The 70,575-nt window shown below is 41.6% G+C and overlaps 5 protein-coding genes across 6 annotated transcripts; all 5 read right to left on the bottom strand.

Moving 5' to 3' along the window:
* Positions 1–1,724: 1,724 nt before the first annotated feature.
* On the bottom strand, positions 1,725–2,726 carry TAAR1 (trace amine associated receptor 1; the record flags this gene model as incomplete). The annotated part of the gene is made up of 1 exon (XM_082277063.1): positions 1,725–2,726. One exon carries the CDS (start codon positions 2,724–2,726, stop codon positions 1,725–1,727), a length of 1,002 nt encoding a protein of 333 aa, XP_082133189.1.
* Positions 2,727–15,761: 13,035 nt separating this feature from the next.
* Positions 15,762–24,145, bottom strand: LOC309586467 (pantetheinase-like). Of its 2 annotated transcripts, none has more exons than XM_082303388.1 (8): positions 23,496–24,145; positions 21,406–21,637; positions 21,171–21,301; positions 19,932–20,124; positions 19,039–19,330; positions 17,789–18,162; positions 17,462–17,632; positions 15,762–16,138 (listed from the first exon to the last, which is right to left on the bottom strand). In XM_082303388.1, the coding sequence occupies exons 2-8, from the start codon at positions 21,616–21,618 to the stop codon at positions 16,019–16,021; spliced, it is 1,494 nt and encodes a 497-aa protein (XP_082159514.1). In that variant the 5' UTR covers positions 21,619–21,637; positions 23,496–24,145; the 3' UTR covers positions 15,762–16,018. The 2 variants fall into 2 exon arrangements, with proteins under 2 accessions (XP_082159514.1, XP_082159515.1); XM_082303389.1 differs by having other exon boundaries at positions 23,833–24,145.
* A 6,110-nt stretch (positions 24,146–30,255) lies between these two features.
* Positions 30,256–41,803, bottom strand: LOC309583539 (pantetheinase-like). The gene is made up of 8 exons (XM_082299271.1): positions 40,882–41,803; positions 38,840–39,081; positions 38,605–38,735; positions 36,643–36,835; positions 34,916–35,207; positions 33,385–33,758; positions 30,964–31,134; positions 30,256–30,585 (listed from the first exon to the last, which is right to left on the bottom strand). The coding sequence occupies exons 2-8, from the start codon at positions 39,050–39,052 to the stop codon at positions 30,466–30,468; spliced, it is 1,494 nt and encodes a 497-aa protein (XP_082155397.1). The 5' UTR covers positions 39,053–39,081; positions 40,882–41,803; the 3' UTR covers positions 30,256–30,465.
* A 338-nt stretch (positions 41,804–42,141) lies between these two features.
* Positions 42,142–47,738, bottom strand: LOC309570301 (pantetheinase-like). The gene is made up of 7 exons (XM_082277032.1): positions 47,670–47,738; positions 47,453–47,583; positions 46,407–46,599; positions 45,607–45,898; positions 44,180–44,553; positions 42,844–43,014; positions 42,142–42,465 (listed from the first exon to the last, which is right to left on the bottom strand). Exons 1-7 carry the CDS (start codon positions 47,727–47,729, stop codon positions 42,346–42,348), a joined length of 1,341 nt encoding a protein of 446 aa, XP_082133158.1. The 5' UTR covers positions 47,730–47,738; the 3' UTR covers positions 42,142–42,345.
* A 1,962-nt stretch (positions 47,739–49,700) lies between these two features.
* Positions 49,701–65,902, bottom strand: SLC18B1 (solute carrier family 18 member B1). Its single transcript, XM_082300451.1, has 14 exons — positions 65,805–65,902; positions 65,268–65,407; positions 64,116–64,211; positions 62,348–62,421; positions 61,435–61,582; positions 57,855–58,011; positions 57,338–57,474; positions 55,555–55,656; positions 54,551–54,642; positions 53,306–53,401; positions 52,658–52,732; positions 51,120–51,213; positions 50,975–51,021; positions 49,701–50,160 (listed from the first exon to the last, which is right to left on the bottom strand). The coding sequence occupies exons 1-14, from the start codon at positions 65,839–65,841 to the stop codon at positions 50,085–50,087; spliced, it is 1,371 nt and encodes a 456-aa protein (XP_082156577.1). The 5' UTR covers positions 65,842–65,902; the 3' UTR covers positions 49,701–50,084.
* Between the last annotated feature and the right edge of the window lie 4,673 nt (positions 65,903–70,575).

Raw genomic sequence — 70,575 nt, 5'->3', positions numbered from 1 at the left:
CAAATGTAGACTCTGGTAGAGCTGGAATTGTCTGGAAACACAGTAATGTTTCCAGATTTTCAGGGAGATAGACAGGGGTATAAGGAATGAGGGAAAAGAAACAACTTCATTGACTTCCTGAAGGGACTACGTTAATATGTGCTGACCTTACTAAATATACTTTAAATGCCTTAGATGGGCATAATTTGTCATAGAGGATCTATCTTTCCTTCAATCTAAAATACAACCAGACGAAAAGAGGTATCACCTGGCAGTGCTTCTGAAATTGTTACTTCAAGTGAGATCAAAGTGTCTAAGTGATCATGTATTTTATTTCAGAAAGTAACACTGAGCATGAGAATATTACCTACATCAGGGCCAGACTCACTGGAGATGAAGGAAGAAAATTATGTACCAGATACATACCCATTATGCATCAGAAAGAGATTTTTTAAATTTTTATCTTGCTTTATTTTTGTAAAATTAAGTATTAAAGTAGTCATATTGTCATTAGCAAAGATCCACAGTAGAAGTGCTGATGTGTAGGTTTCAGTGCTCCTTTTCACGTCATTTTTAGGACTGCAAACTTTACAAGATGGCAATGAAACAGTAAAAGAGACAATTTCAGATCCTGATACTTTGCCCTGCTGAAATGTATCATCATTCAACTTTTAAGCTTTTTGGCACAGAGTGCTTCAGTGCTCTACAAAGTACAGAAAACAAAGACACACATATGATGCACTTTTACAAGCAACACGAATGGAGGATATGCTGCTGAATATAGCTCTTACTTCAGTACAAAGCCAAAAATTTCTTTCCATGGTCTCTTCTGAGAAACTAATAATTTCTCACCCACTCCCAGTACTGTTCCTTCATAATGCAGCTGAGTTCAACCACAGGATTTCTTCACAATTATCTATATGCTTTCCTTGAAAGCTGTCACAGCATTGCCATGAGACAAAATAACGATATGTCCAAGCAAAAAAAAAGTTCTCTAAGATGCAAAGTAGCAAATAATGTTTTGCATCTAAACATTCATTAGATAGACGTAATTTTCTGGCATTCTCAGATGCAATGCAGCTTTTTTGCAATTGCTTTTCACTTCATATTTTTTCTTGTCTTTGATCTCATTAAACATGCTTTTGATCTCACCAAGCAGCAAAGCCTTTAAATGACAAATTCGTAAGTGACAAGTACTAGTTGAAATGGAAACAGAAAGAGCAGCACAACTTTTCTGTGCCTCGCCTTCCCTCCATGGAAGCTCATAGGGCTGGTTATTGGCCTGTTTTGAGCTCTGCACACATATGGAAGGGGAAGGACAAAACTTAGAGAGCTTTGGGTTATTAGTCAAAGATGCCAAGAAATTAAAAGGAAAATGTTTTTCTGCTCTTTCTAAAGGAGAACATAAATGAACACAAATACTGCGATATAAACACACCTTGTTCAAGAAATTAATCTGATGTGTCAGAACAGGTTTTTAATTATGAAGATCAGCGATATAAACTACTGTAAGTTTTTTAAATGGAGGTCTTGCTCTTCTGTGCATTGCAAATAAATAGATATAATCAAAACACCACATGCAAAACCCAGTCTGGAATGAAAGAATATGTAAAGCACAATGGTTGTTTATCTGCTTGAACTACATTTGGTAAATAGGGAAACAAATAGGTGTTTCCTTCCTTCACAGCTCTTATGTCTGGGAGTTGAGCCTCCAGAAAGCGATGAATCCAACCATTTAAAGCATGTTAGTCTGAAAACAAATGAGTCCTGGAAGAGTCCTGTTGAAAAACTTTTCCAAACAGAATAATCTTCAACGCCCTGCGAAACCACATGTAAAAAAATGCATAAACAATTGGGTTAAGTGTAGAATTTAAATAGCCAAACCAAACCAAAGCATCAATGAGAACAGGAGGTATCACATAATTCATAAGTGGATTGGTAGCTGTAAAGAAGAAGAATGGAGTCCAGCAGATGAGAAACGCTCCCATTATTATGCCTAATGTCTTAGCAGCTTTCCTTTCTCTGCAGAATGAAATGTGATGCTTCATTTCAAATTGCATCTTTTTTTTGCTAATTGCATCAATGGATCTTGCCTGCTTCTTGGCTACAGAGTATATTTTCCTATAGATATACAGCATAACAAATCCAGGGATGTAAAAAGACACTACAGAGGCCACAATACCTGAAGTTTCACTAAAAATGACAAAGCATCCTCCTGCACAATGGACATGGTTATAAATCTTTTCTGCGCCTCTCAAGTTAAGGTCTAGAAAGATCATCCCAAAAGCAAAAGCAGCAGGGATCATCCAGCTTATGAACACCATGACCACGATGACAAAAGTATTTATCTTTGATTTGTATCTTAAAGGGTCACACACAGCATAGTAACGGTCAATGGATATGAAGGAAAGATGGAAGATAGAAGCTGTGCTCAGCATAATGTCCATGCTCGTGTGGATCTTGCAGAAGAACTCCCCAAAATACCAGCAGTGCTCAACAGAGCGCACCATACTGCAAGGCATGACAAAGAATCCCAGCAGGAAGTCTACGGTAGCCATTGAAAGTATCAGGAAATTCGTAGGTGTGTGGAGCTGCTTGAAATGTGATATTGAGATGATAACTGTCAAATTTCCAACCACTGTGGCCAGAATAATGCAAACCATGAAGATGTACATGGAAATACGGACACTGTTTGACCAGCTGCTCCTTATGCAAGAGCTATTTACGGATTCACAGCACAGTTGCATCCTTACTGGGGTCCCAAATCCACATAGGTATGCAGCACAGGTACTGTTTTTCCTAATTCTGAGGTACATTTACAACCGGTTTTCCATTTTCTAGATGGGAAGAGCTGCAGAGAGGAAAATAAAAGGGAACTGTAAACACCTTCATTTAGTTGGATGCATAGGAAATTCACATTTCATTATTTATGAAGGATGAAACCATTTTATAATTACATTTAGTAGAATGACATTTTCATCATCTGACTTCCCTAGAAATGGGAATCTCCTTTGATGAAATAAACTGTTTAATGGGGTGTCCTCACATCAGGACAGCAGCGAATCTTAGAGGCCTGCACTGGGCAACGCCTTGTCCAGTGGACAGAGGAGAAGCCGTTTTCAATATTTCCTCTTTCTGCTTTCAGTCCTGGTCTTCTTCATAAATATTGGCTGGAATCCTGTATCTCATGTTGCACTTGAAAATCAGTCATTTTAAATTCTGAAGTTCCCTCAACTTTTTTTTTTTTTTTTTTTTGATACGTGAGTCTAAAACCTACAAGTCTAAAACAGAAGGCTAAAGCTGAGGAATCCACGCTCGACCTCTCCTCCAGCCCTGTCCTGATAGTGATGACCGAGCAGTTCCAGTTTTACTGGAAAATCTTTGCAGGCTCTAGCTGTAAATAGAGATGTGAGGAAAAGATCTAAGAGAAAAAAAATTTCTGCTCTTTTGCTGACAAAATAAAGTGGAAGAATCTGACTAATCTGAAACATTATCTGCTGTATAAGCAAATTTTTTTTCTGTGGAGCTCTAGTTCTTTTCAGTACTAGTAGTTTAGCATTGCTATGAGTATTGATTATATTAATCTGTTTTTAGATAAGGCACAAACATGGAGAGAAACATTTTCAGAACTTAGGTTTAGGTTGCATCTAAGGCCACAAATATCACTGTCCTCTTGTTGAAGAAGTAACGTGTCCCTTTTGCAAGTTGCTCTTTTTATGAAAACTTTTAATGAAAGCAAGCAATAGAAAGCAATATTTATTTTTGAAAAATCTGTTTTCCTTTAAATAACAGAAAGATAGTGTTATTGTGAAAAATAATGATGATTTGCATATGCTATTTGGTAGTACTATCATTATGGTATAAAATGGTCATCAAAAAAATATAGACATGGCAATTCAGCCAGTACTGATTTAAGCCATTTGCTTTGGGATTTAGTTGCCTCTGGTTATTCTGGATAGAACACAATAAAAAGAAATAATTTCTTTCCCATATGAAACCAAGTGTTATTACAAACACACCATGGCACTGGAAGCTAAATGAACGTAGATGATAAAAACTGCAGCTTGCAAAACCCTGACAGCTACAACCAGCACCCTGGGTTATGCAGAGGGATTTTGCAAGTGGGGCCAGGCAGTGGCACCCGAGTGCCAGGGACGAGGTGCACCCAAAGGCACTCTCAGCAGTAAGGGACATAGGGAGTCTACTTACGTACTGTTTGGGGTGCTTTTTGCTTCCCCTTTTTTTTTTTTTTCTGCCTACTAATATTTAACACCATCTCTGCTCTTTTCACCTCATTTTAATTATCACTTCATATATCTTTTCCTTCAATTTTTGTCAGTCTCTTCAGGTTTCTTGTCCTGCCTGTCATTCCTTCTTTCAGCACATTTACACCTAAGGCAGAGAAAGCACAGCCAGATGAATATTAATTAACTCAAATTTTCAATTTTCACAGTAGAAAGAATTAAACACCAATTTAACTGTGTATTCTGAGCATCATTATACATTATAAAGGTTTTAATCCCATTCAGGTTGTAAATGTGTCACATCTTGAATTTTGTTCTGTATAAAAATATAAATAAATTAAACAATTGTGGCAAAGCAGTCTATAAAGCCAATAAAAATGAATTAACATCCTATCTCTAGTTTTCCTTAAGATTTAAAAGATTAATAACTTCTCTGCTGTTTTCTGATAGATAAACTGCTTAGCCTAACGAAACATGATCTCCTCTGAAAACAGGTTTTCTTAAAAAAACCCAAAAATTCAGGATTTTTTTTTTTTTGTAATAAAAGAAAGTAAGAAACTCCAAACAAAGGATGGAGCACACTGAGATCAAGTGTGTGGCATTGCATTACAGGGAAATAAATATGTCAAAACACATGGTAAAAAGTGAGCTGAACTCTGAAGAAGTTTTCAAGATGAAAGCAGAACGCTTCCCTTCCATAAATAATTACAAAGGTTAAAATGTAATAAAATGGAAATATGAAGAAGCATACTCTTAAAAACCTGTTCTCCTACCTTTGTCCCTTCATGCTGTGTAGAAGTCTGCTCTTGACACTCATTTGTTTTCTGCTGGTTGAGTGGCACTTCTTCCTTTTAAAGATCATCTCAAAAAGCATCTGAGCCTCTTCACCACCATTACAGTTCTGGGTAACACAAATTTTGAGAGAACAGGCTTTTAATCCACAGCTGGAGCAGCCTCCAGAAACCCCCACGTATTGCTGGGGGATGTTGGTGTGCTGAATAGCATTCTTGGCTGTTTGATTCAGTATCAGCTGTTGATGTGAATTTTAGCTCATACTGTCTATTTTGTCACCTACGTAGAGAACAAAATCATCGCTGTAGCACTCATACTTGTTTAATGGGCCTTATTTATAGGTAAATTGAATTAATGTGAAGTATGTTTACTTGTTTGATTAAATGTTACAGTCATATTGTGAGCAGCCCAGTATTATCTAAGCAAAGAACAAAAGACACCCTGCAGTCTACCTCCTGTAAGCCTTCAAAACATGGCAAAATACATAAGTATAGGTTGGTTACAGCAGCATGTATGATTTCCTTGGAAAGGTGTACTGTGAACAGAGTGACACAATGTGTCTTTACGAGACTAGTTATGATTGCTGAACAAACAGGTTTAATCTAACAGCCTCACCAGTTGACAGCTATTTGCAAGATATAGCTACTGAATAAGTGTTTTAAGTAAACACCTATTATTGGCTGTACCAGAGTCACAGATGAGGAAGATCAATTTTTTACTCCACTAGGGACCATGCAGCCTTTTAAAACAGTGATACTGCTGAATGTAAAAGACTGGTATTGTGGTTACTATCAGCTAAACCCCAGTTAAGCTGGGTGCCTCAGGGGCATACGCAACAAGGTGGGTTAAGATACTACCTCTTGCAAACTGTTCTGATGACCTGGGTTAGCTACTTTATTATGTTATGTGCACAAAAATCAAAATGAATACATACAATTCAGTTCTTTTCTTTTTCTTGAGGCTACACTCATAGACAGACGGGGGTCTGTGTTGCACTAAAAGGTTCTCCTTGCTGTAGCAAGAGAGTTTGATGACGAAAAAATGTGCAGAAACAATGATCAGGCTGAATGGAAACCACTGGAGAGAGTTGAGAGGATATGTTGAGAAGTGAGGTTCGATTGCTCAGATTTGGGGAAATGCAAAAAAGACATATTTAGGTATCCAAATACTGGTCTGTGAAGGGGGCCTTCACCCTTCTGAGATGTTGTGTTCTTCCTTGGAGCCAGGCACTTCTCTTTGAGGAGTGAAGGTTTAACCCTTGGTAATTACTGTCTTGGCACATATACATTTTATATGAAGTTAAAATTTAGGGGAACAAAGCTGTGTTACCTTACTCTGTACAGCTCATTGTTATAAAGAAGTCTGGCAGCCACCTCATTATGAGCACTCAGTCCAAGGCCATCCATGCATGCACACACTGCTCTCCCACCATGCTCCATGCTCTCTCCCTCGAGTAACACAGTGACCAAAACTCAAGGGGATGATCTGGAAAGGCAGCTCTGCTTCAAGTGTTGTTCCAGAGGCAGCTCCCTGGCAACAACGTGAAAACCTCTTGGGGAACTGCTGGGGCTGGGGAGCCTTCCCCTGCCCTGGGCAGGTCTGCCCTGCTGTAGAGGGGCAGGCAGCAGCCAGCTGTGGAGTGTGGGTTTTGCTTTCCTTCCTCTTGTGCCCAGGCTGTGCATCTGGTCAGGAACCGTTTCCTTCCAGCTGCTGGCTTGCAATAAAATTGTACTGCAAGACCCACACACATTGGAAAGGAGTGAACCACAGATGTAGGGGAAGCTGTGAGCATGGGGAGGGTGGTATTTAATGGTGTGTTTGCTGAGAAGAAAGTAAAGCAGGAGGTTTTGAGATATCAAGATAATTAAGTAATTAAGCAGGCCAAATTGTCAACTAATTTAGAGCAAGAAGGAACACTTTTTTAACAAGCTTTCACTGTGTTGGTGCAGACACTTCAAACAGGCATTTTCTTGTGCCTTAATGCTCATGTGGATCATGAAAATATTCTCAGACTTGCTACTTATAATATCAAAGAGAAATATGTCAAACTCTATTTTTGTGAGAACTCAAAGCACACTGTCAGTGTTTAACAGTCTTTTGAGTCTGTAGTATAGTAAAACAAAGTAAAACAAAAATTCAAAGTAAAAACCTTTCTATAAAATTACTGCTGTGGGTTTTTTTTCTGAAAAAATTTTTATTTCTGCAATAAGTAGTTTTCAGGTTTTGGAAAACCAAGAAAGAGAGCTGTCACAGTGTCTAGAATACTTTGGGTCACCTACTCTCCTTGTTTGTCTTTAAAACATAAAGTAAATAAAATGGAAAACAGCAGAAGGGAATGGAAATAGCCCTTTTGTCAGACATCAAACCTATTTGAAAAATGTGTTGAAAAGTTACTGTGTCCTTCTTACACAGGACTGTGGAAGGGACGCTGGAAATTGGAAGCAACAGAAAAGGACTCAAGAATGAGAACTGTTACTATGAAAAAAAATGTCAGGACAGCACTGATTTCTACCATGGTTCTTTTAGTTTGCTTTTCTACGGGTACAGTTTGGTCATTCAGCAGAAAGTTTCTCATTTTCACACAGTTCATTTTAAAAACTGTTTCTGTGTGAGGGGAACCATGGATTTATAAGTACTGGAGGCTGCATGGTGACCCCATGGCTGGAGAGGAATTTTGAAAGTGTCTAACTCCACTTATCATTTATGCAGTTCTCAGAAAAAAAAACCCCACAATATTACAAAAAAAATTATCTTCTTAAGTTTCCGTTCATATGTTTGACATATAGGGGGAAATGCCCAAATTCCCAATAAGCTATTAGTACAAAATAATTATTTCTTTGTAGGAGAAAATCAAGAAGAACAAGATCTGGCAACTACTAATCTCAATGCTATTTCTGCAATTCCACCGGTGCAATTCCACTGAAGACAGTCTGAAATTAGCCCAGATTTTTACCAGAGGAATTTAGAGAATAGATGAGATGATTGAGCTCTAGATCTTTTCCCATGGTTTCTATTCCTAGTTTTTAGTGGAAAACATCTCTTTTCCTTGCCAAGTAAAACCAGCTGTTTATACAGAGTAATGCAATGTCTGAGTGCTTTCTACAAATATAGTGCTTAGGATAAACACATATAAATCCAAACCCCAATGTAAATGCAAATCTCGGAGATGCACAGAGGAGTAAGAGATTCCACAGCAAAGCAAAACACATCCATCCGAAGCTGAGAAACTCTCTCTGTACAGGGTGGGGAGATTCTACATATTTGGTAGCCTTGCTGAGGAGTGCCATAACATGGTCCATTGCCTTCACTCAGTAGCAAAAGCTTCTCCCAAGGGCAGGAGCAGTCCCTTGCCTCTCGCTCCGGCAGGGTGAGTAAATCCTTCTGGCTGCTGAACAGAGGCACAGGCACAGCAGGGCAGGTGCCTTGTGCCTTTCCAGTGCTTCTCTGCACCCACCAATCCAACAGGAATTAATTTAGGACTGTAACTGCTTTGTTGATATTTGCTGGCATCTGATCAACACCTCCAAAAAGAAGGCAAACACAGAGGAGGGAAGCACGAGTAGTAAAAAAGTACAATCCCATTCTGCATCCTTATGGCCATCTAATACTTTCACAGAAAGGAAAGAGCTTTACTCTGAATTCATAGCTGTGTGTGAAAGGAGCTTTGCCCCCTAGCTATGTTTCTCTTTCAGCTATTGGGAATGAATGGCTTTTAAAATCATACTTTAAATCATACTTACTGCTGTTGGTGCTATTGCTGTTCACTACAGAAAGAACTGTGCAGAACAACAACTATTATCTTCAGTGCTAACCATAGGAGATACATCTTTGAAAGAAAATAATATCCCAAACTAGCATATTAGCAGCTCACCGGATTCCAGACTGCATGACTTGGAGATGGTACGGCACAGGAGTCATTTCCTCATCACGAACCGGTGCAGGCTGCAGAGACAGCCCAGTACTGACTCATCCCACACCAATTCTCCCAACTAAGTGGCTGCATGCTTGGTCTGACTTGCTTACAGCCTGCTGGGAAAATCTCATCAACAGGATGACGTAAATCTTAAATATCCAGAAAAGATAAGCATGTAATAAATCTATTCTGACAAAAAGCACTAGCATATGCAAAGAAGAATCAATTTGAAGTAAGCTAAAGCCAGGCTTCTTTCATGAAAAGAAGCATGCAAATGGAAGGAAATGTTTATTATGGTCAAGGTACCGATGGAGGAAATAGCACTGAACTGTTTTTAAGATTGCCTGATATTTCACTTCCTACTTTTAGTTTTGTGTAACCTTAACAAACTTTAACACTTTCAATTACCTTTAAAAATTTGATTTGGATATTTTCTGAAAACTCTAAGAACAATACTTTGACAGTGTCTGAGAAAAAGTCTGAATAAAAGATATTGTTTCCTTTGAATGAAAAATTTTACTAGCCATTTATTTATGGTGCTCAGGTGTTTATATGATATGCTTTGTAGCAGGGACTTAAGAGATGTTGCTTTCCTATTTATATCCTTTTACCATACCAGATAACTATACCTGCAACTCATTAGCAGCATCCATCATCTTCAAGCAATAGTTTTAGTATTGCTGTGGAACCCAAGAAGGAGCATCTTTCCGGAAAAAAGTAGTCCCAGAGAGGAGAACTGACCCACTTTGGGTCAGTTTGTATGTGTCAGTCTGTGGGCTCTACATCAGTAAAGACCCAGGCCTTTCAGCTCCTGCTCCCCAGAGGTTTCTCTTAGCCTGTAGCAGGACCTGTGGGGCTCAGGCTGCAACTTCTTCCCTGGGTATTTGGGGTTAGGATAAGCTTGGGAGGTAGGAAAGTATGGCACTGGCAAGGTGGCACAAGGGGACATAAGGCTGAAAGAGAAGGACAACTCCTGGTGAAATGAAAGTCTTGAAATATCACATTCTGGTCTGGAAGAGTGACTACTCTATTGGAAGCCACTGAGAGCTAAAATTGCTAATAAAGGCTTATATGTCAATAAGAAATGTCCTGGAGCTTCCTTTCTCATGGACTGTTCTCTGTTCCTTTCACAAATGCTGGATTTGACTACAGCAGACAAATACAATTTTCCCAGAAATATTGAATCTGACAATTTCTAATAGTCCATTTGCAAGCCCAACAAGGCTGCAGATGCCAGTGCTACTGCACTGTGGGCCATTTTTAAGGGAGTAACCTGCCAAGGCTGTCTTTTGCTTCTGCAGTTGTTTGCCGCTGCAGGAAGCAGCGATGCTGTGCATGAACATCAGTGGTATCATGGCATTGCAGAAACAGCAACACAATTAGTGCAGAAATTTCCAGTGTCAGAAGCTGTACCCTTTCTTGCTGACCCTCTGCTGCTCAGTCTCAGGAAGACATGCCTAAGCACACCATTTTTTCCACCAGAAAAGCTTCATTTATCTTGTCAGTAGGTGCTGTATATCAATTGAATATTGGGTCACTGAAGAAGAGATAAGGGTGCACTGAAGTCGATTTGAATTTGATTTATGACTTGCTATCAAGCTCTCACTGACTAGCTAGCTCCTGTCCAGTACCCATGACACTGAGAGGGAACAGATGGCAACAGGAGGTTCAGCTGTTTAAACGTCCCTCTACCAGCTTAGGTAACTTTTTATGCATGCAGGTGAGGACTGGTGAAGAGAAAGTATCTCTTTCTTCTCCTCTCTCCCTTTTTTACCCTCTGTAGCCTGTTTTGTTCTTATCTGCAATTGTTACCACTTCTCCCTTCCACTTGCAAATGTTTGTAAGCCATCCAGGTCTAATGATGAACCTTGACAAATCAGGGAGGAATATAGGTCATATCCTTGGTGACTGAAGGGAAAACGATCTATAAGAAAAGACTCAGCAGAAAACAACTGGCGTTGTAAGACTCTCTTGGCAAAATACAGGAGTGGTTACATTAAGTGTTACTCAACCCTCAAGTACAAGAGGTTTCTGGTTTTGATTAGTCTAATGCTGAATTTGGAAGAATTCCTGCAAGCAGAGGTTAATGTTAACATGAATAAACAACTAAAAAGCCTAGTGTAACATTAAAGATAGTCTCAGAAACTCTTCAACAAAATAAATGTTTAAGATGTTTGTTGCTAGGCAAGGATGATTGATTGAACTTAAGCTTTTAAATATACACAGTCCTTATACATACAGCCATCTGATACTCTTGAGGTATGGCTAATTGACATCAGTTATGAAAAGACCACACATATTTTTTCACCCGCATCTGCCAAAAGCTTTCTGTCGTTCAGACTAGCTACCAGGAAGTATCTCATTATTTATTAGTGGCCATGTTTTCAGTTTGCTCTTCCCTCCTGTATCTCAGTGTCAGATATATTTGATTTCTTCTTAGGCAAGAATAATTCTTCTTTTTACAAACATGTTCCCATGAATGAATTACAATGTGTTTTCACCATTCGTTTATGGTACCTATTGCAGCAAACTTGGCATAGGAACATCTCTGAGAAAATTGGAGAAGACAACTACTAACCAGGAAGGGGATGGGAAGAAAATAAAGGTTTGTACATTTTTTGGTCAATTTTTGTACACTTTGTCAGCTGGGTGACAAACTAAGGTACTGGGGAATTTTACAGGATCAGTGCACCTAACTTTTGTCAGGATGGGAGTTATATCTGTCACTACCTCTGAACTTTTCAGGGCAGAGTTGATGACTTGAACTACAACTAAACCCAGTCAAGCGGTGTGAGACCCTCCATGCAGAGGGACTGAAAAAACTCACAGATTATGTCTGTTTGAGTTCAAAGCTAAATGTAGAACAGCTCTGTTCCTGCAGATGCACAATCAGTAGATGCAAACTGATGTAACCACCACTGATTTAAGTGGTAGTATAGCAAACTCACCTACCTCCATTTGACTTTATTGGTTGTCAATGAAAAGAGCACCAAGTCAAGATTTCTGGCTCCTAGTGGAGACAAAATGAAAGAAAGGGAGAGCTCTAGGTCACTTAGCCAGCACAGGAATAAATGCTATATATGGAAAACTTAGAAAGGTCTCTAAAAGCATGGGAGAGCGTATCCTAAAGAGTCTGTAAGTAACATGGCAATGGCACAGGCCTAGAGTTCACTGTACTTTCTTTGTTCAACTTAATGGAAGCTGTCTGTATTATATTTTGTCTAAGAATTTCATAAACATTGCAGAATAAATTTTAGATTTTTCCAAACTCATCCATAAGTTTGACAAGAAAGTCTTGCCTGAAAAAACCCCCAGTGCATTTTCCTTAGAGAAACTCTAATGTTGAACTGATTGTCCTTTTTCAGTGTACAAAACCCAATCTCAGATGGCTAGAAAACACAGCAAGGTGAATTGCAGAATAGAAAAATAATCATCTTATAAAAACTGACCTTAATGTTTTCATGTATTTGACTTTGATGAGTTCAAGTATGTCTCATACTCCTAACACTTATTTAGAAGTAAATGTTCAAAATTGCTGTTACAAAAGTCATCATTTCATCATGAGGACTATTTTGAAGGTATTCAAATTATTTTCTTTAGTTTTATGTTATTATGTTTTGCAGTACATAAGCTGGGCAACCAACTGTATGCAAATATTTATTCTCCCTTTTTTCTGAAAAGGGATTTCCTGAAGATTGACTATATGTTTGACATTAAAATCTATCCCTGCTTTGCATACTCCTTGCTCTCTTGCATCCTGACACTATCACAGCTCCCAGACTATGAGTTCACCAAAATTAACTTTTAACATTAGAAGCAGCAAATGAAGATGGATAAACAAAGTTAAAACCAAGCAGTTACAATGCATTTCCTATATTGTACATATTTGCAGTAGGAATTCCCTGCTGCCGTGAGAATACCTGAACAGACAATGGATTATTAATGAGTGGCTACAAGAAATATTTTGATACTTTCACAGCTGCTAATTCTTTTTGTTTTCCAGACTGAGAGAAAGTGACATAGTGTTGTCAGTATGCAAAGTTGTTTCACCAATTAGCTGGTTCACAGATAGACAGCCCTTGGTAATGTTGTCATGCTCATCTGTGGCTTCAGTAGGAGGTGGTGTTTGTCTACAGGTAAAAAGGTTAATTTTTAGAAGGTGTACTAGAATTACTTCTCTGTTGTGGTCCATGATATCTCATGGTCCATCACAAGCCCCGGAGAAGCATTCCTGTATTAGCTGCAGTAAGCCTTATATTAACTGCTGCTGCCTTTATTGACCCAAGCAAGTTATTTCTCTTTTTCAGCTTTGCTGCCCTGATGGTGGACAGTGGCATTGCAAACACTGTCTGGATGAAGTGGGGTTACAATTCAATTGTTGGTGAATTAGAAATTCTGCAATTCAAACTCAGGCCATTGTCATTCTGTTTATCTCTCACTATACCTGCACTGATTCAATGTACCTAGGAATGGTGTCCCATACTGCCAGTAATTCACCCATGCTAACATCTTCATAAACATTTAGCTTTGAATTACTTGGTCTAAAAGTCGCACAATCTCTGATTGTACCTCACTGTACCACAATATTTAATTAATAACTTGAGGTTATAATTACTTAAATATATGTGCAAGGACATGGCTGAAGAGTCCTTCTCTGTTTAAAAATACCAGATTATTAAGATTTTGTTTCTCTATTTTTTCTCAAGGCCTCCTTACTTTAATTCAGTATGTAAAATAAAGTACAATAGATTTTACTCAAAAGTTCCCCAAAATTGTTACCAGTTTTACTTAAGTTAGCTGCAAGGTTTGGATCATATTTGTTCAAATGGAGTATTTTTCTACCTACATCTGAAGTCTTGCATCAATAAAATCTATTAAGAACTTGTTTTTCTTTCTGTGTGGTCAGAAATACTGTGGACAGGTGGGTCTTGTTTGCTTTGGCCAGCATCAAGGTACAAGAAAGAAATATCGATATATGAAGAGCACGCTTTTCCAGCTCAGAGAATGATGGGGTTATTAAGATACCATCTGCAGGAGCTTTTGGGGCAGGGTCATTGACGTGAATTACTTCTAAATTAATTTGACTTTTCTACCCAGGCATATCTGTCCCAGAGTCAGTAAACACTGCTGTTAAACGCAATTCGTTGAATCGGGCATTCATTGCCTCTCTACTTCTCTATTCTGAATGTTTCTGTAATTTGAATCATTTGAAACTTCCTTTTATTACAAAACCTCACATTTCCTTAAATTGAACTTCGTCTAGTCACTTGTGACCACCCATCACTGAGGTGAAGATCTGCTTGGTTTTCACAATCTCTTCAGGGAATCCTCTCCCAAAAGCAGGGGTCGTATTGAAATGTGTACTGTGTATTGAAATGATGGAGCTATTCTGAGGCTGCTGCAAGAGTTCATGTAACTTCATCCTCTGTTTGTCTAAAGTCTTCCTTTGTCATCAGGAATGGGGAAAGGGCTTAATAAACTCCTCAGTGGGCCATTGTATGGCACCCTTGGAATCCTCTCAGGAAGAAAAGTTGTGCAGCACATCCCAAAAACTGCAGGTCAGTCATTCTTCAAATTTGCTTTTAGTGTAATTTTCAGAGAATCCTGGACACCTGCACCCCTAATGAATGAGATATGAGAGTCCTTTCCTGATATCCTATATTAAAATAGCAATATGAATTGTATCCTACCTGTGTCCAGCTCTGACAACCCGAGACAGTCAGCTCTGCATGTACGTGGGAAGTACCCAGAACTTCAGAAATGCCAGCAAGCAATATGAGAGAGATTTTTGTGTTCAGTCATGAGGTGCTGAACAAGGCACCAGCAAGCCTGACTTAGAATCCCTGCCTGTTTTCAGTAACTGCTCCCAAGTGGTACAGTTCCTCCACTGCCCGCAAGTTCAGCTGTTTCATTTCCAGGATGAAAAAACTCGCAGAAAGAGCCCCTAAAGTTGAGTGCTGAGAAGCTGCAGCACGGGGAAAACCAAAAATCATGTGATTTCAACAACTTCTGGATAACATATGTAAGTGTGCGTGGGGTGGGAAGCCACAGAGTGTTTCTTAGACGCTGCATTTAGCACAGCTCAGTGCTGAGCATGGAGCAGGCTGTAAGAATGGTAGTAGATGCAAAATGCTATTGGGTAAGCGTGGAGGTTGGGACCACTCCAAGGCATATTTGATGCAAACAAAGCTCATTTGCTCCATAACATGACAGACAGAAATCAGGGCCAGGGCTGCCAAGCTAGATATATCATTGCTAGAGATCCAAAATAATGCCCATCTCCCACACTACAGGGTGAAATGTGTTTGAGGTGCTATTTCATATTGCCTATTTCATATGTCTTAACAGTTTTGCAGAAATTATCCACATACCTAGGAGAAGGTGTTGGAGTACTATATATATGCTAAGTCTGAGCTGAAATGCATTGGACCCAACACCCATCTGCCATGTACAAAGAGGTGCAAGATCAGAGGGACTGCAGAAATGGATGTACTTTATGAGCTCAGCCAGATTTAGCACGTGTGGGAGGACCACTTTTTCTCTCTCTAAGACTACACCTAAGATAATTTCAAATCTGGTTTTCTCTTTATTGTACAGTGCCTTGGTCAGGAAGGAGCCAAGGCTCATTGAGTATTAGGGAGGCCCTGTTGATTGTGGTGTAAGGCTGAAAACCACAGACACGTAGTGATTGTACAGTCTGAAAAACAGGAAGGGGCAAAAGGGACAGAAATGCTTTCTTGGAGAGAATTTATTCTGCAATAAATGACAGATCACATTTCAGAGATTTTGGTATGAGTGTTCTTTCTACTGTAATCCTAGCAATCTATATGATATCTTGGGGGAAACAGAATTTCTAATTAGAAGTTTCATGTGACAGAGCGTGCATACTAAAAAATAATGGCACTGGCTCAAGCACTGTTAGAAAGGCATGCACAGCAGAGTGAACACATCACTCTCTCCCAGATAAGCCCAACTGCCACCGCTGTTGAGCAGAAGTGCAGTATTGTAGGATAAGAATCATACAGGGTAACTGCTATGGCTCAGGAGGAAATTCCCCTCCTTTCTGTGGTGACTGACATAAGGAGATGTGTTACAGGGAAGTTCGCAGAGGATGTGGCAGGTCCTTCTCATAAAGCCTTCCAAAAAGTGTCGCTGTTATGAGCGGTTTCGATGTGGCATGCTTGCTTTTCAAACGCCCGTCACGTAGCACCTGGTGGAAAAGAGAAAGAATGACACTAATAGTCCTCTAACAGAGTGGCAATATTGCATAGCACAGAAAGAGTAGGCCATAGATGCTGAATATTTTGATGCAACACTTTTAAAAACAGTCATGAGAGTGAAAGAAAACAGAACTCCCTCTGGCACTGCCACAGCCTCCTCATTATAGCCTTCCCACATTTCCTTGGACCAAGAAGTCCTTAAACCCTCCTCCAAACCATCTTTGGAAAAAAGACCATTTTCTCTACCTCGTAAGAAGGTGAGAGTGAGAATAACTAATTTGTTAGGTTCTCATTAGTTACTCATACAAGGCAACAAAGTTTATATACACATCTAGGACATATTTGATACATTTTTTGATTTGTAGGCCCCAAAACAATTTTCAGATGGAAATAGAGAATTTCAGGCTACTGACCATATGTAGCTTTTCTTAGTTACTTTTTACATATCAATTTGAAATCACTGTTCATCAGCTCTGAACACCTGTAACAACTTTTTTTGCTTCTGTGACAAAAAGGTAAGCATGTATTTCTTAAGAAAACACAACATTTTGTTTTAAAATAAGACCATGATCATATCTTTAGCATACCAATACATTCTTTGATAAGTATATTTTTACAAAAGTCCCATTCAAAAACAAGTATGCGGGGTGAACAATGTTTTTCAATTTCCTAACTTGTAAAAAAAATCACCCTTGTTTCCCCTAAAATTTTTCAGGTCTTTTTCACTGTCTTCATTGTCTCTTGAAAGCTGTTAAATACTTCTTCCAAATCAACTATGATTTCATCTAGCCTATTACATTAAAATAATATAAGGTTTTTGAATGAAAAAATGTTTTGGCAAAAATAAAAGATGAAGTTCCAAAAAAAAAAAATCAAATAAACCCTACAAACCCCTCAAAAATCCCTGAAAACATTCTTAATTGCATAGAATCTCTGCTCTTACACATGATACTCCCAAGTAATTTTTCTCATTTGGACAATTTCTCAGAGTATTTTATTTCTTTTTCTCCTAAAATTCCCGTCATTAGAAACCTGTAGAAAATAGCTCCTTGAAAGCTGTGGTTTATTGATTTGTGACCTGAAGTGGGAAGGCAGATTTGCTAAAGGAAGCACTGAAGAGATTTTCAGCTCCAGGACTGATATGTTCTCATCAGTAAGGATTGATTCAATCCATCTGTTTAAATCTCTCCCCTTGGGTTACAGCTTGCAGAACCAAAGAAAGCAACTCTTGGATGGGACCTTGCTGCCATATCAGTTTTCAGCACCACAGCCTGAAAAACCTTGCAACAAAGATCTCTGGGGTGTCCCATTACCTCGAACTCCCCGGGGGCCAGCTGCACCCCGCTGTACAGCACTTCTGGGAAGACGTAGCTGGTGCCAAACGTGCCGCTGAGGGAGAACATCTCAAACTTGGTCTGAGCCGTCTCCACGGGCTGCCCACACGTGCTCAGGTTTGTGCTTGGGCACTTGAGCAGTGTGCAGATCTGCAGGGAGGAGGAGACAGGAAGGTAAAACACCACTAAGCTTTCAGCAGCCAAGCGACAGGTTTAATACCAAGGAAAGTTCCCAGGATGCAGTAACGGACAAATGTTTTTGAGTGGTTGGCATGTAGCCATACTCACCTCTAAAAATGCAATTACCTGCCAATGGTATTTTATGAGAGAACCGTGAAGCCCATCAAATGCACCCAGGACATAAACTTCGTCTTTCCTCTTGTCTGACATCTGGTAGACCAGATGACAGCAAAGGTCTCCTTGGCAAACAGTGTAATTTCCAGCCTTGTTTCTGAGTTCACCGAAAGTGAACATATCCTTCCGGACAGCTCCCAAGAAAGTGTCGTTTTCTCCAGGAAATTTCTTGATGCTGGTGGCATACAAACTCCAGTTGATGGCAGGAGGGTAGGTGGGAGAAAGACGGGGGTGAGTGCTCAGCTCTGCTAGCAGGAGACGTCCCTCCTCAGTGGCACTGTCATAGTGGTAGGCGGCAGGTCCTTCCGGCGTGAACAGCCCACTGCCTGCCGAGGACACCACCAGCCCTCTGTTAGCCAGCACCCAGAGCACGGCTTGGCAAGGGCACCAGTCACCCTCCCACGCCACACTGGTATTGTTTTTCAGTGATACTCTATTTATTCAATACATTACTGAGAGTTTTGGAAGAATTTCAAAGCACAGAGCAGCTAAAATACGCATCCTAGTGTTAAAACAGAGGTTCATTTAAAAACAAATCAGAAGTCTCAGAGTAGAATATTTGACAAAGAAGGCAGTCATGGGGGTAGTTATGTTTCACTGAAGAAAACACAGGGCTGTGGCCTAAACTCAGCTCAGTCTCTTTAGGGCAGGCAAAAATGTTCCTTTCTGGTTTTCACTTTGCTTCAGGGGAGGGTAACATATGCAACTATGTAAATTTTTCAGTTAAGAGAAAAAAAAAGGTAGTAAATATATATTCAGAGCAAAGCAGAACATAATATCTCTAAGTCTTCAGCAGCCACAAAAAAAAGGAGCATATTTTAGTCAGTATACAAGAGAAATCCTCCTTTTGGTTTTACATTATGATTAAAATATTTTTTCTCCATTTAACTGTTGATTGAATTTTAAATAGAAAATGCTGCCTCTAAATGAGACACTGAAACTTTAAGTGAAATTTTGTGATCTTTTTGAAATAAAATTTCACTTTTAAGTTATCAAAACTTATTACCAAGGGCTTTTTAATTTTACCTTTTTCAGAATATTCAACATTTTCTTACCTGAAGTTGTTTGTTACATTCAGCACCACATCACAAAGATCTTTATTCCAGTTGAAACACTATTTTTCAGAGACTTCACTATGTCTAAAACATTTCTGCCTGCTTCTGAATCCGGGAACAATTTCCCTGTTCCTGAATGCAACTCACCTGTCATTGCCATGATGGTGTTGTGAGTATTTGCTGAAAGTAAATTAACACGCATGCCCATAGCCCAGGCAGAGTGAAACTCAACTGCAGTCAGAAAAGGCAGGACATTCATCCAAGCTGTTGGGAAGAGTACAGTGTCCACCTGCATCTTGCTCACCAGGACCACGGCAGGCTCATAGAAGAGGATGTCAAAGCAAGTGAAAATGCCAAACTTCCCAAAAGGAGTCTCAAAGGTGACAGCTTCTGGTTCTTTCGGGTAATTAAACTGAGTTTCTCTTCTAAACAGATTGTACTGCAGGTGAAGAAAATGGCATATTAGAAACTGAAAATAAGGCAAGATTATGAACAGCTTTTGTGTCTGAGATAGGCTTTAATGCATAACTGGGAGTTGAGGTACCTGAGCTGGCTGGCTCAGCTGGTTTGCATCCATCCAGTTGACCCTCTCCCCCCAAAAAAGGGGTGGCTGTGCCCCATCTACCTCCTGGAAGCAATGCCCATCCAATATTAGCTGCTAAACTTCAAGATCCAAGACATCCCTTGCAAAGCACCGTCTAACTTGGTTAGGAACGTATCATGGAAAAGCTAACATTCACTGAGTATGGAAAATTCTGTCACTACTTCTTTACCATTTACTGTCATAAATGTAGCCCTCAGGTGTTTGGCAGCTGGCATGCACTCTGCAGCTGCAGTGCTCCTGGGAATAATTTGTCTGGCTGGTCAGGCAATTGCTTGGTTTTTCTTCTGGCCATAAGATCCTTTCATCAAATCATCCTGGAGTGGTTGTCACTTTATAATAATGTAAAATTATTGCACAAACCATCTGAAATCGGTGCCGGAGAGCTGAAAAAAATCTTGATAATAAATTAGAGGTTGATGCTGAAGCACCTCCCTACCTTGTGGTAACGAGCCACCAGTTTCCCCTGTGGGTCAAAGACAACATCTGTATTGTAGTGGTAGCGACCGTCACTGGGGCATTTGGGATCACTGGAGTTACAGGGCTTCTTGTCCCCGATATTTGCAACCACATAGATGGAGTTATTTCTGGCCATGCAGCTGAGTCGTTCCTGCACTGGTGCTGGACCAAATCTAATGCATTTTTAGTGAAAGAAAAAAAAATATTTCATAAGTTTAAGTGCCCATGTAGAAGAAATGCATTCAAAATTACTATTCCATTAACAGCACATCCCCAGATGCTGAGAAAGCAATAGATCAAATCATAGTTTCTGTTCATTTTCTTCTCTGTTTATAGCATCATTTTAAATTGCTATTCTCTTTTATCTTTAAAAAAGTGTCTCCCTGTGTTCTTCTTTCCTGTACCCCTTACAATGTTATTTTCTGTGTGGACAGAATTCCCAGCTAACTTGCATACAAAGATGTGGAGAGCTTCATAAAGCAAAGAGGAGAATAAATCAGAGCAGAGACATAAATCTTAAATTGCTTAAAAACAATTTATCAAGCACCTCTAATCCCTGATTCAGAAGGCGATTTTAGCCTTTTAAAATAATCTTTGTCTGTAAGCCTTTATTAAAAAGCATTTTATAGAACCAGGGACTCCTGAAATCTAGCTTCATAAGGCCTCAGAAGAGAACACAAAAGCTTAGCTTAGACATGAACTTGGTCTTTTTGGTGTCCCCAGCTGACACACATTGGGACCACCTCTGTGTGTAACGCAGGAGACTGTGCAAGTGGTTGGATTTCCAAAGGATATTTATTTCAGATCTCGACTAATATTTTATGCAATTTGGTTTAGAAATCACTCAGACACCTGAACTGAGGACTGAATCATCTTATCTGATCTATGCATCTAACATGATAATAAATTAGCTTATACTTACAGAAGGCTTTCACAAGTGATTTGAATTGATAAAGTTGTGCATGTTTTTAAAATAATTATTTTGCCCAAAATGTCCTCATTTTTGTCCTTTTGCGAGTAAAGCTGTCTCAATGCTTTTTACCTGACTTATTCCCATCACCATTTAATTAAGAACTGGTTTTGATGCATCTCATTTCCACAGTACTTGTGATCTTTTATAGATTAAAGAATTAGCAGTTCTCAGTCATTTAGTGTGAGCTGCTCAAGACTCCAGGAGATAATAGCTTGAAATCACATAAAGCACTGCAGAAGGAATCACCTTGAGGGGTCAGTGCAGGGAATCCAATTCACCACCGGATCAGGGATATCCTCCAGGTAAGGGTAGATGGATTCTCTTGTGAATCGCCAGCCGTAGATGCCATCTTCAGGAGTCACAATGATGTGGGCACCCTGTGACAACAGGCTCCGTTGAAAGGACACCCATCAACAGACAACCAGGAGGGTCAGCAGGAGCAGAAAAACACTGATGGACAACCCTCACAGCACCCCCATACCTTCTGGGCAGCTTCCTTGATGGCCCTTTCCAAGACATCCATGTTTTTGTTCATCAGGGCCAAAGCATCGTCGGGGGAAATGGGCTCCTCGGTGGGATCAGGCAGGATGACGGCGTGCTCGTAGACGGCTGCGATGAAGGTGTCGGAGGCAAGGGCCTGAAGGGCTGTGAGTGCAAGCACCACAGCAGGCAGGAGAGCCTGGGAAGGGAGCATGGCTGGAACCTCCCAGCTCCTGGATCAGCATGGGGAATATAAACCAGAGGGAAAGAGGAGGAGTAAAAACTAATGTTTGTCTTGGAAATTATCTTCCGTTGCATAATATGAGAAGGTACAGTATATTTCTGCCAAAAAATCAAAGAAACTTTTCTCGGAATTTGATCTTGTTTCCAGTATGAAATACTTTAAATAAAAGGAGAGCAAAAGGCTAAGAGAGCTTGTCAGAAGCAATGTTAATCTACAAGGGGCTCCATTGGAAGGAGCACTTACTTCATTTACACATCCCTCTCCAAGCTTTTAAACCCATCTTGGGGCAAATCCAGACTCCCCTGGTTAGGACACACTACTCCATATCACCTTAGTGCACATGGCTGCCATCAGTGAAAACTTCAGCCAGTGCTGAAGGCAGACCACCTGTGTGGGGTACCCCCCTCTAGCTTCAGAGTGCAGATAGTTCAGCAATGCTTATGAGACACGTGATCCTGCCATACCTCCTGCTTTTGGCCAATGGCTTATTATAGTTGAAGTGGGTGCCTTGAGAGTGTCCTCCCCCCTGGGCTCACACTGCAATATAAAATATCCCTTGAACTGTGCTGACCTCTCTGCCTAGATCTTGTTTTGTGAGAAAGAATTCAACAACGGATTTTTTTTTTTATGCTTGTCCTTTCAAAGGGATGTTTCTGCACAATTAGCAATTTGAAATTACTCATGGAAAGCAGGGGTTTTTTTTCCTCATGGAAAGCAATTTCTAGCATAGTGTTTCGTAAATAGAATATAACTACTATAGTTTCAGATGATCCCTAGAAAAACCTTAGTTAGAACCCGTGGTATATCTGTGAGGGTAAAGGAACATAACCTGACTCATCATTTACCACTTAGCAAGAAATCAAAAAACCATTCTTTACCCTCATAAAATCTTCCTCTTCACTATGTAGTGTCACCCAAAAGACTGATTCTCTCCATCAGCATCAAGGCCTCCTCAGGAGAAGCCAACACTTCATCAGTTCTATGATTCTGAAATGTCATTGTGCTCATAGACAGCTGCAACATAGGTGTCCACAGCACAGGCCCCCAGAGCAGACAGCACCAAAAGCACAGCAGAGGCACAAGTTTTAGGAAGCTCCATGTCTGGAGCCTGGAAGTCACCCAAGAGGAGGCCTCAGGCAGGCAAAGGCTTTAAAAAGAGGAAGTCTTGCACAAAACCTGGGAATTCCCCAGGCTGGCTGAAAGCTGACACCTGGAGGAGATGCAATCTCCTGTCTGAAAAGACTCAATATTAAAGGCAAGAGAGCTGCCAGCATTGAGCAATGCTGCCTTACAGCAACAGCAGGGAAGTCACTGAGAAGTCACCACTGTGCTGCAGCTGAAGAAACATGTTATTTACCAGATATACAAAAAAATCAGGCATAGCATTGCTGTAATAACACAGCTCAAGGAAAGCCTGGGTCACAGCAAGGAAACAAGTTTGGGAAATTGCAGCAGAGACCAGCACAGACACATTCCTGCCCAAACTCAAGGGCATGAGGTACAGGCGCGACTGGGGGAGGCAGGTGGCCAGCCCCCAGCATGGGTAATACCTATGCCACCCCAGCTCAGCACAGCTCAGACTTGCAGGGAATTTGGGTACTGCTGCACATCCTGGGGGAGATGCTGGGCAGGCTGGTTGTCCGAGCAAAACCATCAGCACACCCACCACTTAATAACCAAGCTCTGAAGATCTCTGGTCCCCAAAGGCATAGGAAGACCATCATGAATAGGAGCTACAGTTTCTAGATTTTGCCTATTGCAATGTGCTTTCTTATATCCACAGATCATCCCAGCTAAAGCTGCACGTGCACAAAAATCACTTGTATCTGATTGCCCAAGTTTCTTACCTTCTCTGGTTCTGACTCAGCAGTCAGGTAACTAAACGGGTTTTTGCTGCACTGCCCTCAAAGAAGTGTTCATTGTTATCGGTTGCCTTGTCTTTATACAGAGTGAGTTGGTATGTGGGTAATGGGTGGACTTGCATAGGATTGCTTTCTGTATGCTTGACTCACTTTTCACAGTAACATATTTCACAATGGTAAGTGTTATGCAATCTCGGTAGCAAAAAGAATTTAGTGTCATTATGGCTTCTGCCAGTCTTCTGTAGGAACACACTCAACATACAAATACACCTTAACCAAACCACAATGGCCTTTAACCAAATCCTGGATTCAAGATACTCACCAGATTCAGGGTTGGGATCCTACAGTACCTGCACACACATTCCATTATGCAGAAGACCGGCATCAGCAGTGAACAAAGCCGAAGAAGCCACCTCTCAGCTCTGAGACTGGCCACACACTCCTGCTGAATCCTTTCTGCAAGATGAGACCTTCCTGGGTGACATAACTTCCCTTAAATCCAGATCCTTTTCCAGGTGCCCTGAGAACAAGTACAGTGTCTGCACTGAGTTTGTACGCATGGGAAGAAGACCACACTGGATAATCCCTTGCTGGACTGAGATCAGTCTGTGGTCACCCAGTAACTGACTCCAGCAGTGAACAAGGTTTTAAGGCAGTGTGGCTTTAGAAATAATGCTGAGCTTCATTGAGTCAGAGAACATTGCCTGGAGCTTTTAATAAACATGTCATTAGGTGAGACATGACACTATGTTATGTCACATGTGAGTATCTATTTACATATGGAAACAAAAAAGGTCATATGGCGCACAGCAGTGATAATCAGTGCTGGAGTTTGGAGAGTATTTGCACTCCCAGTGTCTCACCAGCTCCAGAACAGAAGTACATGGGATTGAGGACCTTGAGAGCATAAAAAACTTTGATGGGTAAAAATCTGGCTAGACAACACTAAGTTAGATGGAAGCATTGACCTACTTGAGGGTAGGAAGGGTCTACAGAGAGACCTGGACAGACTCGACCAAAGGACTAAGGACAGCTGCAGGAGGTTCAAGTAGGTGAAGTGCTGGGTCCTGCACTTGGGTCACAGCAACTGGGGGAGGAGTGGCTCAAGAGGTGTTTGACAGAAAGGGTCTTAGGAGTGCTGGCAGCTGGCTCAATATGAGGCAGCAGTGTGCCCAGGTGGCCAAGAAGGTCAATTGCACCGGGGCCTGTATCAAGAACAGTGTGGCAAGCAGGACTAGGGAAGTGATCATCCACTATACTCAGCACTGGTGAGGCTGCACCTTGAATACTGTGTTCTGTTCTGGGACTCTCACTTTAACAAGGGCATTGAGGTGCTGGAGCCTGTCCAGAGAAGATGAACAAGGCTTGTGAAAGGTCTAGAAAACATGTATTATGAGGAACAGCTGAGGGAGCTGGGTTTGTTTATTCTGGAGAAGAGGACACTCAGGGGGGACCTCATCACTCTTTACAATTCCTTGAGAGGAGTCTGCACTAAGGTGAGGGCTGGTTTCTCCTGCTGTGCCGGCAGTGAGAGGACCAGAGGGAATGGCCTTAAATTGGGACAGAGGAGATTCAGCTTAAATATTAGAAAATTTTTTCACTGTTCAGGTGGTCAGGCACTGGAATAGGTTGTTGTCCTGGGGTGATGTTATGAAGCCGCTTTATTCCTTAACCGTCCGCTCAATGCCAAAGGACGCTGTGCAGGACCGAGTGCGGGGTGGTTGAATGGCTCAGCCCAAGGGCTCGGGGCTCTGGGGCTGGGCAGGGCTCAGGAGGGAGTGCGCCGGGAGCGCTGTGCTGCTCTTTGGGTTTCCTTTGTGTTCCAGCTAGCTGTAAAAAGGTTCTGTTGTTTTTTTTCTTGTTCTTTTTCCCTTCCCTTCCCCTTGCCTCACTGCCTCACTTCCGTCCTCGCCAGTCCAGGGAGCCTGCAGGTGGCCCCGGCGGGCCTGTGGGGTGGCCCCAGCTGGTCTGAGCCCATGTGTCTGTTCCTCTCCCGGAACTTGTTGTATTTTGAGGTTTTTTTTATCCCGTTCTACCCTGTTTTGTTTGTGTGTTAATAAACAGTTTGGTTACTTTTTCCCACTTTCGCTTCTTGTGACCCATTTGTCTCATTGATGGAGGAAAAGGGGAGGCCCGTCTCCCTTCAGAGGAGACACTCACTCCGGAGTGTTTCCTCCTGAAGTTTTGTCTCAAAACCCAAGACAGTTGTGCAGGGAGGTGGTGGGGCCCCAGAGATGTTTAAGAGGGGTCTGGATCTGCCACTGTGTGATGGCTTAGTGGTTTAGGGGTTACAGTGGCAATGCCAAGTTTACAGTTGGACTGGATGATCTCAAAGGGCTCTTCCAACCCAGAAGATTCTATGATTCTATGGTGAAACCACGAATGGTAGCACTGTGGGGAGAAGGAAGGAGAAATTAGACTAACAGAGGTCTCTGACCACTCTTAAGGATGCAGTCACAGAACACGCACATCTTTATACACTGATGTGCTGAAAGAAGGTCACTATGGTCCAGCAGCAGGAAAAGAACATAGGTCACTGGGGAGAAGATGAAGCAAAAATGTGAACAGTGCTGTCTCACCAGGACTAGCTGGTCTGAAATAGAATTCTAAGCCGCCTAATCCCTACAGCAAACTCATCTGCAGGGCAGCACCACCCAGCATGAACAGGAAGGAGCGAAGGGCAAGGCTTATTTCACATACACTGGTGTTACATAACTAGAAAGAAAAGAGAAGATGGGAGGGAGGAGCTGCTATGAGATACCAGGTCAGTCAGTGGCTTGTTTACTGGTTGCAGTAACAATTCCATCACTGAATAGCAACCAGTGCAGTCAGGAGGTGTCATCAAGCTGTTTTTCAGAAGTGACAACCAGAATGATTTGAGGTTTCAATTCCAAGTTTTGTTTCAACAGAGGTTTTATATGAATAATGATTCAAATCATGTTCTCATCAAAAAGTGGTGGCACATTTTGTTTCAGGAGGGCTCTTTGACTGGAGTCATCATTCAGCTTCCATGATGCTTCCATGATGTGTTGCCATTTCCTATATGCACCAATGGCATAAAGGATATAAAACCAAAGCAACACAAATAGGGAAAAAAAGGTCTAATTGTGGTAAAAGAACAGACTGGCATAGGTCAGCACAAGTCATATTCCAGAGATAAAGAAATATTGAGCATGTGTATAGACCTGCCACACATCACATCTTTCACTGTTTTATTTACTGGTCCCATAATAATCTGCAATGAAAAAATATGCAATGCTGTTTTAATAGGAATGTATACTCTGGACTGCAATTCAGGTTTTCTGAGGGTTGGAAAAATGAAAATCCAGAAAACAGAAAAAACAATTGCTGTTTTGAATTAATAAAATATTAGAAATCTTATGATATAGAAATAGATTCTTCTCAACAAATGGTAGTAAGAAAATAATATTGCTGCATTATTACAAAACCAAACACATTGATGAGGTTTTGCATCTAGAAATGAGAAACATAATTGGGATTGCTGTTGTAAATGATGCTGTATCTCATTTGGACATAAGATTAACAGTGTAGAGCTTCAGTTATGAAAATATCATGGGGAGGTATGTTGGTTGTGGGTCTTGTTTCAGATGATCCCTTTCATACCACTGTCCAAAAAGCATCACAGTAATGACTAATTCCGTAGGGGTTTTTCTTACTAGTCAAGCATCCATCATTCAGGACCTGATTGAAAAAGGTGAAACAAGGATTTTATTAGAGGAGTACCCATATGAACACACTAAGAGCACAGAAAAATAGACAAAACAGGAAGAAGGTACTTCAGACCATATCTTTTACTGAAACTAGTGATTTCATTAAAATAATTTAATAGGTCTGATTAATCACTATGAGCAAGTTCACTTTGGCTGCTTTGAGACAGTTTACTCCACTGCTATCCTGCAGATGACCTAGCATGACAGAGCTCAAGGGTGTCTAAAAAACGTCTTTATTTTAGTATCTTCATATTCCTCAATTCCTGTGCTATGTGTCAGTATGTGCAGCTTGCTTCTGAGTTTCTTTAGACCAAAGAAATTGCATTAGCATCTCACTGTACCTAGATGTCATACACTCAACACCCCAGCAACAGAACGGTCCCTTGAGTTAATCCCAGTGTCTCTCCCAGTCATTGCTGTTTAGCTGTGCATCACTTTCCAACAGCCTTCCACCAGAAAATATTAATCTGGACAGATTTTTTCCTCTGAAATAAGGCATGGAAGTACCTCATTGCCTGGCTCTTCCAATCCTGAAGCACAAGAGCAGGCTGTTTCACCAGGTGCAGTAGCATGCCTGCTCCTCTGCACACCTTTCCTGTCCCCAGGAACATGCTCTGTATTGAGAGGCCTTCACTTTTAATCTTCAACTCATTTCAAATCCATTTCTGGCTGAGACATTTTCCATGTTTTGACTTCCTTTTATTTGCAGTATTCTCATTGGGAAAAGGCTATCTGAGCAGCAGGAAGCAGAACAGGCTGGCTGCTTTCAGCTACAGCAGACTGTCACTGGAGAGCTGATTCAGAAAAGACAGACCTGCAGATGAATGCAGATACCACAGTGGTCTCTCACAGAGTACTGCTGACTGAGAGTTTCAACCATTCAGAACATTGATTTCCATCAATGGTGACGTTCACCCCGAAGTACTCCTCCACACACATTACTAGATACAGCATGCTCAGTCAGTACAATGAATACAAGCCTTTTAAAGGCTGCACTAGAGCTTTCAGTGACACTTGAACTAATGGAGCTTGGAAGCCTTCCTCCCTCCCTCTCTGCCTCACTTTTTTACCAAATCAAACATAGGTTGAATCACATCAACCACAGTCAGTGGTTAATATCAGTGTGAAGGAAAAGTAGCAAATGCTGCCTGGTTTAGCACTAGTGAGGACAGCAGCCAGAAAGGTGACTGCCCTGCCAGGGCTGAGCAGAAATAGTTACAAACGCAGTTCTAGGGGAATGCCCCACAAAATCCGAGTCCCACTGCTGGGACAAGGTGCAGGGGAGTTGTCCCTGTTTGCCTCTGTACCAGCAAGCACCGCTGCCTCCTTCCTGCAGAGCTGGGAGCTCGCCTAGTGTAGTGGTTTGGTCCAAAATACTCATTACTGTTTATCTTCTGTGAGATAAGAATCAGGAGAATGCGGGCAACGATCTCGCTCCCTCTCGCAGGTTCTATCAGGTCCCAGAGGAAGCTGTAAGCACCCCTTAGCAAGGACATCCCTTCCGGGACTATGCTTGCTAACCTATGACACCCAGGAACAAGGAACTGACACCAGTTCACCAAACAAATCCACCGAACAAACTGAAGAAAACTGCACTGGTCCGGGTTATACGTGCCTGTGGACAATGTAAGGGGAAACTTATCTAGAGCTCCGCCTACTTTCCACCCCTCTCTCCTCCCACTCCACTCTTCCCACGCCTGTACTGCACCTGCGCCCATCCCTGCTACAGCCTGAAGGTGGGGGTTACCTGAGCACTTACTCTGTGAAACAGGATGCGATTTGGTGCTAAATGAGCTCAGCTGCAGAGGGAGGGAGTTCGGTCCTGCTTCTTGTCTTGTGCTTAGGGGGAGCGTGAGGAAGACCGGTGCGCATTCCAAGGGTTAAGCCTGCCCTGGAGAAGGCTGTGTGAAAGGTCACTCCGGCAGCCACGCAATCTCTGCCGAGCACTGAGCGCATGCGAGCAGGAGTCGGGAAGTCAGAAGGCGCTCACTTCTGGCAACAGCGCTTACTTGTGTTACTTACGCCGTAACAGGACACCTTTTCCAGGGCGCAGATATAAATTTAAAGATACGGTGCTTTTCCTGCCCAAACTCTAGAAGGTTTCCCATTACGTCTACTATGTGAATTGCAGAGGGTTTCCGTTTGATACTTCTACTTTGTATTTAAAACATTCTCTTTGTTAAAAAACAACAAACAAAAAAAGAGATGGATTTTGCCTCCTACAAGTCTTTTTTTTTTTTTTTTTTTTTCTAATTTTTTGGGTCAGGTTAAATGCAAACAGTGTTTGTAATTCCAAACAAACCTGCAGATCAAACAACAGAATTAGGCACGGATAGAAATCTTAGCTGGGACACACAAAGTAATCCAGTCCACTTGCCTGAGAAGTACAGTCTGCCCTGCCCACATCCGCACACGTGCCAGCGTGTCCCACCTGTTCCAGCTGTTCCCTCGCCTCACCCAACACCTGCCGGCACAGTCCCAACTCTCCCTCGCACTGCTATGAGCAACCATTCAATGGGAAGACAGACATGCTCCTGAAAAATTCCCTGTTTTGAGCATTTTTGATGCTCAAACAGTTATCAACAATTCTGTGCTAGGGAAATTTTCCACACCCTAAAAATGTGACCAGAAAGACCTAAGTAGACTCCTCCAGCTGTGAGTTAGGCCAGGGTGTGGTAACACCCTGCTACAGTGTGCTGAGCTGAAGGACTGTTTCTTGAAGGAACATGTTTTTGAGGCTTGTTTACTTTTCCAAAGGAAATAAGAATCCTCAAAGGTTCTGTTAATCTCCTGTTTACAAGTGAGAGTTCAGAAGTGGGGTGGGAACAGCATTGTGGAAATGGTTTCTAATATTCCACCAAAAATTTCAAATAATTAAAGGCTGGTTTTTACTTGGGCACAATCCACTGAATTCTACAGCACTAAAATCAGAGGAATTTATTTTCTATGGTTCCCAGTGTTAAGGCCAAGCTTATGCTGACCAAAGCTATCATATAAAAACACATACACAAGAGTCCAGTGGAATATTTCTTTTTGCTGCAGAATCAAGTCAATAAATCAATGTGCAGTGACTATTCTGTTAGATAAGGCAACTTGAGAAATAGAATGCCATTATAATATGAATATTAGTATTAATTACCATTGTTAGTAATAATTACCATTACTTGTGATTAATTAGCATTACAGAAACAAGCAGATGAAGTCTTAAGGGATCTGCAGTGAAATCATGATGAAGCTTGATATGTGTGTGGAGGGTCCTTTTCATACCACCTCCCAAAGAGTGTTACACTCAAAACTGGCTTTGATGTAGGAGCCCGACTTCTCAGACGTCCATCAGTTAGCACCTGGTTATGAAAAAGGAAAATAAGCAGGAGCATCATCACAGCAGCACTACTGCATGGCAAACACAAAATCCTATCTTCATTAACGCTGATCTAGTTCAGAGAGCTCCAGTCTCAACTGGAGCTAGCAGGACACCTGAGAAGAACTACATTTCTGTGCTGAGGGAGATCTTGTTCTAGAGGATCTGGAGGAAGAGGGAAGAAGAGAATTGCCAAGGTGGACTTACTGTATGAATACAAGCAGGAAAATCAGGCAGAAATAAAGCTGCCTTGAACTCAAGGCAGAGGACAGAGGACACTGATAACAACTACGTTGCTCCTGTGTCTTGTAGTGGCTTTCTGACCACTGATGTCTGACAAATCACAAGGGTGTCCCATTACCTCGAACTCCCCGGGGGCCAGCTGCACCCCGCTGTACAGCACTTCTGGGAAGACGTAGCTGGTGCCAAACGTGCCGCTGAGGGAGAACATCTCAAACTTGGTCTCAGCCGTCTCCACGGGCTGCCCACACGTGCTCAGGTTTGTGCTTGGGCACTTGAGCAGTGTGCAGATCTGCAGGGAGGAGGAGACAGGAAGGTATTTAGCAAGACAGAAACCCTGGTAGGAAAGCCTTGTGTTATCAAAGCTAATGTGTGTCAGAGCGGGTGAGAGTCACAGGATGTTTTTTGTAATCCTTAGGTGACTTCTTTTCAGTTGTAGCTTATTTTTTCACCCTTTGACCTGATTGGGAGTATCCCAGACCTGCACTGCCTTAGTCTTATTTTATGAATAGATTGTCTCTGATATAAGTGTAGCCAGAGCACCTTACTTAATCTCTGAAGCCCAATCCTGTCCCTTCCACTAATTCTTCCAATTGCCAGTTATCTTATTTGAAGCTTTCTTTCCCACATGTCTTAGTAAGATGTGTTTGTGAATGGAAATTTTAGGCAAATGAAACAAAATCCTCCACAAGTACAAGTGTACACCCAGGCTCTCTTACTGATATTTGTACATGTTGCTAATGATACTTCATTAGATGGCCTGGTGTCTATGGGAAGTCTGAATTAGATGTGTCCAAATCCTAGTTAATATAGGCCAAGGAGATGAAGTTAGCATCTTTTGTTACAGTTTTGTGTTAGTAGTTGCAGTCCACAGAGGAAAGTAGGAATCAAAACGCTGTTTCCCTTTTGTCCTGAGAGTTAATTATCCAGCTGATAAATGTTTATGGTCTTCATGAGGAAATATGAAATAGGGCCAGCACTCCTTTGTTTCAGGAATGATTTGAAGGATGTTGGCTGGTTTTGCTGATAGGTGACGGAGTTTTTTAGTTGTCTGGTATTGGGGGATAGAAGCATATTTGCAAAAAATCAAAAGTATTATTCATCAGCAAATACAGTTTTGTGTTGAAATGCAAATAAGCAGAGAAATAAGGAATATATTCTGAGGAAATGAAAAAATACTGAGGGAAAAAGGAAGAGTAGAAATTCCTGTATTCTCTAGAACTTTCAATACTGGCAGAGACTATCTGGCAACTTCCATAACCACTGAAATAAATTTTACAACTAAGCTCACCAAGAACTGAATTTATTCAAGCTACCTTCCTAAGAGCATTAGATGAGCTGTTTGCTGGATAACACCTTGTCTCATATCCTGGAGTCTGTACCATCTGGTACACAAAGGCCATGCTGACAGACAGAAGTAACTAAAAAAAAGTATAATCTGCTGGCACAATAACTTAATTATGAAGGCAAAGGATGTTTTCAAATATGGCTTTAAGCAAATACAACCAGGATGTAACTCACTGTCTTCCCAAATATTTGATTAAAAGAGAGGAAGAGAGGATATTTCCACTAAAAGTCATAAGCCATTTAAGTAAGCTTCATTGCTATGATTTGGATAATGACAAAAAATTAACATCTCTGTGACTCTAACTTATCAGAGCATCTCATAAAGATAGCTATGATCAACTGATTTTTAACAGTAACTCTGATGAAGATGCAGTGAGACCACATCTGGAATACTGTGCCCAGGCTCCTCAGTACAAGAAAGACAAGGAGCTACTAGACAGTGTCCAGCCGAGGCCACAAAGATGATGAAGAGTCTGGAGCTTCTCTCTTATGAGGAGAGACTGCGGTAGCTGGGCCTGTTAAGTCTAGAGAAGACTGAGAAGGGATCTCATCAATATATACAAATATCTCAAAGGTGTGTGCCAAGAGGATGGTGCCAGACTCTTTTCAGTGGTGCCCAGCAACAGGGTGAGGAGCAATGGCAATACAAACATAAGAAGTTTCACCTCAACATGAGAAAGAACTTTTTTACATTTAGGGTGGCAGAGCACTGGAACAGGCTGCCCAGCAAGGTCTTGGATCCTCCCTCTCCAGAGACACTCAAAACCCACACAAATGCGTTTCTATGTAATCTGCTCTAGGTGATCTTGCCCTGGCAGGGGGATTGGACTATGTGATCTTCAGATGTCACTTTCAACCCTAACTATTCTCTGATTCTGTGAACAGAGGAGATTCAGAACATTTACTGCAGATATTCACAGAAGAGAACTTAAATTTAGCCAATATTGCACACCCCCAAAAATAGTGAGTGCACTCTGGACATTTAAAAGACATTTAGAGACCTCTCCACTGCATTTGTTGGATTTGAAGGTAAATAGGCTTGGAAGTTTTAGCAGCTTCTTTCCATTACTAACAAACAGGGCACTAGGACTCCAGTGTAGAAGAGGGTCATTGTCTTCTCTTTTCCATCACAGAGCTGAAGGTTTCTCCCTGTAAATAAGCTTCCTAAAGTAAGTAACCCCCTCCAAAGAATTACCTGCAGATAGTACTGTCCTTCAACAACATGAAGGCCATCAAAAGCACCCAGCACATAAACTTCATCATCTCTTTCCTCTGCCATCTTGTAGCTCAAGTGACAGCAGAGGTCTTTTTGGCAGAGAGTGAGATTCCCCCCAGGTTTAGTGAGCTCAGTGAAAGTAAAGAGGTCTTCAAAGATGATTCCTGTGAATTCATGGTCATTCTGTGAGAATCTTTCAACACTCAAAGCATATGAGTTCCAGCTGACAGCAGGCGGGGAGGCAGGAGAAAGACGAGGGTGTGCATCCAGTTCGGCAATGAGGAGGTGACCGTCTTCAGTTTTCATGTTGTAGGAGTATGCTCTGGCTCCAGCTGGTGCATAAATGCCGCTCCCTGAGGAGAGCGCAATAGTCAGTCCAGGAAGAATTTAAAAAATCATGTTGTCCTTCTAAGTGGCTCTACTGATGGCTTATCCACTATTCTACACAGATTACAGTAATTTTCGTCTCATCAAAGGTGACCATTAGCAACTTAGTACACAGAGCTCATGCTTTGGCGAAGAATAGCATTTATTCCCTTAGATGAGGTCTGCTCAGTATAGCCAAAGGCAGAGAATGTTTGGTTATTTTTATGTTATGTTATGATTATATTTGTGGCCTCCTCAGTTTTCTTTTCTCCTGTATGCAATAGAGTTGATAATTCCTTTTTTCTTGGCTGATTGATGTGAAAGGACCATCTACTGATTGAGATGAGCCAAAACACAACACAGGCAAGTATCATAAGCCTGTCCTGGTGACCAGAAGGAGAGAGCAATTATCCAGGCCCCTTTACACTGGCTGAGAACTCCTCCCCACATGGGTGATTCACATCTGAGCAGTACCAAGCAACAGAGGGAATCAAAGGTCTGTCATACCCATCACTGCAGAAGCCTGGCAGGCATTTCCAATGAGAAGTCCTAAGACAGTGCTGTGGTTGCACATCTCAGTGAAGGTACTGCTCTAACTGAAATATACTATTCCGTAAGCTGAGTCTAAAAAAATCAATGCTACATTCTAAAATGAAGATGTGGACTTCTTAGCAGCGTTACTACAACAGGCCTGAATGTGTGTTTTTAATGGTTTTCCATAACAGTATTAAATATAGCTATACAAATATGTCTTTCATCTGGCCAGAATGAATGCAACCATGTATATGGTTTACGAGTATGTTTACAGTTTGGCATTCACTCATAGACTTAGAAGTGGAGAGAAAAAGAGCCTTAAAAGCCTCAAATATTTCTGTTCCGGTATAAGGGCAGTAACCTACTACTTGTTTAGAGCCATTAAAAGAAAGGATAATCCTAAGAAGCTAGGGCAAAGAAAACACTACAAGTTTTGCTATGTCTTGTATGAAACCAATAGGAACGAGATCCATCAGGTTTAAAATTTGGTGACTAGACTCTTCACCTTCCAGATAAATACATTATATTCCTCTGCAAAATCACTTTGTAGAACAGGAAATAAGAGATTCATGGTTATAAAGATTTTTCGACAGAATGAAAATTAAATTACCTGTCATTGCCATGCTGGTGTTGTGAGTATTGGCAGCTAAGACATTGACACGCATGCCCATAGCCCAGGCAGAGTGAAACTCAACTGCAGTCAGAAAAGGCAGGACATTCATCCAAGCTGTTGGGAAGAGCACAGTGTCCACCTGCATCTTGCTCACCAGGACCACGGCAGGCTCATAGAAGAGGATGTCAAAGCAAGTGAAAATGCCAAACTTCCCAAAAGGAGTCTCAAAGGTGACAGCTTCTGGTTCTTTTGGGTAATTAAACTGACTTTCTCCCATAAAAAGATTATACTGCAGGGGAAGGAAAATAGAGAAACCAGTTAGAGGCACTTACTAACCATATGTCTTGGAGTCATTCCCTAAAGCTGTTCAGAATGACTAGAGAAAATTTTTGACCTGTGTTGGAAGCCCTCACAGGTACGAAATCAGGCTAAAATTGTATGATCATAGTACCCAAAATACGGAACACATATTGCATATTGCCCTGGCATCTAGCTAGGAAAGCAGCCAGCTGCCTTCAGGTCTGTTGGTGTCATCTGCCTAAGAATAATCTCTCCACTCCCCCCACCTAGTTTATACTTCTGGTGACCCAAATGCAACTAGAAGAGAAATAGTAATGTAAGAGAAGCATGGGGGATCTGGTGCCAAGAGACAAAGTTGGTGACCTTGGTGTGGAGATGCCCAGAAGCACTAGAAGTGCAGAGCACCAGCATGAAGCACAAGGCAGTACTGGGGACACTGCAGAGTAGAAAACAAAGGCTGTGCTGATGGGGGAAACGCAGATGATCTCAGCCAGCAGAAAAACTGAAGTTTGTGACATTCTCCATTCTCAGCTTTCCAACATTTTCCTTCTTCCTTCACATACATGTTTACTAAGAGTCCTTTATCCATGTCCAGATGGTTTGGAAGTAAACATGGATGCCAGGCCAGAAAAGAAGTTCAAGTTTACTTAACTTGTAATTCAGCACCTGGGCCATGGCAGGCTGGGGGACAGACTTGCATTATCAGTGTTTCACTCACCCAGTTTGCTCACAAATTGGTATCTTGGCATCATCTCTGAACAACCAGATGAAATACTGGGCCCAAAGTGCATTAAATAAACTGTCTTCACTCTAGCCACATTGGCACGTTATCTGGCACACGATTCATAAACAGCTTTGATGGAACTTGCAGGTAGACACTTAATACTGAAAGAAGAACTGTCATTGGGTGCAAATGTTTTAATGTCTTTATCTCTTTTTACACCTATCCATTGTTTTGTCCAAATAATTCCCACTGTGCAAAAACTGTGCCAAAACAGCATAAAGAAAAAAAGGTCCTGCCTCTCTGAAATCAGACTACTCATCCATGATGAAATACAGATGAACATTTTGAAACCCTGGAACATGAAGTGGTAGCCTGGTGAAAAGCTGGCACTGAAAACTGAAGCTGCTCAAGCAGCAGAATTTCCAGTAGTAGTGAGTTAATGAACTGAGGAACTCAATCAAAACCATATGCCCCTAAATTGCACCAGAGCAATCATTTTTCATTCCAGTCTGTTCTGAGAAACATGACAGCAAACACAAATTTGGCATCAATGTTTCATAACAAGAGAGATATTCTTTTAAATTATAAAGAGAAGCAAAACTCTGGCAGGGGACAATGACTGGCATCTAATTCTCTTCCCAAACTGACACATTTTGGAAGTAGTGGGAAATTAGTTCCTGTCTCTCCAAGGCTACTTTACCTTGTGGTAACGAGCCACCAGTTTCCCCTGTGGGTCAAAGACAACATCTGTATTGTAGTGGTAGCGACCGTCACTGGGGCATTTGGGATCACTGGAGTTACAGGGCTTCTTGTCCCCAATATTTGCAACCACATAGATGGAGTTATTTCTGGCCATGCAGCTGAGTCGTTCCTGCACTGGTGCTGGACCAAATCTAATGTATTTTAGGGAAGGAGAAAAAAAAAATTAACAAAACTTGTGCTGTGGTGGTGTCCATCTCCGGGGTGCTTGAGGTCACACCAGCAGCACCTCCAACCCCGCAGCCACGGCAGGGTAGGCAGATAGACAGAATTGCTGCAGTGCTTCCTCAGATTGGTTCCTGCACCCTGGGGTAGGTCCTGGAGACCTTCCATTGGCCTCTGCAGGGACATGCCTGACAGTCCCCTCCAGCACCTGGAACATGCTCTGCAGTAAACAGATAAACCTCAGGCTGGGCAAGGGCAGGAGAGACATCTCTGGGCAGAGGAAGACACTAGCTTGGTGTCACACAAGCGAATATTTTAGCATCAGGCATACTGACACCTGAGGACTGCAGCTCTGGGCCCTTAGCACGCTAAGCAGAGTTGAGCTGTGGAATAGTGCAGATGCTATGGTCAAGGTGATTCAGCAATTCATCTCCTCCCATGGACAGGAGCACACAGACCTGTAACCATGGCATGAAGAGCAGTGGGCTATTAATTTCAAGATATGTCAGGGTCCATGTGCCAGAAACTGGCAGCACCTCTGAAGCACCCATACCAGGCCATAAAGAGAGCAGCCATCCTTTGTACACCCCTTTGTAGTGTGGCAATGCCTACGGCTTTGCAAGGTGTGCGTGGGTCGCACAAGGAGCACCACCATGCAAGATACACATACAGCACCAAGGAATAAGGCATGCCAGACACTGATGGCAAGTGTTATAGCCCCAAAAGCCGCTAGTGAAACCCCTGATTTGGAACAGAGGAGGCATGCAGATCACCTCTCCAAAACCTGTGTGATGTGCTAGAATAAAGACCTGCTTAGATACGCTGCCACCCCACACTCCACCTTCAGTGAAAGACGGCATATTTTAGCCACTTATAGCTCAGAAAAAGGTTGCACATCCTGCGCTACTCCCCATTGTGACTCTTCTTCTTGGAAGCACTGAGTTATTATATCCTCACAGATATAATAACATGCTCTAAGCTCCTCCTCATCAAGCAGGTGTAGAAAGCTGTGGTGAAAAGGGCAGACCACGGCTGTAATTCCATGGCTGAACAATTACTTGCTGTAGAAGTCTAGAGTCCAGTGCTCAGCTATAGGTTGGTTTGTCACTGCTGGCGTATGCTGCTTGAATGACAGATCATGTTTTACAGCACAGAGACTCTAGCAGTTCAGACTTTATCTTGCCTTAATTGTGGAAAACCAAGATTAAAAGTTTCTGTGTTGTTATCATTTAGAAGTTTGGACTTTTAACTACTGACCTCATCACCTCTTATTATCTGCTCAGAAACTAGTTCTTGGCTGCCCACAAAAATGGTCTGTATGCTTTTGTTTCAACACGTCATTTGTAAAGGACAAATAAACCAGAAAACCAAAGAAATACTAGTGTTAATAATTTATGGTCAGTTCTATTCAAAATAGTGTGGAAAATCCAAAAGCAGAATGAGGAGCAGGATATTCTGGCATTGAAAAAAGACATTTACTCAACTTTTAGTAACCCAAATTCTGTATGTTGTTTGAATTTCTCCTTAAAGTGTCTAATTAAAAAAAAAAAAAAAAATGTTTCCCTTATCAATTAGTCATGGACATGCTATATATTTAACCATGTAACTACCTTCATACTCAATTTTAATTAAAACTTACATCACAGGCATTAGCAATTCTCAGTCATTTAGTGTGAGCTGCTCAGGACTCCAGGAGATAATAGCTTGAAATCACATAAAGCACTGCAGAAGGAATCACCTTGAGGGGTCAGTGCAGGGAATCCAATTCACCACCGGATCAGGGATATCCTCCAGGTAAGGGTAGATGGATTCTCTTGTGAATCGCCAGCCGTAGATGCCATCTTCAGGAGTCACAATGATGTGGGCACCCTGTGACAACAGGCTCCGTTGAAAGGACACCCATCAACAGACAACCAGGAGGGTCAGCAGGAGCAGAAAAACACTGATGGACAACCCTCACAGCACCCCCATACCTTCTGGGCAGCTTCCTTGATGGCCCTTTCCAAGACATCCATGTTTTTGTTCATCAGGGCCAAAGCATCGTCGGGGGAAATGGGCTCCTCGGTGGGATCAGGCAGGATGACGGCGTGCTCGTAGACAGCTGCGATGAAGGTGTCAGAGGCAAGGGCCTGAAGGGCTGTGAGTGCAAGCACCACAGCAGGCAGGAGAGCCTGGGAAGGGAGCATGGCTGGAACCTCCCAGCTCCTGCAGTGCTCTGGACAAACAGTGCAAAAGGAATATGCACAGAAAAGAGAAAGGGGACAAAGTTTAATTTGAGAGAGGGAGGAATGAACTGCAGGTCTGTTAAAGCACTGCATTGGAACCAAGTGTGACGTACAGGAAAGTATTGCAGTACACAGTAAATCATTTGATAGGTCTGATTAATCACTATGAGCAAGTTCACTTTGGCTGCTTTGAGACAGTTTACTCCACTGCTATCCTGCAGAGGACCTAGCATGACAGAGCTCAAGGGTGTCTAAAAAACGTCTTTATTTTAGTATCTTCATATTCCTCAATTCCTGTGCTATGTGTCAGTATGTGCAGCTTGCTTCTGAGTTTCTTTAGACCAAAGAAATTGCATTAGCATCTCACTGTACCTAGATGTCATACACTCAACACCCCAGCAACAGAACGGTCCCTTGAGTTAATCCCAGTGTCTCTCCCAGTCATTGCTGTTTAGCTGTGCATCACTTTCCAACAGCCTTCCACCAGAAAATATTAATCTGGACAGATTTTTTCCTCTGAAATAAGGCATGGAAGTACCTCATTGCCTGGCTCTTCCAATCCTGAAGCACAAGAGCAGGCTGTTTCACCAGGTGCAGTAGCATGCCTGCTCCTCTGCACACCTTTCCTGTCCCCAGGAACATGCTCTGTATTGAGAGGCCTTCACTTTTAATCTTCAACTCATTTCAAATCCATTTCTGGCTGAGACATTTTCCATGTTTTGACTTCCTTTTATTTGCAGTATTCTCATTGGGAAAAGGCTATCTGAGCAGCAGGAAGCAGAACAGGCTGGCTGCTTTCAGCTACAGCAGACTGTCACTGGAGAGCTGATTCAGAAAAGACAGACCTGCAGATGAATGCAGATACCACAGTGGTCTCTCACAGAGTACTGCTGACTGAGAGTTTCAACCATTCGGAACATTGATTTCCATCAATGGTGACGTTCACCCCAAAGTACTTCTCCACACACATTACTAGATACAGCATGCTCAGTCAGTACAATGAATACAAGCCTTTTAAAGGCTGCACTAGAGCTTTCAGTGACACTTGAACTAATGGAGCTTGGAAGCCTTCCTCCCTCCCTCTCTGCCTCACTTTTTTATCAAATCAAACATAGGTTGAATCACATCAACCACAATCAGTGGTTAATATCAGTGTGAAGGAAAAGTAGCAAATGCTGCCTGGTTTAGCACTAGTGAGGACAGCAGCCAGAAAGGTGACTGCCCTGCCAGGGCTGAGCAGAAATAGTTACAAACGCAGTTCTAGGGGAATGCCCCACAAAATCCGAGTCCCACTGCTGGGACAAGGTGCAGGGGAGTTGTCCCTGTTTGCCTCTGTACCAGCAAGCACCGCTGCCTCCTTCCTGCAGAGCTGGGAGCTCGCCTAGTGTAGTGGTTTGGTCCAAAATACTCATTACTGTTTATCTTCTGTGAGATAAGAATCAGGAGAATGCGGGCAACGATCTCGCTCCCTCTCGCAGGTTCTATCAGGTCCCAGAGGAAGCTGTAAGCACCCCTTAGCAAGGACATCCCTTCCGGGACTATGCTTGCTAACCTATGACACCCAGGAACAAGGAACTGACACCAGTTCACCAAACAAATCCACCGAACAAACTGAAGAAAACTGCACTGGTCCGGGTTATACGTGCCTGTGGACAATGTAAGGGGAAACTTATCTAGAGCTCCGCCTACTTTCCACCCCTCTCTCCTCCCACTCCACTCTTCCCACGCCTGTACTGCACCTGCGCCCATCCCTGCTACAGCCTGAAGGTGGGGGTTACCTGAGCACTTACTCTGTGAAACAGGATGCGATTTGGTGCTAAATGAGCTCAGCTGCAGAGGGAGGGAGTTCGGTCCTGCTTCTTGTCTTGTGCTTAGGGGGAGCGTGAGGAAGACCGGTGCGCATTCCAAGGGTTAAGCCTGCCCTGGAGAAGGCTGTGTGAAAGGTCACTCCGGCAGCCACGCAATCTCTGCCGAGCACTGAGCGCATGCGAGCAGGAGTCGGGAAGTCAGAAGGCGCTCACTTCTGGCAACAGCGCTTACTTGTGTTACTTACGCAGTAACAGGACACCTTTTCCAGGGCGCAGATATAAATTTAAAGATACGGTGCTTTTCCTGCCCAAACTCTAGAAGGTTTCCCATTACGTCTACTATGTGAATTGCAGAGGGTTTCCGTTTGATACTTCTACTTTGTATTTAAAACATTCTCTTTGTTAAAAAACAACAAACAAAAAAAGAGATGGATTTTGCCTCCTACAAGTCTTTTTTTTTTTTTTTTTTTTTCTAATTTTTTGGGTCAGGTTAAATGCAAACAGTGTTTGTAATTCCAAACAAACCTGCAGATCAAACAACAGAATTAGGCACGGATAGAAATCTTAGCTGGGACACACAAAGTAATCCAGTCCACTTGCCTGAGAAGTACAGTCTGCCCTGCCCACATCCGCACACGTGCCAGCGTGTCCCACCTGTTCCAGCTGTTCCCTCGCCTCACCCAACACCTGCCGGCACAGTCCCAACTCTCCCTCGCACTGCTATGAGCAACCATTCAATGGGAAGACAGACATGCTCCTGAAAAATTCCCTGTTTTGAGCATTTTTGATGCTCAAACAGTTATCAACAATTCTGTGCTAGGGAAATTTTCCACACCCTAAAAATGTGACCAGAAAGACCTAAGTAGACTCCTCCAGCTGTGAGTTAGGCCAGGGTGTGGTAACACCCTGCTACAGTGTGCTGAGCTGAAGGACTGTTTCTTGAAGGAACATGTTTTTGAGGCTTGTTTACTTTTCCAAAGGAAATAAGAATCCTCAAAGGTTCTGTTAATCTCCTGTTTACAAGTGAGTGTTCAGAAGTGGGGTGGGAACAGCATTGTGGAAATGGTTTCTAATATTCCACCAAAAATTTCAAATAATTAAAGGCTGGTTTTTACTTGGGCACAATCCACTGAATTCACAGCACTAAAATCAGAGGAATTTATTTTCTATGGTTCCCAGTGTTAAGGCCAAGCTTATGCTGACCAAAGCTATCATATAAAAACACATACACAAGAGTCCAGTGGAATATTTCTTTTTGCTGCAGAATCAAGTCAATAAATCAATGTGCAGTGACTATTCTGTTAGATAAGGCAACTTGAGAAATAGAATGCCATTATAATATGAATATTAGTATTAATTACCATTGTTAGTAATAATTACCATTACTTGTGATTAATTAGCATTACAGAAACAAGCAGATGAAGTCTTAAGGGATCTGCAGTGAAATCATGATGAAGCTTGATATGTGTGTGGAAGGTCCTTTTCATACCACCTCCCAAAGAGTGTTACACTCAAAACTGGCTTTGATGTAGGAGCCCGACTTCTCAGACGTCCATCAGTTAGCACCTGGTTATGAAAAAGGAAAATAAGCAGGAGCATCATTACAGCAGCACTACTTCATGGCAAACACAAAATCCTATCTTCATTAACGCTGATCTAGTTCAGAGAGCTCCAGTCTCAACTGGAGCTAGCAGGACACCTGAGAAGAACTACATTTCTGTGCTGAGGGAGATCTTGTTCTAGAGGATTTGGGGCAAGAGGGAAGAAGAGAATTGCCAAGGTGGACTTACTGTATGAATACAAGCAGGAAAATCAGGCAGAAATAAAGCTGCCTTGAACTCAAGGCAGAGGACAGAGGACACTGATAACAACTACGTTGCTCCTGTGTCTTGTAGTGGCTTTCTGACCACTGATGTCTGACAAATCACAAGGGTGTCCCATTACCTCGAACTCCCCGGGGGCCAGCTGCACCCCGCTGTACAGCACTTCTGGGAAGACGTAGCTGGTGCCAAACGTGCCGCTGAGGGAGAACATCTCAAACTTGGTCTCAGCCGTCTCCACGGGCTGCCCACACGTGCTCAGGTTTGTGCTTGGGCACTTGAGCAGTGTGCAGATCTGCAGGGAGGAGGAGACAGGAAGGTAAAACACCACTAAGCTTTCAGCAACTGAGACCTGGATTTGATAGAAGAAAAGCTGTCATGATGAAAAAATGCTCTGATACATCTATGCATTTATTTATTATACAGTCTATATAGTTCTCTATATATATTTCTGTGTATATAGAAAAGATTTATATCACACTAAAAAAAAGCCTAACCATAATTTTGAGGAACCAATACACTGCCAAGCCAAGTGAATACAAATGGTATATCCTTATTATTGTCTTAATTTTTTTAGATAACTACATTTTAGATAATCACATCAGCACAATGGTACAAACCACTGAGCAGAAAACAGCTTTCTTGTTACAAGAGCATCCCTATGAAGACAGAGAGAGCCATATGTTCTTCCCTCCTTTTTGTACACATATACAGAATCCTCCTTACAATCATAAAATCATTTAGGTTAAAAAGACCTTTAAGATATGAAGTGCAAGCATTACCCAGCACTGCCAAACCAACCACCAAACCATGTCCCTAAGCACCACATCTACACATTCTTTAAATACTTCAGGGATGGTTACTCAAACACTTCCCTGGGCAGGGAATTCCCTGTTCCAATGCTTGACAATCCTTTCAGTGAAGATATTTTTATCAGTAACCAATCTAAACCTCCCCTGCCACAACTTGAGGCCACTTCTTCATGTCCTGTCACTTGGGAGAATAGACCGACCTAACCTCCACCTCGCCACAACCTCCTTTCAGGTAGCTGCAGGGAGCGATAAGGTCTCTCCTCAGCAATAAATCAATCCTGCCAAACCTACAACCTGAAAAACCTGAAGAGCAGCTTCTGAAAGATGTGTTGCAGAAATTACAATCAACACAGAGAAGCATACATACCTATCTTGTCCTGTTCTTGCCAAAACTGCCGGCTGACCTCACCTTTAAGTGTTACAGCATAGGGTCAACCCAGGGTCTACACTTCCATCATTTATAACACAGAAAAGCAGATTAACACCCCTAATGAAGTAAAAATGTATCATGAAGAGAACAAATGTTTGGGGGGGAGGCTGAAAAATGCCTTGTCTTAAATGCCCCATATAAAAAAAATAAATGCAAACAGACTGCAAAGAGAGTATTGCAGCCTTCCCACTGTTCAAGTAAGAGCAAAAAATTCCTACCTGCAAATAATATTCTCCTTCGACAACATGTAGACCATCAAAGGCACCCAGGACATAAACTTCATCTTGCTGCTTCTCTACCATCTTGTAACTCAGATGGCAACAGAGGTCGTGCTGGCAAATGGCACAATTTCCCTCAGATTCAGTGAGTTCCGTAAAGGAGAAGAGATCATGGTAAATGACCCCACTGAAAGAATGTTTATTTGATGGAAGCTGTTTGGTCTGGCTGGCGTACAATGTCCAGTTAACAGCAGCAGGATAGTCGGGAGAGAGACGTGGGCGTGAACTCAGTTCTGTCACCAAAAGGTGACCATTATCCATTTCAGTACTGTAGTAATATGCTTTTGGACCATCTGGGGCATAAATACCACTCCCTGCAAACACATAACACCAGAAAGTTTCTAATCTGAAAGCAAATATAGGGGACAGGTAAGCATAAGTCACTAATTATGTATGTGCAAAATTTAATTCTAACATTTACCAGACTGTTTTGAAACTAAATTGACCCTTCACAGACTGCAATCTTAACCTAATGTTTTTTGCCATCAATGGAAAGTAGGGCAAACTCTGATGTTTCATGTATTGTAAGTGGCAAGATTAGTGTCCTGATTATATATGATTTAAGTGGCTGAAGTTTTGCATTCTTCTTTAACTGCATTAGAAATCAGTAGTTCTGATTAAAATAGGTGGTAACATTGTCAAATCAAAAAGTTCTGTAAGGTAAAGATATTACCAAAATTCACATCTTTATGCAAGCACTTTACATAACTAGAGAAATCTTTAAAGTCCAGAGTAAAACCTATTTGTAAAGAGTATGAGTTGTATGACATAGGGTCATCAACAAGTGAGAACTAAAGGAATAACTCATATCTCCTTTTATTTGGATGGCAAAATTTAAAGCTACATTTTAGCAGTAAGTTTCTCCCAATTCTGCAAACAGATGCACACAAAATTTGTGCTTGGCTTCTAGCATCTGCTCAGGAAAAATTTACAGTGGAAACAAAGCCTGCCAAGAAAATATGACACACAAGGTCCCCAGCCCAGAAGTACTAGTTGCAGAACTCAAAGGAACATTTCTCAGAGTTAGGGTTCCATCTAGTGGAGAAAACGAAGTTTGGGTCTTCACGTGGCCAAAACATCAATAAACATCAGGGTCAGAAGATGAAAAGTAACACTCATAAACTCACAGGACTGATTATTTAACAAAGACTAGAGGCGCTGTAGTCAACTTAAGCATTTCCAAGTTCTTGCACAGCACAATTTTATTTCCTTTATATCAAGAACTTTACAAGTTCTCTTGTCCTAATCCTGTTGACATGAGTATGCATGCTTAAAGCTGATGGCAATTTCTGCTCAGGTCAGCTGCACTACACAGATACAAGTGTTGCCCATGAGAACGAGGATCAGTGAGAGCACTGCCATGTTACCTGTCATATCTAAAGAGGAGTTGTGCGTATTTGCTGAAAGGAAGTTGACGCCCACTCCCATGGCCCACGCGGAATGGAACTGGACTGCTGATAACAGTGGAAGGGTGTTCACCCAAGCAGTTGGGAACAGAATGGTGTCAACCTGAAATCTGCTTGCCAAGACCACAGCTGGGTCATGGTAGAGTATGTCTGCACAAGTGAAAATGCCAAAGTAGCCAAAGGATGTGTTGAAAGTCACAAATCCTGGATCGTTGGGGTAATTAAACTGTTTCTCTGTCACAAAAAGGTTGTACTGCTCATGGAAAAGAAAAAAAGAATGGAGAAAATAAAATATTAGAAAATAAATCAAACCATCTGAGTTAAATGAACATTGAATCATTCACATAAATACAAGTAATGGAAAATATGTTTTGTGCATGTGCTATATGTTAATTTCAAATAGGAGAACTCCTACCACTGCAAGAGAAGTCAACCACAAATATCTGGTGCTTCTGATTTAGACCAGCAAAGGGGATTTGTATTTAGTTAGGATGAGTTTATTTAGGATGTTAATGTTTAAATATCTTATGTGTCACTCCCTATAGAGATGCAGTAAAAAGTAGAGTTTATTGAGCTTTACTACTCATTTAATTACTTGCTTTTAAATTCAGAATAGTGGCAGTGGCTTCCACCTGCCCTCTTCCACTTGGTCTATTATGACTCTATGTAGAAATACATTTAAGCCCAGGAAGCATCTTCTGTTCACATCTTTAATCTCCTGAGAATCATGCACTTAACTGAACATTGTAAAATTCTCTCACCTTGTGATAACGAGCCACCAGTTTCCCTTCTGAGTCAAAGACTACATTGGTATTGTACTGATAGTGGCCATCACTTGGGCACCTCAGATCACTGGAATTACATGGTTTCTTGTCCCCCATATTTGCAACCACATAGATGGAGCTACTCCTCGCCAGACAGCTCAGTCTTTCCAGCACAGGTGAGGGAGCAAACCTAATCAGCAGGGAAGGAAGACAGAAGTAGAACATCAAAACCATTCAAAACGAAAATATTTCAATGTTAAGACCACAGATCACCAGACCAATAGATCTTATAGTCATATCTGAAAGGAGACTTGTTACTTGACAAGAGAGCAGTGCTTCAGAGCTTAGCAGCTGAAACGCTCCATCACCTCACATTAACTGAGGAACACAGGGGCTTCCTTGCAGTGGAAGCAAATCTTCACACCTTCAAGTCTCCGTTCTGGTGCCGGTGTGTGGCACAGTGCTGAAGTTACACCCACACACGGGCTAATTTCAGCCGTTCTGCTCCAGCTCTCCATGTGGCTGATGTGCCAAGGTAGCTTAGGATTTGTTTCTTCTGTGGTGTGTTTTGTTACCTGTCTACTGCAGCTTCAAAAAATGGTGCAATTTATTAAGGAAAATAACAGAATAAAAAGGCTACCATAACACAATTCAAAAATGCAAGTTTTAAATTGAGCAGTATACTCTTTCAGTAGTAGCTGTTATTTTATTCACAAATATTCCTAATATTCCTGTATTTTAAACGTTTTCGACAACATGCATAGAATACCTTACTAAAATGTAGATTCTGTGTATTTGTTTTTCTCTTAAATAAATCTCAACCTTCCTGGTATACTAAACTAGAATAAAAAGAATTACAGTGAGAAAAAAATGGCAGAGAAAAATTATGAAGAAAGTTGTCCAAAGCTATTTTTGGCAACTACGTGATGTCTTAACTTGGCTTCATTTCACAGAACGTGCTCCAAGACATTTAAAACTATCAACAACCACTCCTAGCTGTCTTTCCCTTCAGACTGTCCCCCCATGTATAACAGGGATGATACCTTCCAGGATGAGCACACGGAATCCAGTCCACCTGTGGGTCTGGGATATCCTCAAGATAAGGGTATATTGTTTCCCTTGTGAAGACCCATCCGTAAATGCCGTCTTCAGGAGTCACAATGATATTGGCACCCTGGTACCAACATACAAACACCATTAAGACAATAAAAAATGGTCAGCGTTCACTCAAAGGAATGTCTCTTAATGATTTCATAATACCTGTCTGGCTGCTTCCTTGACAGCTGCTTCCAAAATTGCTATATTTTTCTCCATCAGCATCAAGGCCTCCTCAGAAGAAACTGGCACTTCAGTGTCCTCTGACAAGACCACGTTGTGCTCATAGACAGCTGCAACATAGGTGTCCATGGCACAGGCCCCCAGAGCAGACAGCACCAAAAGCACAGCAGAGGCACAAGTTTTAGGAAGCTCCATGTCTGGAGCCTGGAAGTCACCCAAGAGGAGGCCTCAGGCAGGCAAAGGCAGGGGGCTTTAAAAAGAGGAAGTCTTGCACAAAACCTGGGAATTCCCCAGGCTGGCTGAAAGCTGACACCTGGAGATGCAATCACCTTGCCTGGAAAGTCTCACAGTATCAAAGGCAAGAGAGCCGCCAGCATTGAGCAGTGCTGCCTTACACTGTGGCAGGGAAATCACCATGTGCTGCAGCCAAAGACAAGCATCATCTGCCAGACCTGTGAATCAGCCAGGCATGGCACTGCTGGTAGTAACACAGCTCAAGGCAAGCCTGCGTCACAGCAGGAAAACAAGTTTGGAAAATCTCAGCAGAGACCAGCACTGCCCAAACTTAAGGGCACAGGCATGGCTGTGGGAGGCAGGCAGGCAGATGATCCAGAGCTCAGTGCTCCCACACAGGCTCCTGCTCAGGGCTGCCATGGTCCAGCCAATTATAGTTTGGCTATACCTGGCACAGTCACATATAGGTGACACATAGTCTTCTAGAGCTGTGTCAGTAGTGGCAGGTGGATATTTAGACCTGCCACTACATGAGATAAGCACAGCACTAACCAGGGGGTGGCTTAGCTTCCCTCAGAAGCCCCCATTGCTCTGTTAGTTAGAGGTGCTGGTTAAGCCTGTCTAGCTTCTAATGGGGGTCTGGTGAAGTTCACACATTGCAGGGCAGTTCATTAATTCCAGTGGCATTTGTGCCCCTTCTGGTCATCCTGGCCCCTCTGAAGTCCTAACAGCACATATCAGCTAAGTGAACAAGTCATTGCACAAAACAAGTGAAGTTTCATGTCTACAGATTGGTATCTTGCATCCAGCTCTAGTCCTCTCAGCTCCTTCTCACCCAGCTCATCATCAGCATTGGCATGGTCAGCATTTCCAAATAAGTTGAGGTATACATTCCTGGTTTCAGTAAAGTCTAACACCTGATACAAAAAGGAAGGAAGCATTAACAAGATGTCCCATGGGGAAGCCTGCCCTTTGGCACCCTGAAGTTTCACAGCTCAGTTGGCTACCAGAGCAGTTGTTCTTGCTAGTCCAAAAGAGCTCTGCCAGAGAAAGAAGTATTTCTGATGTAAAATCCAGGAACTATTCACAAAAGAAACTGACTGGAAATTTCTAGACAGACCACTTTTCTTATTTGTGGGAAAAAGGGCACCACAGAGAACCCCTTCCAGAAACCAGTTAGGGGCTCAAGGACAAATTAAAAGACTTTTGCCACAACCAAGGTTGTCTAGACCAAGAAGTCTAGTGTGAGTTTGTCAGGAGTGTCCCTGTCTCAGTTCCCCTTGAGGATCTTTAGCTGACCATCTGGAAGAAGTGAGATTTTTTTTCCCCATAGTAGCCTTAGACTCTCGACAGATTTACTGTTGCAGAAGCAATTAGTACAACACATTCCAACTAGCATTTATTAACAAAATAAATCTCACAACCACCAAGCTGAGTCTTCATATACAATACGAACACTCATCTGTGTGTGTATGTATACCAATGTATACACAAGGTGCCAAGTCTCCTCCAGAGCTGAAGATCAGTTTTTTCTGTGTAGACATGGCAACTTTTCTCCTCATTACTTTTGCCTCTCATTTTCAGGCATTCTCAAGATAACATAAATGCTGGTAGACAAGAAGTATTTTAGACTCTTGTTTTCTAAGAAAATTAACAAAACTTAGGAAAAAGTTGCTTTATTGAAAACAATATTGTTTTTATATTTGAAACTTGATTTGAAAATTTGTTTATATTTATTGAAAACAATATTAGTCCTTTATAATTTCGAATTCTGTTTTTACAAGATAATGAACTTCCTTTAAAAAAGTACAGAAAATCATGGCAGCAAAATAGTACCTTTACCGAAGAATAATGCACAGCACACACAAGTATAGAAACCAGACATTTAAAACCACATCTTTTCACATACAGTGGTGCACTGTACATGGAACACAATTAAACAGGCTGACAGCTGAGGGTTACTCATCACTTAGGAGAACTTCCAAAAGAAAGGCAGTCATTGTTTAGTGTTTCAAAACAGTAATGCCTCTACAATTAAACCACAACTGGTTGTTCACTAAGGGATCATGTCCCAGCTCCAGAATAATGAAGCACTGTTAAGTCCAGTCACCTCAATACCAGGTTAAACTACAATAGCAAACAGAGAATTCGAAGTACATCTGGCTATGTTTCATTGCCCATTAGACGAGTCCTTTCTTCATTATCAAAATCAGGAGCATTTTGCAGGCTGGAACTGGAACTGTTTGCATAAGAAAAAGAACAGGAGAGATAACACAAATTTTATATTCCATAGATACTTCTATGTGATACCTACATTATAAGCAAAATAGTACATTACATGCAAAGAGCTACATGGATCACTGGATTTGGTTCCCTGCTAGTGCACAGAACCATGTACTGTTCATTCCCATGATCATACAATGGTTCAGAATGAAAGGGACCTTTAAAGGTCAGCTAGTCCAGCTACCTGCCATGGGTAGGAACATCTTAAACTAGACCAAGTTGCTCAGAGCCATGTACAATCTGGGTATGAATGTTTCCAGGGATGAGGCTTCCACTACCTCTCTAGGCAACCTGGACCAGTGCTTTACTACCCTCATAGTAAAAAAAATATTTCTTCATATCTAGTCTGAATCTACCTTCTTTCAGTTGTTGGTGAGGATACTAAATAGTACTGGTCCCAAGGCAGACCTCTGAGGGACACCACTCATCACTGGTCTGCATCTGGACATTGAACCATTGACCACTGCTCTCTGTATGTGACCATCCAACCAATTCCAGCTCACAAACACCCTCCTGGAGGAACCATCAGTTCGGTTTACACATTCATGCCATGGCCCTGCTGCTGGTATGGAATAGGCATTGCCTGGTTTAGTTGTCTGTTTAGGTCAGTAGGGATTTAGGAAACCATACAGACAAATTATTTAAGCAATATTTTTATTGCTTATCTTATTCATTATTAGGTTGGTAGTGAGGAAAAAATGCAAGCACAGATTTCAAAGGTTTGCTTTATATGACTGCAAGCAAAATAAAGAATAAATATCTCAGCATACCTTTTTCTTATTGCCTCAATGATGTAAAATATTCCAGTTGCAAGACCCTTTGAAGAAACAGCCAGTTACAATTGTAGTAATTATAACAACCTTATGCAGTAGCTCATAACTGCACTAGATATAAAAAAAAAGTGTAATTACTTACACTTAACAGTGGCCATCCTCCTTGGATGGCTGCGGCCCATTCAAAACCCAGCTCTTCATTTAGAAATCCTCCCAGAATTGGACCTACAAATGCCCTGCATCAAATCAAAATCAGGTATTGGCATCCCAAACAAAAAGGGTATGTATCATATTCTTAGAGAACTGTTTTATTGGGTTTTGTGGCCTTCCTTCATAGACTCTTATCTTTGACAACAAAGAGATTTTCTTCCAGAGACCTAACTTTCCTAAAATTCACAGTAAGTACGAATTTTTTGTTTGCCAAGGTCCCAGTAAATCTAGTTATCTTCTCATCTGGAAACAGGATCCACATCAGACAGCTGAATGCAGTCTTCTTCAGTAGAGAGACCCCATTAAGGACCATGCTCTAAGAAAACATCTACATTGATCAATTCTATCATAAGAGAAATTCAAAGTCGCATCCCTCTGAACACAAAGTTTCCAAACTTCAAGACAAAGGACTGATGAATATAAGCAGGTGGGGAGGCACATTGTGACAGACACAGTCACTGCAAGGTTGAGCTGTCTGTAACTGCTCTGCACCTTTATGCCCGTCTAAAAAATGCAGATTATAAAGGTTATGTTGTCTCCTAATGAAAAGTCTTACATGATATGGTCTCTCATGACAGAAAGGCACAAAACTGTGTAAAACTAGAGAGACTTCCTGGAAGCAAGTTACATTATAAAACCAGGCTTGATAGCAGCATAAACCTGGGGTTTGGTACCTTTATAATACCTATGTCTGTACTGAAATAAACAGGACTGCTAGACAGCTGGAGCTTGGAAAAAAAATGGTGCAAATTTGTGCCACTGAAACATACCTGCAGCCACAGAGGACTACAAGGACAGATAAAAATATCCTGTAAGTGGCTGCCAATAGGGGCACTCTGTCACTTCCCACTGAGCGACAACTCTGAAGGGTCACTGAGCCAATAGCACCTTTCACTTGTTTTTGTGACAATGACCCAGATTAATAAACACAGACACACTCTGCTAAACTGTGCAAACGTAGACCTTACATAGTTGCTGTGGCTGAAAAAGAAGATTCTACCCTAAGGTATCCCAAACAACATGAGGAAATGTGGAAAATGGAAAAAGGAAAATAGAATTAGTCAGGAGTAGACACCTAGCTCACTCCATGGGGGTGGACTTAGCTTTGTAAAAAAATAAGGTCCACATCTTTCTGTACTGACCATTAGATATCTTTAGTGACAAGAAAAGTGACCACACAGAAGTGCAAGCAAACATCCACTTAATCAATACAATTTTTTGATATGCAGAACAGTATGTTTCAAGGAAGACAAGTTCAGAGCATTGTCAAAACAAAAGTTTTACCTTTTGTTGGGTAAAAAGCTTTGTTTTAACATGTCTATCAGGCACCTGTCAAGCAAGAAACTTTTGAAACAAGGTCAACACTGTGACTGCAATGCAAGGGTTCTAGTTGTAGTGCAGCCAGGTTTCCATGTGGCAAGAATGTGGAACAGCTGAACTCTCACAGCTTAGAAAAAGGGGTACACCTACCCAAGGGACCACATGGCATTGAAGAGCCCAGAAACCAATCCCAGCAGACTCAGACCTTCTTCAAATCCATTCTCACTGCAGAAAGACAGACCAGTTAGAGTTGTACAATACATACTGTGTCTCAGTCTGTAGCCTTTCCCTATAGACTTTTTCCCCTCCTTTTAATTTGCACACCACATAAATAGTTAACAAGCAAAAGTGTCCAGTAGAATGTCTGTCTACCCAGTACATTCTTCTTTGCTGCCTCTCCGGACGATTGCAGTGCTACTCCTCATCTCTGATTTCTCCCAAGTAAGATCACACCATCGCACTAATTCCTCATGTCTTACATGGCAAGCGTGAAACTGTGACAGTGGCTTTTTAGAAGCAAAGACCTTGTTCCAAAAGGAACATAATAATAGGAGTAAATCAAGATCCTTCTAGATCATTACTGAGGTACACATTTACAAAGTTATATTGGGAGGATAATGACTGGGGTGCTCAGTCAGAAAAAACGAAGACAATAGAGTAGTGGAAGCATTTAAGTGTTACTATCTGCCTTTGCCTCAAAAAGGGGTAAAAAAGCCATGCTTCATATTCACCCCTGAAAAACAGTTGCAAGTTCCTAGTGTCAGTAACATGAAAGAAGGTTTGGACTAAGTTACTTACTACGCACATTGCAGGATCTCTGGAAACAAGGGCATAGCACTCATGCCAAGGGAAAAGCCAATCAAAACCAACACTAGCACAAACATCCACAGCTGACTGAAAGAGAGGCATTTACAAGAAGTTAGCTGCTGAAGACTCTTTCCAAGCAAGGACTCCATTTTGACTGAAAGCTGCTATATTAGCTCTCTCAGACTGATCAGCAAACTATGCGTCTTGAAGCCAGTACTAAGACTTGAAAAATCCAGTTCTATGCTTTAAAAAAAAAGACTTTGTAAAGGACTATGAAAAACCTGTGCTCAAATTATAATTTTTCTTAGCAAATGCAGTTCATTTTATGAGGTGCATATAGGGAAGAGGTAGACAGATGAGGTTAACTCAGCAATGACTATGTGCAAGCACCAGACTTGGTTTGTTGCAGAAGTGAAGGATTTTGAAGTTAAAATTTTGTAGCCTAACATATTACAACCAAATAGACTTAGCTAAAGAACCTTGAAAACTTGACTGATTTCTTTTTCTCCCCAGCTCAAATGTGTCACTGCACCAGTTTCAAATCTATGATCTTTAAAAATTAGCAGCCTAGGAGGAGTTGCATGCATTAACAAGCCTATTATCATCTTCAGCAGTGTCTAACCAAGGACAAAAGAACTGTACAGTTGTTTTGTAAATGTAGCAGTGTGTTTTGCTGTGAATTAACTTGAGAAATATGGCATTACAGCATTCAGGTGCAAGAGACATTGTCTTTACTTTGCTAGTGAAAACAAAGCTATAATCTGTCACTTTTCTCAACAGGCTATATACTGAGAGAAGCAAAATCAGTACTGCTGCACTGCCATGCAAATAAACCTCATAGTTTAAAAACACTGATGAAATAGAAAAATTTGGAAATTAAGACAAAATGAGAACTTTGTTTTGCTGAACTGGAAACGCCACAAAACTGGAAAGGAAGGAAAATAAAAAGCAACATTCTTCCTACCATACACATTAACATGAACACAGTAACAGTAGAAAGCAAAATAATAGGATCTATTTTATGAAGCTGTAAAATCTCCATTTTCAGATGCTTTCACTGTTTTACATTCCCAGTCTCATGCTAGACATCAAAAAACCACCATGTTTCATGGTCAAAGGTAGAAGTTAAAAACCAAATCTCTTTCATGGTCAGAGCTGCTAATTACAGACTTGTGGACATACATGACCATGGCTGAAAACATCATATAAGGGGACAGGCTCAGGAAGAGGCAGTACCTTTCAATGTGCAGTACAGGAGCAGGTCCTAGCATGAAAAAGCACGCTGCTGTCATTAAGTCTCCAGATATCAGCAGCCACTTCCTGATGTACTGTGTAAGAAAAGGAAAAGCTATGCAATTTAAAATTGGGAATTTGTCATGTACATCAAGAAACAATAAATTCATGTTTCCTCACCCCAGATGCCATCACTGGCAGCAGCTGCTTAATACAGGGATTTCAGGATACTGACCAATGGTCCTTCTCAGTTAGCAAAGTATTTTAGGTCTTACTCTTCTTTAATACAAGAAATACCATGTAGCATTTCATGATGATCTTTAAGTTCCCTCCAACCCATGCCATTCTATGACTCTATGTAATTCTTATGTACAAAGGGCATTACTAGTTTGTGTCAGGAAAAAAGGTGTCGGAAAACTGTCACTGTCCTTCAGGCACAGCATTCAAAGTGTAGGTTTTCTTGATCAATTAGCACTGGCTATCAAACAGGCAGTTTTAGGTGTCCCACTGTCAAAGGCTCTTTCTATGGTGCTGTGAAGAGCTAAAAGACCAGGCTAAAGGATAGGCGGCCAGTGCGCTGATCTGATCTGGGTATTGTGCTTTTCAAGAGATAAAGTCAACACAGCTAACCAGAACATCTTTATTCCTCTTCTCGAAAGCTAATAGAATTAGATGTGGTTAAAAGCATGGATAACTGGGACATATATTCCCACTCTTTATTCCATATTGCCTGGAAAAAGATTGTGCTTAGTCCACTAGAAAAGCTCAGCACACTTCAGCTGCTTGTCTGATGTCCTTTACTGACTTGGACACTCTTAAATTATCCTGGACCTTGCAAAAGACACCTTCCATGTGGCAGTAATGGGTGCATGTGCAAGGTCTTGAAAGGCAGATCCCTTAACAAGACCAGGCCTACATCCAGGGTTTCAGTATGAGATGCTCTCCACCTTTAAGCAAATGCAGAGAGTGCTTTAGTAACCCTGCACACACAGCAGGGTAGGACTCACCGGCAGTTTGTCGCTTACGAGTCCAAGGAGGGGAGAAGACAGGGAGTAAGAGAGTGCCAAACCAAGGAACACCAAGCCCACATAACCAGCTGGGAGTTTGAACTATGGAAAGGCAGACAAACAAAAGCCAAGACAAACCAGATATGCTACATTCATTGAAGGACAATTCAAGAATTATAAATTAAGTCAAAATACTGAAATGCGTGATTTTAAGCATTTTACTGATACCATACAGAGTTTTTTCAAGTATTTGTAATCATCCAGAGAGCTTCAGTTTCACTGCTTTCAGCAACACTTTTAAGCATGAAGTGGTGGAAACACCTGACACAACTGTACTCATATAAAGCCTAAATAATGTCAGGAGGAAGCACTATGCTATGTCCCCGACACCTGCATGCTGGATTTTAACATTACAATCCGACACACTTGAAACAGACACTTCAGACACTGAAATTTAGATGGATTTAGACTCTACCTCTCCAATCTTTAGTTATATTTGCATTAGAAAAGCCAAAGTACTGTATTCATCCATTGTTAATCAGCACATCTTAAAAGTAAATAGTGCTATAAAAATCAACTCCAACTTTTCAACCAAGGGGCAATTTTTATGATAATGAGTAAGAGGTTTTTTGAAAACACCCTGAGGCCCATATTTTCCTAATGCAGACACACATTTCTGTATTGAAACAGAATGTGAAATGAATCAAAAACATATTAGTTTCTCAAATGAGTGCCTTAACTAAGAGTTAGAAGGTATTCCAAGATGTTTCATGTGGCATAGACTACATAAATATTCACTATTTCCTTTCCATAAGCAAGTACATGATAATAACTCTAATTTAGTGGTTAGAATGCCTGCCAAGAGGGCTACAGCCCTTTCACAGCAAGTATCTGCTAGCACAGGGCAGAGGAAAAGCAGAAGAGCCATAGAAGCACACCGATTCTACAGTGGGATAATTTCAGATCCCTCCTGGGAGATCAAAGATATACATTCACATCTCCACTGATGAAAGAGGTTATCATCAAGTCCCCTCCACCTTGGACAAATGCTGTAAGGACAGACTAGACAGACAAAAAGTAGTACAGCCATCTGTGAAACACTGTGCCTTGGAAAAACAATTAATAAATAAAGCCCTCAAAGACCATTGCTTAATTTTACACAGGAACAGAATCTTAAACTGCTTACTTCAAATCCATTATCTTAAACACTACTGGGAAAATAAATAAATAAGCATTAAAATAAATTTAAAAAGAAATAAAATGGCATTTGCCTGTTTTAGGAGTGAGTGAAGAAGTCAGCTGACAGGTTACACAGTTGCAATTACTTTAATTTTAGCAAAGCTGTAAGAGAATGCAGAGCTGTGACATCACTTTGTGGAAAGCATGGGTTCACATCAAGAGATGTAACACTGTCAGTGACTGTGGCAGCTTTCAAAAATTTGATTTCAGGAAGGAAGAAAAAGGTCTCTTGTTTACAAAAGCTGTTTCTGTGCCCTATTCAGAGACAGTACTTTGCAGCTGAAAGACATTTAAGAGGAGAAAGTCCAGTTTTAAAGGCTTACATTTCTTCATTCTCAAAGTTATTGAGACCCAGCAGGAAGAGATGGTGCAATGGATATTGACTTGTCAGTACTGTGGAAATCAAGTTATTTGGAATTCATACAACTAACAGTTAACTAAAGCAGTGTTAACTGGATAAAGGTCAATTTTGTTTAGGATATTTACATTTAAAACCAGTTACTTCCTATTTATTAAGTCTTCACCGCATGTTAGCAGGACTTACCTTCTTTAGGATAAATAGAGACATTGTGGGATCCAAAAAACCTAAGCATGCACTTAGAGAAAATATACTGAGACAGAGTATTAAAACTTTTGGCAGAAGAATAAGCTTCCAAAATGACTCCTTCCTAGGAGACGAATCTGTTTCAATACAAAAGGGGGGGAAACTGCATTATTTTCAGCAGCATAAGCTCATGATTGATCTTCTTGCTTTAGAAAAGAAACAGCATTTCCCTTTTGTTAGTTTGTAACTCCAGTTACACAACAGATGAAAGTCAATAGTAGATTATTATATGCTATACTATTTTTATAATAAAAACCAAAATTTGATAGGTGAAGAAGTATACAATTTAGATTACAACACAACAAATTCCCACCTTGAAAAGAACTAAAGGATGTACTACTCCAATTATGTGAAAAAAGTGACTTGGATCAGACTCCAGAAGCTGACACTTTTTAAAAGACACTTAAATACATGAGAAGTTAAGGTGAATGAGGGAGGCAGGTAGAAGGAAGCTTACCATATTTTGGCAATATGCATATATTCACAGGCACCAAAGCCAACACTATGCATCCCAGTGTAATGAAAGGGACCTCATAACCAAATGATTGATACAAGAAGCCACCCAAAGGTGGGCCCAGCACCAGTCCGAGCCCTGTAAAAATTTCAAGGCTGCCCTAAAGGATAAAAAACAAGCAGAAAGGAAGTCAGTGTGTTAAGAAAATACAATGCAACAATAACAAGCAAACCTCGTGTCTAAGGAGCAGCACAACATAGCCAGGGTAGTGAAAAGCAAGACTAGGACATCGCTTGGACAAGAGCTAATAGTGACCTTCTCAAGCTGGGATAGCAAAAGGAATTCCACAGTTATCTGTTTGACAGCCATGACTTCTCTTGCTTTGCTACAGGGAACCACCTGTACTGCAGCATTCACCTCTCTGCTGTCACCTAACAGATCCCAGTCTTGAGGCAAGGCAAATGCTCCAGTGGCAGAAAGCATCCACAGGACAACTCAGGCTGAAGGGATCACCTCCCTCACCTGCCATTACACGCCAGCCTGAGGGAAAGGATCTAAACAAACCTACTCAGATGGGTCATTATCTCATGGGATGAAGTACATGTGCCAAGTTAAAGCTTTCTCTTCATAACCAACTGTTTGGATTCACTCCCTAGGGGTAGGAAAAAATAATGAAATTGCAGTGGGGATAACTCAGATTGTTTTGGTTATAACTTAATAATCTGGTATCTTTTATAAGATACTAATTTGTAAAAGGACAGTAATACAGTTACATCTTGTGCTACAACATCGTAGTCACCACTGTCAATATCTGCCTCAACACTCAATTAATCAATGCTTACACCACCAATGAGAGCTGGCAGTAATAACTGCTTACAGATAAAGTTTTGATAGCTTCTGTGTGGAGGGCTATGAGCCCTTGGCACAAGAGCCCTCTGCACTCCCTTGGAGGAGAGAAGCCTGAGGGCAAGACGACTTTCCCCAGAGATAAGCAACCTTCCTCGGGTCATGGTGAGAAAGTGAACCACCCCCAGCATGCCCTGTTTCTATAAGGTAATAGCCTGTACCCAGTTGGCTAGTTGCTTTCTACCCCACCCCCTGCCTTTCCCACAAAAAGCCCCCTGTTTCTGCCCCTCAAGAGGGAGCCTTGTCCCTGGCCTTCCCTTCACCGGGGCTGCTGGACGGTAAAACCCACCTCTGTGTAATTGCCATATGAGGCTCCTGTCTCTCTGTCCCCGAGTTCGCCTTGGGTGATTTCACAAAGAGCTGAATCACAAGAGCTGGTATCACTTATAGCAGAGAAATCACTACACCTGCTGAAATCACCTACTGCCCAGGGAGGCCTGCCACTGCCCCTGAAAGAGTTGTTCCTTGCAGGATGCTCTCTCTTAGGAAGGTCACAGCACTCCAGGTTGTCCACCCCCCGGCTCTCTGGAAGCAATACTTCTGGTACCCAGAAAGATACTATAGGGACTCATCCTCATCTTTAGTGTTACTGATACAAGTCAGAGTGGTCAAATGTCCTGAAAACAGGCAGAATCAGCAATAGCCAAGTTCTTTATCCCTGGTCAGTCTAGAATTGCAACCTTTTTCTTCCCTAGCAAAGAAAATAACTAGTAACGACATATGACTAGTAAGTTTCAAAATTTTCAGATAGATTTGAGACATTCTGATAAACTCTGATTATGTGGAATTGCCATTAACATCACTGCATCCACATAATGCTTTCACTTTTGTTGCTCACCAACCACAAAAAATATTTCATTTGTGAGAGAGACTTTGGTTCAAATAACTTACATGATTTGGGGCTGTACATCATTTAGCCCTTCTAAGTTAATGAAGTGGGGAGGGCATGGGGGGGAAGCTGAGGCATTGCAGTAGTATGGATCAGAGGACAAGATAAACCTGATACTGTAAGAGAAGTGAGGTTGCTTATGTTCTGAAATCCATAGTGCCTCCCACAGAGGGATCATATTGACAGATGTTCAACTTCCCACTACAACAAGGCTGATGTGCCTGCATTTGATAACTTCCCCATACATTCTCTGGGGTACTCAACAAGTAAAAGGAAGGCTGAAAACTGGTACAAAATGGTAAAGAGAGGAAAAGTGCTTTTCAGCATCTAGCACTATCAAGAAAGACAATGGAGAACAAAGCTAAAAATGCCTCATCCACTCCTTCAGGCTTTCCAATTTTACCCTAGGATGCACCTTGCTCAAACAATCAGCTCTTTCTTTTGCCTCCTGCCTCAGAACTCACAGTAATAAGAACTGTCCATCATGTCCATTTAAGGACACTAAATCCACATTAATAAATCTGAAGAGGTTTTATTCTCATGCAGAACAATATATTAGAGTGCACAATATGGTAAAAAGACAAACATTTAGAAGTCATCTGTCTTTTTACAGCACCCTTTCTAGATTTTAAACAAAGGCAGCTTCCAAGCCACAGCCGTGAAGCATTTCTGACTGTAGTCTTGAGATGACCTTCACCACCACATACCATTTTCAGCCATGCATCATGGTTACTGTGCTGCCATACCAGAATTTCTTTTCTTTTTAATTCTGATTATAAAAATGTGTAGCTAAGTCCCTTTAAGTCTACTTTACTTACCTATTTAAATTACATTTTAAAATTTGCAAATAGGAAATCTTAACCTTACTGACTGAATAAATCCAAAACATGATTACAATATAAAAGCTGCTCTCCAATTAAAATGCCAGCTAATCATTGCTGATACAATTTAGTAGGTTTTTTCTAGTTAGAAGGACATATTCTTACAGATGCTAATTTATAGAAGCAATTAAACAGCTTAACAACAATATTAATAAAGGCAGCAAGTCTTCAAATTTTATTTAATGTTCCCAAGTAAGTTCTCAACATTTGTTCACTCATTAAAATTTAACCCAGTTATTTCTGCAAGTTTATATTTGGACTGAAAACAGAATTTATTGAAAAACAGAAAGACAAAGCAGCATTTTATTAAACACAAAACTTTTCTTCCTAACACCATAAAACTCCAGTTAAGTAAGGGTAATATCTCTGGTTGAAATGAATTGTTGATGATCAGAAATACTGCCCTCCAGATTTCAAGAAGTTCTAGCTCTCATCTTCTCATACATAACTATAATCAGCAGATTAGAAAAATTAAGCCAAAATAGTTTCCAGTTTTGCAGCTTTCAGTCATTTAAATCAACACTATTTGAATCAATTTATTATTTTTTAAAATCAATTCACATGGATCCTTACTATCCAGGTAGCAGTAGTCACTAAAACCTGTACTAGTACTTTATTAGTATTTTGTTTGATTTTCACTGAAGAGATAACTACTGCCACTAATAGTCAGCTGTCTTCAAAGCACAAGCAACCAACATATACTGCTTAATTAATATTTAACCAGAGTTGTGCTAAGGTCTAAACTCGTTCTAGGGTTGTGATTCTAGATTACAAACAAAACATGACGTGATGGTTTCAAATAAGCCTGCATATGAGACAACAGATTTTCTCCTCCTGCTTTTAGGCTGCCCACTGGCAATTTGTCATATTGCTGGTACTCAGCTCTAACACTGCTTTTTGGACTTACCAGGACAGTAGCTATATTAGTGGGAAATGCCTTCGCAAGAATTGAGAACGATGCTGTAATTGCTGCTGCAAAGCCTATTGCATCCATTGCTCTTACTAAAAAGCAGAAACCTATGAACATTGGTCCACTTGGCACCTTGTCCAGCATTCTGGAAAAGAAAAATCCCAACAGTAAATTGGACTTCTGTCAGGATGGAAGAAGCCATCTACTAAAGGACCTAGAGCATCATTTCTTACTCATTAAAGGACACAGTTACAAGACACTCAATGCTTTCTATTACCACTTATCTTTGAACCACATCAGTGAAATCACTAAAACTCTACCAAATTATTCTGGCAGCATTCTCCTTTTCCCCTTTGTTTGGCAGTGAAAAGAGCATGAAAAACTCCAATGCCACCTTTGTTGTATTTCACAGCTTTTCCAAGCACCTGTGCAAGGAGTCTGATGCAGTGTGTTAGAACTAACTAATAAGAGATTCCTTCATTGTTAATAAAGCCTTTATTTTGCTAAATTGAGTGACTTAGCCTCTTCACCTGCCAGGCAAAGCTTCCCATTTAAGCAAAATAGTTTTAAGAAAAGAATAATTAAAACATTATGCAGAAATAGTTCTCTTATTGCTGCACTTTGACAGGCAATTCACTGTCCATGAACTGTAGTAGTTATTTAAATACACAGAACCTACCTCCTCTGCTTTCAAAGTAGTAAACAGACTCTGAAACCTAGTGAAAGGGAGAAGTGTTCATTATGCTTTACAAGGGGTAAATAAAAATTAAAGATGCAAGAAGTTAGATGACCTAACCAACACACAAAAGATGCCCAAGGGTTTCTACACTTGTTTTGTGTCCATCTTTTCGTGCGGATTAAAATGATCAGAAGACAAATGCAACAACACCAAGCAACACAAATTACTTACCCAAACAGAACGGTCACACATCCTGAAACAAACATCCCTGCCACAAATAGGAATTTTGCTCCAATTTGTGAAAGCTGAAAAATTAAATACCATTTTTACATGTTAGTATTCCAAGGAAAGATCAAAAATTTTCAACATACGTTACTGTTAAGAAATCCCAAAATTATGGGAACTTTATAGCACCTGTAGCTAAAAGATCTGGAAACACTGCTCCTGCTGGTGTGCCTCCATTCAATACTGAACCTAAAAATACTCTGAACAGTTAAGTGACTTAACCCAGTTTTAGAAAGGTAAGACAGTGCTGCAGTTAACTATTTCACAGCAGCATGCTGCAGCTTTTGCGGAGCAGCAGGTTACAGAAGCATTCATCACTATAAACAAGCAGAAAGCTTGTTTCCAAAGCTCCCCTCCAGCACCACCACTGAGGCAAGGCCAGCAATACCTGTCATGCACCCAGCTAGCCAGAGTCAATGCAAGCCGATTTTTAAGCAAATTTATCACAACCCTTAGCAGCACAAAGCTTTGGCATGGGAAGCATGGCAGTTTCAGGCCTCTCCATTCATTGCCAGGGAAGACCCCATCTTTCTTCATTTCAGACTCTATCACCAGAGCAAAGGACAATGTGAGGCATACTGTAAAGCAAACTCAATCCTGCAACAATGTACAACTGAGCTTCTAATTCCATGATGCAACTTCCCCTAAGGACAGTAGGTATTTCAGGCTCCTTTTGTGTTCAGGCCTGGACAAAGTCCCTGCCTTTCAGCCATTATTACTAAAGCCCCTATTTTGCTGAGTTTCATTGAAACCCTCAGGATCTCTGATTGCTGCATTGCTCATATCTATTGATGCTCACCTCAGCTGTCTGCAGTGAGGATGGCACACTCACTCTCTCCCCTGTAAAGTACCTGGTGAGGCTTGTGCCATAGCTGAATACCATTACAGGCATGAAGACTTGGATTTAGTAATGGCACTTGTGTGACACTTTATGAGCCACCTCAGCACCAGAGAAAAGCACTCACCACAGGGTCAGCAAAGAGGCTGCTAAGCCAAAGACAGAGACAATTCTGACTCTGCAACAGTCCCAGCTTAGGGAATGATCCTGAGCAGCTCTAGCAAATAAGACATAGACAGCAGTGCCCCAGCACACAAACAAACAAACATTTCTATAGTTTATTTGTGATTTCTCCAACATGAGAAAAAAACCTGAATCTGTGGGAAAACTCAAATTACAAGAACTGGAGACATTTATCTCACATTACTATAGAATGAAGTTGAAGTTCAGGAAACTGAGTTAAGCAGCAGAGAGTCATAACAGGAGGAAACGCTAAAAAAAAGAGACAACATACCAGGAAAGAAGAAGAGGTGCAGCTAACCAAAGAAAAAACAAAACAAAACCAAAACACCTTAAGAATGTCGCCAAAGGCAAAGAGAATATATAAGTAAGTGCAACAAATAAAATGGGGGGTAGGAGAAAGGAGGTCATAGAAAGCAGAATTGATCAGCAGATTATGCTAAAGCAAACAGAAGAGTTAACCAGAGAAACAAAATAGTTACATGTCCATCGCCCTATGCTACCCTCAGGAACAACAGAAAAGTACTGACAAGACTTAGATCACATTCAGACTGACTGGCCAGACTCCAGTTACTGCAGACACAAACTTGCAGGAGCGCTAGTGAAGAGACATCTCTTTGCTCAGCCTTGCAGAACTGTCTTCATGTACCAACCTGTGTCATCACAGAACAAAGTTACAGCTTCAATTATACTTACATAGTTTCCCAATATTAAAGAAGTCAAGAAATTGAACAAAGCAAAACATCCAAAAATCAGGCCAACAATGGTGTTACTGGCACCTTTTTTTTCTGCCTGCAAGAAAGATCACAACCATGTAAAGATACAGTCAAATTCTTGAGATGAGTAACATTCATGCCTTGCACATTTGAATCTTTTTGTCTATTAATGCAGTCAGAAAACAATTTCCTTTCTCAAAGGCAGTAGGGGCTCATAAGGTAACAATACAATTTAAAGACACGTTGTGCTTCTAATACGTAATCAAGGGAAAAGCAACGTTAATTTGTCAGTGAATGGAAACATTATGTTATTTGCTGATCAGGAGGCCAGACTACGTAAAGTTGCCTTCAATTGGTGTGCAAGGGCACTAGCTACAAATATTTGATCCCTTGCACAGTGAGAGGGCAGTAAACAGACATATCTGTTATCTCCACTGTATCATGCCGCCCCATAACAAGCACCAGACAATTTTTTACTTATTTGTCTGGCCAAATACACTCACTTGGGCACAAGCAATACATAGGAATATTTAGACAAAAAAATACATCTTTGTAAATACTTGTAACAGTTTGGTCATGAGAGAAATGGACTTCTGCTACAAAGGCACCAGGACCATCTTTTTCATCCTATATTTAAACATTGTATTCATTCAACATAAACAGAGATTCTTTTTGTCCCCTTCCTAGGTCAGGAAGTTAGTACAGTTAATGATGGCCCAGAATGAGTTAACAGAGGTAGCTATGAATAAAAAGTCATGGAGTGGCTAGGGCACAGGAATGCAAGTCAGGACATTGGCAGAGTTTAATCTCAGCTCTACAAAACTACTATGCAATGCAGAGAAAAAAAATACTTCACTTCACCAAGAATCCACTTTGACTTCTATCTCATCTCATTAGTTTGCTGTCTCCTCTGCAGTCACAGGGAGGATTAGTCCGTGGACAAGACCCAGGCCACCATTTTATGCACTCTATCTACACCGGCATCACACTATCACTGAATTCCCACAACTGAAAAGTCTTAACTCAGAAATTACAGCCAGCCATAAATGTCCCATGGAGTTCAAGATATTTCTAAAAGCTTCAACATGCAAAAAAGTAATGTAGAGAGTAGCTGACTAAGTTGTTGGTTTACCTCTGAAGGGAAAAAGGGTCCCAGGATTGAGAAGCATATCATTGAACTGAAGTTTATAGAAGCTGCTGCAACTATTGTAAAAAGCTGGTCTCTGGTAAGCCGTCTTGGTTCCTCACCAACTGCTTCTGACACGCCATCATCTAAAAACACAAAATAAAAATAAGCTGATTTATAGGGGAACTATTTACAAATCGGGTTGGAAAATTAAAACCCCCACAAAACTTGTATCCCCCGGCTCCGAGAACTGAGCGAAGCCGTGCTGCCTTTTGCCCCGTGCAGGAGCGCAGAGCTGGCCGTGGCGCGGGTGCCGGCAGCCGCCCCTCAGCCCACTCGGAAGGCGCTGGGGCTGCAGCCGGAGCTGCCCCGCCGCGCTGCCGGCCCGGCCCCGCGCCGTGCGCGCTCCTCCTCAGCGGGACAGCTCCCTGCATTCCCTGCGCTCCCGTTCCCGCTCCCGGCCCGGCCGCAGCGCGCGGCGGAGCAGCTGCCCCCGCCCCGGGCCGCGCCGCCGGAGGAACGCGAGGCGCTGCCGCCTCGCACCTTGGGGCTGCTCGCCGCCAGCCGCCCGGCTGCCCATGGGAACGCAGCGGCACCTCCTGCCGCCCGTGTGGCAGCGGCCGCGGGCTCAGCGAGCACCGGGCCCAGCGCCAGCCCGGCCTCCAGCACTGAGCATGCCCGGCCTGCGGGAGCGGCCGCCGCGCCCCGGGCCTGGAGCTGCCGCCGGGGCTGCCCACACGGGCCGGGAGAGCGCCGGGCGTGCGGCGGTCCGAGGACAACCTGCCGGCTGCCGGGGTGCGCTGCGCAGCTGCCCAGGGAACCCACACCTGGCTCAGGGTATTCACGATACACTGTTAAGATCGGTAGACTAAGCAGGATCGCCGGTTATTACACAGCCTCCAGCAAGTTGCGGGACTCATGAAACAGAGACACAAGGGCTTAACGACAGCGTTGTCACAAGAATTAATAGCTGTAAACTGGCCAGGAGTAAATTCAAGCTGGAGATGAGGAAGAGGTGTAATAATCAGTGTATTTGGCACATGTTCCTATCCACAGGGTGGGAAAGTAAGCAAGGAGACGAGGTGCGAGCTGAGGATCACTTTCAAACATAATAGTAAGAGACAGACCGCCTGTTGCTTGAAGAGAAAAAGCAGTAATTGCATCTTAAAAGCACTATTTAAACTAAGCTATCAGTATTCTATCTAGTCACTAGTTACACTATTAAGATGCTTAAAAAGGACATTTCAGAACAAATGTTGCCATGTACCTAACTTTAGAATCTCACATTCTACATGACAGGAAAAAAGCAGAACTACTTTCTTACCACAAGATTAGGAAACTTAAAAGCTATTTAGCAGCCACAAACATGCAACATGTTCCTTTGCTGAAGCCTATTTTGCAATATATTTTGTGTGGCATATATTATGGGTATTGAAAAGTCCCTAAGAACTACTGTGATCTTTTCCTGTCTGCCTCTAGAAAAAGACATAAATGTAAATCCTTTCCATAGATATTGCTTCTTGAGCAGCCTTTCCTCCCTTCCACAAAAAAAAAAAAACAAAAACCAAAAAAAAAGAGGAAGAGCACTTGCAAGTCATCATGAGTTCACAAAAGGATAATAACAAAAACATCATATATGCAAAGTATGACACACAAATAGAGTGAATAAGAGAAACTTGTAGAGAAAGATTAAAATTGTGGCAAGAGACTAAAGCATTCATTTTTGTGGCTAGAGATGCAGTGAACTATGTTCAGGAGATGAAAGAGTTCTTACCCCAACTACTTGCTCTTTCCAGCCTAGACTCTTAACTCTACAGCTTCCAGCTACTTTCAAAACCCAATCCTCCTCTCATTAATAATTACATGTGAGTAATCCAACAAAGCCCATGGAGTGAGATTTCTACAAAGTCAGTGTGCGCAGAAGGCTGAAGTGTGGGAGGTAGCAGTGATGCATGACTCCAATAATGAAACACGGCTATGAACTTCCTTGCTCATGCACTGCTAATTATTGCCAAAAGAAACTTGTTGATAGAACACACTTGTTAATTCTTCACATATCCTTAGTAACCTACCATTGTGGTTTAACACCAGCCAGCAACTCAGCCCCACACATCCTCTCATTCACTCCCTCCCAGTGGGATTGGACAAAGAATAAGAAGAGTAAAAGTTAGAAAACCTATGTGTTGAGATAAAGACAGTTTAACTGGTGAAGCAAGAGCTATGCACGCAAGCAAAGCAAAACAAGGAATTTCTTCACCAGTTCCCATGGGCAGGCAGGTGTTCAGCAATGTCCAGGAATGCAGGGCTCCATCACATTTAACCATTACTTGGGAAGACAGTGCCATCACTCCAAATGTCCCCCACTTTCTTCTCCTTCCCCCAGCTCTACATATGGTGAGCAGGACACCATACAGTATGGGATATCCCTGTGGTCAGTTGGGGTCAGCTGTCCCAGCTGAATCCCCTCCAGCTCCTTGTGCATCCCCAGCCTCCTTACTGTTGCAGTGGGCTGAGAAGCAGAAAAGGCTCTGTGCAAGCTCTGCTCAGCAGTAACTAAAACATCCCTGTGTTATCAACACTGTTTTCAGCACAAATTCAAAACACAGCCCCATAGCAGCTACAGTGAAGACAAATAACACTACCCCAGCCAAAAATAGTACAGCAAAAATACTTGCTAACCTTTGCACCAGGACCTGTTACCAGCCTATTACAACAGTTTATCAAGTCTAACAAAAATATATATTTTTTAAAAGCATACAAGCCTTTCTTGCTTATGTCACATCTGCAACAACTTTAATAAAATGTATTTTTTTTTTCAGATCCCAAATTGTATGTAGAATTCAAGGCTTAGAGCACTAGTTCTCTATAACTACTAGACATAGAGTCAAATTCATGGCTTATGTTCACAAGGTGAAAACATATTAAGGACAATTGCTTTAAGAGTGGCTTCCTTCTTGGATATCCAGGACATTATGAAATATTCAGCACATGTGGGAATACATATTCCTTATTATTGCTCTGTATAGTTGTAGAGATCTTAGAAAGACTTTTGCATTGCAATCAAGAAATCCTTAGTGCATATTTACATCATATTAATATTTTTTTGTCAGCAGCTGCACAATGTTATTGGGAAATAGTTTAAAATTACTCTAACATGACCACATGATAACCACATCCTTTGAACATCTAATGCAAAATCTGTGGAAGGCAACAGAAACCAGCAAGCTGTTTTGCTCAGTTATCATGAATCAAGGCCTTACTTAATTTCAAATTGGTATTGAAATACCATAGCTTGTCCTCTCTCTGAGACTCCAGAATGGTCTTTCCATAATTCCTCCAAGCACTTGAAACTTGACACAGACATCTCTTGCACATGGGTGGCTGCTTTTTTCTGCACCTGGAGGCACTTGGAAATACATATCTCTCCCCTCTGGGCTGGTGAGCAGCACTACTGTGGATATAGAACAAGAAGACTTCCAGCTTGATTTTCCAGAAGACTGAGAAATCATTTCTGTTTTGCAAGGAAAATGAAATAATTCTTCCTATGACATTTACTTATTGCACATGCCTGTGGTTTTGTATTTCTAGAGACAGATGTCAGATGAAAGTACGTTTTTGCAAGGATTGTTCAGCACTGAAATTCAGAACTTATTGTTCAGTTTAGCAATGTCATGGACCTCTCTTGGGAGTTTGCAATACCTGATACTTTCATCTGCCTATGTGGCTGCCTCACCCCACTGTGCCACTGTACTGCTCATTACTCAGTTCCTGAGTCTCCACAATTTACAATATGGCACTTAAACTACCCTTGAAGTCTGACATTTTGAAGAAAATATGGGTTGTGGTTGCCAGGGTGAGCTAAAGGGAAAGGTAAAGGTTACCAGAGCAAAAGACAAGGAGAGAAATATATAATGGGGAAAAGGAGCAGGAAGAGGATGGCTGAGACAAGAGTGAACTATTATAGCCTCACTGCAGTACTGCTCTTCTGAAAAAGTCCCCAAGTTCAGTTCCCATTTTGATCAGAGTGGAAAAAAAGAGGAAGGCTGCCAGCCTGGAAAGGGAGACAGTCAGGGAGAGTCAAGGAGCTGAATGGCAAGCACAAAGGGTAGTAGCTATAATCAAGGGATTTTTAAATATATGCAGCAAGAGTCCAAATGGATCACTCAGAACAGCAGGCTGGAGAGAATCAAAATTCTTGAATGCCATGTGACAGTAGCTTGTCTTCCTCTCCCCAAATCCAAGTTTATAGGTAGCATGTTATGCTGTTTATAATATAACCAAATTGTGAGAGGACCAAGTTCCTCTTCTGGGGCTAGCTGCTCAGTGAAGCTGCAGGTCAGTGTCTGCACTGACACCACCTCAGCCCTTTAGAACCTAGGCAGGCTCTTGCCCTGCATCTGGCAGCTCCTCATTTTCTAGCACTCTGGTTACACCACTCACCCAACCTCAAGTGCACTAGAAGTACTTTTAGCACAGGACTGCAATCCTTGGCTTAAACATGTCATTCCCCATGGCTGTATGCTGGCATTTGAACTGCAGGGTGCTCAATGAACATAACTCCAAGGGAAAATGCAGAGCTTAAGAAACTAGCTACTCCTTCTAGGAATATGAGCAGAAAGATGGAGCAGGTGGAGTAGTGCAAACAGCATGCAAAACACCCACATGATTGCTAAGCTCACACTGTGCAGTGAAGCAGACCTTCCAACAGGATCACACACTTCCATTAGTTATTACACACAAATAACATGCTCCTACTAGGCTATACCAACATTTCCACACAGAGTTCAGTGTCTGTGAAAACCTCCTCTCTACACATACATAGCTTTTATCTCAGCACAGCTTTGTTTTCTTGCAACTGTGCAAGGAAAACTGCTTTTGAATGTTCTGCTGCTAGAACAAACTATACTTTGACTGTTATTATCATTTTTGCTGTAACACAAAGCTTTCAGACATGCATAGTTCCATCGCCTGGGCTGAATGTGTATAGCTCTTCCTGGAGATACTGATGTGTCTTAGGCTGCATACAGACTTCTTATCCTTTCAAGACCTTTAGAGGAGATAATGGTACATTGTTCCATTCAGTACAAAAACTACTCTATATAGATAAGGTGCCTTTGGGGCTTTTCAAGGGCACAAGAAGATTAAATGATGGATGGATATAGGGAAAAACATTCTCCCCTGAAGAGATGGGGAAAAAAGTGGGCAGTATAATTTGTGTGTGCTTGCATGCTTTCTGGGGTCTGAGCAGAATAAAAGAAATTACATGTTCGCACTTCTTGTGGACGAAGGAGGGAAGAAGTGAGGACCACATGTC

Source organism: Coloeus monedula (assembly GCF_965178545.1).
Source record: "Coloeus monedula genome assembly, chromosome: 2".
Classification (NCBI taxonomy): Eukaryota; Metazoa; Chordata; class Aves; order Passeriformes; family Corvidae; genus Coloeus; species Coloeus monedula.
Note: the sequence above shows the minus strand (reverse complement) of the source record. Positions and strands in the feature narration are given on the sequence as shown.

Excerpts from the sequence above, each read along its gene's own strand:
- LOC309586467 (XM_082303388.1), bottom strand. The coding sequence starts at position 21,618 with ATGCTCCCTTCCCAGGCTCTCCTGCCTGCTGTGGTGCTTGCACTCACA. Across the intron at positions 17,633-17,788 it reads TCATAAAATACCATTGGCAG|ATCTGCACACTGCTCAAGTG; the intron begins GTAATTGCATTT and ends TCCTCCCTGCAG. Across the intron at positions 16,139-17,461 it reads TGGCCCCCGGGGAGTTCGAG|GTGCTACGTGACGGGCGTTT; the intron begins GTAATGGGACAC and ends CTTTTCCACCAG.
- LOC309583539 (XM_082299271.1), bottom strand. The coding sequence starts at position 39,052 with ATGCTCCCTTCCCAGGCTCTCCTGCCTGCTGTGGTGCTTGCACTCACA. Across the intron at positions 33,759-34,915 it reads CACCAGCATGGCAATGACAG|GGAGCGGCATTTATGCACCA; the intron begins GTAATTTAATTT and ends CGCTCTCCTCAG. Across the intron at positions 30,586-30,963 it reads TGGCCCCCGGGGAGTTCGAG|GTGCTAACTGATGGACGTCT; the intron begins GTAATGGGACAC and ends TTTCATAACCAG.
- LOC309570301 (XM_082277032.1), bottom strand. The coding sequence starts at position 47,729 with ATGCTGATGGAGAAAAATATAGCAATTTTGGAAGCAGCTGTCAAGGAA. Across the intron at positions 47,584-47,669 it reads TCAAGGAAGCAGCCAGACAG|GGTGCCAATATCATTGTGAC; the intron begins GTATTATGAAAT and ends TGTTGGTACCAG. Across the intron at positions 43,015-44,179 it reads AAGGAGAATATTATTTGCAG|ATCTGCACACTGCTCAAGTG; the intron begins GTAGGAATTTTT and ends TCCTCCCTGCAG.
- SLC18B1 (XM_082300451.1), bottom strand. The coding sequence starts at position 65,841 with ATGGGCAGCCGGGCGGCTGGCGGCGAGCAGCCCCAAG. Across the intron at positions 57,475-57,854 it reads ATGCATATTGCCAAAATATG|ATTCGTCTCCTAGGAAGGAG; the intron begins GTAAGCTTCCTT and ends GTATTGAAACAG. Across the intron at positions 53,402-54,550 it reads CCTGTACTGCACATTGAAAG|TCAGCTGTGGATGTTTGTGC; the intron begins GTACTGCCTCTT and ends CCTCTCTTTCAG.